Source organism: Rhipicephalus microplus, chromosome 4, assembly GCF_043290135.1.
Source record: "Rhipicephalus microplus isolate Deutch F79 chromosome 4, USDA_Rmic, whole genome shotgun sequence".
Taxonomy (NCBI): domain Eukaryota; kingdom Metazoa; phylum Arthropoda; class Arachnida; order Ixodida; family Ixodidae; genus Rhipicephalus; species Rhipicephalus microplus.
The window spans coordinates 31,583,450-31,655,538 of NC_134703.1; the positions used below are offsets into that span (position 1 = coordinate 31,583,450).

Sequence of the window (72,089 nt, forward strand, 5' to 3'; positions counted from 1 at the left end):
TGTGCCCCACGTCTTCTTGAGCTTCTCCACATGAGCAGGTAGGACTGCCAGCTTTCCTTATTCTATACAGAAAAGCCTTCGTGTAGGCTGTACCAAGTCGAAGCCTATGAATGACTGTTTCTACCGATCAGCTAACCTTTAACGGAATATGCAATTCTATAGCGGGATCAATGTTATACAACAGAGAGTTTTGCGCACCATTTTCGAACCAGGTTTCCTTAGACAGTTGACAGCTCAGCTTATTTATTAGACACCGTGCATCGCTCATCGAAAGAGGTAGCAGTGATATATTATTTTCTTGATGTGCTGCATGTGCAATGGGATCAGCTATATCGTTTCCTGTGGTTCCACAGTTACTTGGAACCCACTGGAACATTATGGTGTGGTTTAAATCTTTTGCTATAGCGTACGTCCTCTGTATTTCATATTCGAGCTCACTATAGCTTTGTTTCCCAAGCTGATTCCTTTGAAAGAAACAAATGAGGACTGTGAGTCTATGATAACTACCCATCGAAGTGGACCTGGCTGTAAACATATGAAGCGTAAAGCACAGAGTATTGCATAGAGTTCTGCCGTTGTTGATGTGAAATGGCTGAGTTTAAAAGCTTTCCTCGCTTGGTATGCAGGTACAAATAATGCCTTCGTAGAGCTTTGATTCAGACATGATCCGTCGGTGTATACGTGAATATAGTCTTCATAGTTAGTATAAAGGTGTGCTAAGGTAATTGCTTTATTACAAATATACGCAGATCGTTCTTACAATTTATTCCCGGAATTGAAGTTGTAATATTTAGGAAAGAGAGTCGCCATGGTGGGTGGGATGCACATGGAGGCCAGTATTCGTGCGTAGGCAGTAAACTCTTGAATTCCACTATAGTTTTTTGTATTCTTGCAGCTGATCTCTCCTGAATAGCTCGGTATAGGGGATGATTAGCGTGTTGAGTTGCCAACCGAAGATAATGCCGGCAAGTTTCCGTAAATCTCATAGCATGGAAAGTCGGTTGACGAGACTCCGCAATTACTAAAGCAGTGGCAGACGCTCGCGGTACACCAAGGCATATACGAAGGCTTCTGGCCAACAGTCTTTGAATCCTCTCCTCTAAATTACGTGATATCCCACGTAAAACCGGGGCCAAGTAAGCTATTCTTTGTTGAATTATTGCTGAATGTACACGCAATAAAAAAGAACATGAACTACCCCATCTCACTCCGGTCAGTCGACGTAATATATTGATTAGGGAGTTGACTTTATCCTCTAACGGTTTTATCTGTGGTGCCCAAGTAAGACGTCTGTCTAAAATAACCCCTAAAAATTTGTGATGTCGCACAAGTTGTAAGCGCTGAGAGTCTATCTGAAGTTTGAATTTATTAAGGCATTTCCTTGTGAATGGAAGTACAGATGTTTTCTCATGGGAAAGAATCATGCCTCTGCTCTTAAAAAAGTCAATGATTATTGTCAGCCCATCTTGAAGTTTTTGCTGAACTGCTTGAATGCTTGTGTCTGATGCCCAAATGCTCAGATCGTCTGCATATATGGAATATTTCAAACTAGTAGGTAAGATGTGGAATATTTCAGCCATAACGCAATTAAATAAAAATGGGCTTAGTACGCTATTCTGTGGAACTCCTTGACTAACTTCATGCTCTTTACTTTTACCGCCAGCCGTGTCAATGAAGATTTTCTTGTCTCTTAAGAATTCTGCAATCCATCTTAGTGTCCTGGCTACTATTCCCAACTGAATTAAACCGTGTAGTACATGAGCGTGGCTGGTTGTGTCGAATGCTCGATTTATATCTACAAATACTGCAACGACGATTATTCCACAGCTTCTCTCATGATCTACATAAGTTACAATGTCTAGAACGGCATCTATGGTGCAGCGGCGTTTACAAAAGCCTGCCATATTTTCTGGAAGCACGTTCGTACATTCCACCCATCACTGAAGTCTAGCGTCTATCATTTTTTCCATAAGTTTACAAAGACAGCTAGTCAGGCTGAGAGCACGGAAAGAATCTATGGATAAAGGCGTTTTTCCGGGTTTGAGAATTGGGACCACTCTTGCAACTTTCCAGGAGGGTGGAAGGCACTCTGTTGTCCATGCATCAATAAATATCTTCAACAAAGTATATGTGGCCACCGGACCCAAGTTTTTTAATGCTGCATATGTTATATCACCAGGACCAGTTGCTGTCCTCTGTCGGCACACTGCAAGAGCATTATTTAATTCTTGCAGTGAAAACGGATGATCTAGGTCATAATTATGTCTATTGAGGGAAAAAGTAATCACTGCTTTAATATCCCCAACAGGCTTAATGTATTCAGGCGTGTGCCCGGCTGCACAAGGTCGTGTAATATGCTGACAAAATTCGTCCGCAACGGTTGTTTCCGGTACATTCTTCACTAAAGCTAAGGCTCTAGATGGTTGTTGATGTGTTACTGTACCACTTAAAGAGCGTAGAACATTCCATAATTTTGACTCGGGTGTAAGTGGCGTGAGCGAAGTGCAGAATTCCCGCCGGCGCTTTGTGCGTATCCAGTTGTCGTCTCATGCGGTAATGCACAAGAGACAGTCGGATTGGGCGTGTTGGTATAACATTATAAAGGGTGCTTACCAGCGCAAACGACAGGGCAGGAGGGGACAGAATAAGAGACGAGACAGAGCGCTGAACTGCCAACAATTTATTTCTTGTGAAGGTATTCGCTTTTATACAGTTACCAGTCGCACTAGTCATGCGCGAAACACAATGACAATGCATAAGTACATCACATTGACAAGCAAAGGAACAACTTTTCCTTATCGGTGAGCTCGACAGAAGGGGTGCTAACACAAGCATCTTTCAATGAGCAAATCTTTTCTGCCTCTATGATCTCGCGTGTGGTACGATCCCTGCATCTAGCAACAATATAACATTCTGAAAATAGTGACCGACAGACACACGTGCTACAGTGAACGGACAGCCATCCTTGTTTACAGTGATCCACATTGTACATATGCTCCCTCAGACTCTCATTTATACAACGACCTGTTTGACCGACGTAATACCTTCCACACGATAACAGCAGCTGATACACCACATTACAGATGCAATCTCTGAATTTATTTGCATGTTTTGTAGTGCAACCGAGGGGTAGGTCTGGACGGAGGAACGGACAGCTTGCACGGGCGACTCAATTTTTGAGGGGCCGTAAAGACCACCTTCACATTAACTCGCTGCGCCACTTTCTGAAGATTGTGCGCTATCTTGTGAATATATGAAACCACGGCGAAAGCCTGTCTAGCTGTGACAGGTGGGACTGCATTATCTGTTCATTCGGGCTCAAGTTCACGCAGCAGGCCTTCGGCAACGGAAACTTGCACGTGGTCGGGGTAACCAGCCGACGTCAGCCTTGAAGATTGCTCAACAAAACTTTCTGTAATCTTGTGCACACATGATTTTCGCAAGGCATTCATGAAGCAAGATTTTGCAATACCTCGCTTAACTAACTTAGATTGCGCGGAATGAAATGGCAAAACAAGCTTATTTCCACGTGGTTGATACATCCAGCAAGTGCGTCCATTTTTCAGGAAAAGCTTGAAGTCAAGGAACCTGATTTCACAATTCTCAGAAAGTTCATGAGTAAGCTCAAAATGTTTAAAGCCATTTCGCATCAGGTCTAAAACTGTAAGAGCGTCATTCTTATACGATGCAATGTCAGTGTCCATAAAAATTAAAAAAAATCATCTACGTATCTGAAAACGTGTGTCACATTAGTGTTAGTGAAAACTTCCAAAACGAATCTGTCTAATTTGCCTAAAAACAGGTCACTGACGATGGGAGCGATGCAAGAACCATTACAGATACCATATTTTTGAAGGTGAGGTTTTCCATCTCATAGGATGTACGTCGACTGAAGGTAAAACCTTAAAAGCTCTAAAAACCCACTGACGCTGACGCCAGACTGGGTCTGGAATTTTGAGGCGCCATACTTACATATATATTCTCCAATGCATTGTAACAATAAGTCATGCAGAATGGAATAGTACAGGTCCTTGACGTCTACAGAAAAGGCGAAAAAAGTTTTATTGCAACGTGACGAAATAAACTCCTGCACTTCACATGAGCTTTTTACCAGAAATGGATCGTTCACTTCTAGGTACTTCAAGGTTTTCTGAAGGCAGAGTGCAATACATTTTTGCCAGGTATTATTTTCAGATACAATTAGCCTAAAAGGCATGTCGACCTTATGCGTTTTCGTGCTGAAGAAGGCTTCAAGGAAATCTTCCTTGGCGTCTGACATATTCTTAAGGACACTTTCAAGGTTTAACTTGCGAAGCAGGCTCTGAGCTTTACTTTTGAGCTTTTTCATCGACACTTCAGCATGACAGTTAAAAAGGGTCAAAACCGTGCGACAAGCTTTTTCCCGGTACTTTTTAAGGGACATTATGACAAAGCCGCCCTCCTTGTCAGCGGGTAACACACACAATGAATGCTCCTTCATAAAATCTACAACGCGTTTTACCGGTAGAGTCGAAAGGCTCGCCTTACACTGACTTAGGACATCTATGCCGTCCGCTATGCAGCGGTCTTGCTCTTCTGGTGGAGCACGCCGAGAGACTTGACGTACGGTAGCCAAAAGGTTGTGCGGGGAACGCTTAGGCCCCACCGCGAACTTCGGTCCCAACGAAAGCACTTTAGAGACATGCTGGGGCATGTCCAAGTCTTCCTGATTGTAGATCGGCCATTTCGGTGGTTGATATTGTGTGGGTGCTAGGCTGCGGAGCCGAAGGAGCTCAGTCTTCCAGAGGAACTCGGTTGACTTATAAATATGCCGCCGAAGTTCTCGCAGATTCTTCGCAGCGTTAACAGATGTGCTGGAGATCTGCACGTGAGCACATAAGTACTCACTGTAGAGCCTTACTTGTCTTTGCAACTCTGCCCTCAAGATCTTGCAGATTCTTGACCCGTGTCCTTGTGACGGCGTAAACCCACCAAACAGGCGACAAACTTCTTCCGGAAGCACGTAATGTAATGCGTTCTTTGACAGTCACGGTAATCTTCAAGTAGACCCGTGCGTCTGTATTTTCTTTCAGCTCTGCGGTGAATGGCCCTAAGTCTTTCGTATTCAGCGTCTACTCCAGCGCAACCTTCAGGAATTTTAACGAACTTGGAACACTGATTTAATTTGTTTTCTATGAGTGAGACTAAGCTGTCAGTGTCAGTAACAGTATCAGCTTGATGTGATATATGATAACGAAATGCTTGTCAGTTAGTTACCTTTGCTGAATGCCTATATTTAGAAAAGCGTAGTTTTGAATGCTGTATTAGGATAGGTAAATGATCACTACCCCTTGTTTCAATGTCTGTTCGCCATGAAGCCCCAGATGCAATATCATGTGAGCAGAACGTGAGGTCTAGGCAACTCGAGTATTTGAAACCCCAAAGGAACGTCACTGAACCGTCATTTAACAAGCATAATGAACTACGCTGAATCGCTTTTTGTAGGTCCTTTCCGCGACGATCGCAGTACGCACTTCCCCACATGGCATTGTGAGCATTGAAATCTCCGCAATGTATCACAGCTTTCGTGTACGTCTGGAAAAGTGCTGTCAATGCAGAAAGCAAGATATTTGTGGAAGGTAGGAGATAAACGCTGACTACTGTTATATTTACTCGACCAAATCTAACCTCACATGCTACATATTCTGGATAATCCGATGATGTAGCATTCAACTGTACTGATGGCACATATTTTCTCACACATATCATCGCTCTGCTCGGTCCTGTAGATCTAGAGGACATATACACAACGTAGTTCGATAACCGAAAAGTAGTGTCCACCCGGGCCTCTGTAATACATATCACTGGAAAGGAGCTCTGAGCCAGAAATTTTGTGAAGTCTGCACACTTAGGGCGAATACTATTCGCATTCTATTGAAAGATCGCGACATTTTGATAACAATTATTCATGTTTTGCCTGCGCAGTGACTGTTGTGGCTAATTGTAACACTACCTGTTCCATCGACAAGATGACTTTGGCCTCAGGAAGGTCGTTAGCCTGTGGGATCAGGGCTAGTATGGCTTTCAAAGCCGAGAATAACATTGGTATGACAAGATGAGCCATCGACACAGAGGAGTTTTCTGGTTGCGTTAAACTTACTGGACGCGATGTGCTCGTGCTTTCTTGGATGTTAACCACGTGGTTACTTTTCTCTTGAGGTCCCTTCTGAGACTCTTGTCGAACTTGCTGCTGGCTTGTTGATGTCCCCGAAGTTTTCTCTTGCTTTCGTTGTCCTCTTGCAGCTTGTGCGTACGTCATTACATGGTCCTGGCGTTTAGGTGCTTGCGGCCGAGGAGGCCGTGCAGGGTTCATGGTGTTCATGTTGGGCTCAGGCGCGTCATGCTGTTGCGTGCGACCGTAGATGTCATGTTGATATTGAAGAGAAGCCGCCTTGTTCTGCGGGTATCCAGAGAACGATGCAGCGTGGGGCCCCTTGCAATTGGCACACTTAGGTTGTGTTATCGATTTGCAGTCCTTGTGATGGTGGCCTTCGGCGCATAGTTTGCAGCGCCTTGTTCCTCGGCAATTTTTAGCCAAATGTCCGAATATCTGACAATTATAGCAGCGTCTTGCTGGTCCCAGATATCCCTCAACTGGATGGCTTCTAAATCCAAGGAATACTTTCTCTGGAAGAGGTCTGTCATATCTGAATTGTAAAATCACACTTCTCAGTGGGTGCGATGCTACAGTGCCATGTTCTTGTCGTATGTAATGAGTCTGGCGTCTAGCCGATATCACTCCTGCCTCTCTTAAATATTCTGTAAGTTGCTCTTCTGTGTATTCTAGAGGCACATGTCTGCTTTTGCCTACATTTCGCACGTACGACTCCGGAATGAATGGCTTCACCAGCAAGCCAGCCACATGCACACAAGGCAACAAGCTTTTGGCTGAAGCAAAAGAGCTCACGGTGACTGAGAAACTTCCATCTTTGTTCACTCGGAAAGAACGCACTTTTTCTTTAGCAAGGGCAATGATTTCCTAGGCTACAACGTTTGGGTTTACTTTCCAGAATGTTCTCGTTTTCTCTATTGGTCAGAATACCACAGGAACCCCGTCAAATCTACTCTTTTTATATGTCACTTGAGTGGAAGGATCTGCTTCCTCATCAGATTCAATATCTTTATCAATAAAAGAGTAGGTCGATGTCCCCTCCTGCATGTTGTCCGTATGCTCTTCCACTCTCACCTTTTTCGCAGAGCTTACTTTGTTCGACATGTCCTCAGCTTTCCTCATCGCCTCCAAAACGAGTGTTAGTGCCCTGATGTAAGAAACCCTGGTAGAACCAGGTTAACTCACATGCTCGTTGGTTCCGAAGCCACGCTGCTGTAAAGGTGGCCCTTGCCATGCTTTTACATCACGGCTGGTTCCGTTCTCCACGGTGACGGAGAAACGTCGGCGTTCAGTACCGTCACACCACTTCCTGCTGTCATGCGTCACAGCTGATGTTGTCCTCAACACTGTGAATAGCTTTTCACGGCTGAAAAAAAAACCTAATTTGCAGGAGCACAGAAAGCAAAGAACGTTCTTCTGTCACTTCGTCATCGTCTTCCAGAAAAGGTACTGTAGTAAAAACTAGTACGCGTGTGTCCTTGAAGCAGTAAGTGATGCGTTGCCATCTTACGGCTTGGGTGAAGCTGCGTAGCTCAGCCGCTTTTTGGCCCGAGTGACCACTCTTGTCATTTTTATGTTACTCTATGCAGTAGCGCACTTAACGTTTAATCTTAGCTTGTCACCACCTATAGTAGGAAGCTGCCACAACGTTTTAACAGTATCACGCGATCGCTGAGCGCCGGATATGGTAGCCCCTGCTCGTTTCTTCTTCGCTTCCCAGAACACGGGTGCCGATTCATCCGGCGTGGGATGCAATAACATTGATAGCTAAGACAAAGAGTACAGAGAGAAAGGAAAGAGAGAGAAAGAATGAAATTCGAACCCGCACACGAACGACCCAAAGGTGAGCACCGGAACCACGCGGCTACCAGGCACATCATAGCACAGCATAACATAGCCTCGTATAAAAGTATAGCCTCATATAGGAAAGGGCAAAAGGAAGTGAGAGCGAGAAGAGATGTGAGGGTAAATAATATAGAAGTGAGGAGGAGAGGGTGAAGCGCAGCTAGAGCGAAATAGAAAAAAAGCAATCGCGAGCGAAAGAAAAGAAAACAAAAAGGAAAGCAAATATTTAAGGAGAAAGATTCAAAGAAAGATGAACATGTAGACAGAAAAGCAAAGAGGTAGAAAAGAACATGAAGCTAGAAAAAGAGAAATAGTGAAGGAAGGGCGGTATAGGAAAGAGAAAGAAAGAAAGAGCGTGAAAGAGAAATAAATAGAAACAGACATAAGTACAAGGACATAGAAAATAGAGTTCAGAGAGAAACACAATGAAAGAGATGAACAAATGAAAAGAAAAGCAAAGACAAACAAAAAAAAAAGCCGCCCAGATCCGCACTTGCCGAATGTTTGGCCCCACTGGAGCGAAGATGCCTATTTCTTTGTATTTTTTTCTTGAACGCAAGCGTACAAAGAAAGTCTGCTAAGCAAAAACGTATCATCACTTTGAAACGTTGGCACATTGACAATCGTCTTACGATAATTTCTCAACGTTATATTACATGATGCTTAGTGATACTTTTCGTTTCACTCAAACATCTTTTTCTGCTACGCTAACACATATAACCTTAATACTTGATACGAGACTAGTAAAAAACTAGTAAAACAACCTTCTCCTTAGCCAGTTCCCCCTAATGGGTATGAGCAATCGATGGTTGGTTGGTTAGTTCCTCAACATCTTGGGGCAAGCAGCTCCGGGGGATAGGCTATGAATTAGACCGTGCCTTGCTTATTAAAATAATCGAATTTCTGAAGGAAAGAGTTGAAAATGAATTGATTAGCCTTTACGAAGAATAGTTTTAACTTGTAAAATTTCACACACTCACAAAAAATCCTTTAGAAGAATAACGTCAAAAACACGCGCACACATTCAAAAACACGTCTGTACCCAAGACAACTTAAGTTACACTTAGCATTCAATTCTTTTAGACTCTCATAAAAAAGTTGATTCAGCGTTGAAAACGATCCTGTGACTAAAACAAAATGTGAATGCGCTGAATAAAAGAATCACCGGAAGCGACAAAGTCAAGTTCAAATTTCTTAAGGGTATTTCTAGTAGTCATTCCTTTTAAATTTTAAAGCTTTGGCATGTCAAAAACAAGTGCTCCGGAGATTCACTCTCACTACAGTGAAGGTATGAAGGCGACTGGACCAGACCTGACTTTTGAAGGTCGAGAAAAAAGAACAAATATAAGAGAAGAAGAAAAAGAAGAAGCAGAGAACAGGTGCCATGACCGTTCGAAGTAAGACAAGGAAATATGTCTGGAAAAGGAAGAGTGCTCTACCAACCAGCATCGTCCTTATTCTATTTCTTAGCGGTGGAGGGAATGCTGGTAAGTCTTGCGAGAGTGCAGTTTCATTGCGTCAGACTGCAGATACTTCAGTTGACTGAGATGGCGATCCTCCCAGGCGTTCAGCGGCAATCTCTTTCGAACACAATTTCATTTTCGGGAGATTTCAACTCGTCCGCACGATGGGCGTCCTCAGGATGCTGCCATAATAGAGCCAGTACAGCGCTATAACTATGCTACCTGTAGACGTCGAGTGTGTCCTGCGCTAATATAGCGTTGGGTACATCCTAAAGTGGTGGGCTAAAAATGGACAATGTGCTATAGAACCTATATATAACCATGAACAACTATACCTTAGCGCACATTTCAATCCCATTTGTATTTTGCCCAACGTGGAAGCAAAATGGTTATGCTGGGGACAATGCTGTATACACTCATGCGATCTAAACTACATCATAGAAAGTACACCTGCTATGAACTGAATGTCACAACGATAACACAATATTGAGGCGAAACTGTGAAGCCGCTCGAGAACAGACGTCCCGTGTAGAAAGATCGAATGAGAAAGGCACACTTCTTAATAACTTAGACGTGATTGTACACAGATGAGCTTGGCCCTTTCATTCGGAACTACGAGTTGCTATCCTATCCTACCCGGCAAGCGGGCAACGACAGCGTCCGGAGGGTGAAGCGCGGTGCAGAGCATTGGTCCAACGCTGAGCGCGTTCGTTTCAAGGCACTTGGAAGGTGAGACACTTCAAAGCAAGTCATTAAGGTCTCTAACAGAGATCCAGTTAGCTGTTAATTTTTGCAAAAAATAAAGCAAAAAAAACAAAAGCTCCAGCCACGCCTTCTATTCGCCAGCATCAGCGACTAAGCGTCTGAATACGTTTGCTTTTATAGTAAGGCGTGAGCCGCAAGACTGCAGGGCCACTATTCGACGTAACTGCAACGTCCCACGATATTCTAGTCACTCTGAGCAGTTTTACGCTTTGTGTGTGACATTCTGGAGTGGAGGTTCATTCGGGAAGTTCATTTTGAAGTTCATGTTCATAGAGCATGCCCGAAGTCTCTGGATTGACGCGATAAACCACTGGCACTTAGAGAGCAAAATTGTTTTTGGATGGGCTAGCTCGCTAGTAATTGATTAATTAAGCAATATGAATGGAACTCCGCGCTGGTTTACATTCACACTTCTTCGACATTTTTTTAGAGAGTTTCGCCTCGTACTGCACCCTGATTTGTCTTCGTTCTCCGACGACTTCGTCATGACCACATCGGGAGGTGCAGTGGACGTTGACCTTTCGCACATCTTTTCCGGCCATATAGAAGGTGTGTACGGCCCTCTTGTTTGTGCAAGTAGTTCCCACGATAATGCGTTTTATTCCAGGCTTGGGGAAATTTGGTTTGTTATGTACGGCACGGAAATTACTTCACTAAGTGAGCAAGCACACTATAGTTTTCTGGCCTCCACGCAAGGTGTGTCGTCATTCTTGTTTTTGCATAGCTGAGAGAGACATCTTGCTGGTGTGACCTCTTGCGGACAAATCTGGCCATAAATGATCATCAGTGATCGTCATAACTTGCTAAAGTAGTTAGTGGAAGGCACTGTCGCATCGCGCATTAGGTCAAAGTGGCAATGTACTTTCGCTGCATGTATATTAAAAAAGGTTGCATTAGACACGCCGCCATCATTTTTATTGCAATGCACATGTATATCATATCGGAGCTGCCACTACTTAGTATTGAGATACCTTTCACTTTTGGGCTATGTCCGATGCCTATGAGAGGGGTCTATCAGCCGTTTTTTATTTTTTACCTAAATGCGCGCAAGTTATGTTGCAACTCAAGTCAAGGTATTCGTCAGGGAATATGTAAGAAAATTTTGTAAAAGCGTGAAAAAAAAGTAGAAATACAAGTACCGCCCCAAATCCGCACAGTTTAATACATGAATAAAAAAATAAAACCAGACATCTGACTAGACATATGAAATTTCGATACTGATAGAGACAATAGGGGATGCCACTAAAGAATTAAATTCAAAAAGCTCCAAGGAATGTCGTTGAAAGCATCGGGTGTTCAGTGTATAGGTAGATGACTGAGAATTTATTTGTGACCCCACATGAGTTCCATTGGCCAGTAATATATACGCGAAAACATTTAGTTATAATTTTAATGCGTCAGACACATCAGCAGAGAGGTGTAGTTACAGCAGCCAGGGATTGAATACCATGGCATTACTTTGAAATAAATCAGGCAAATGAATCACAGAGTGTTTTTTTGTTGCATGCAACCTTATTGAAACTAAAGGACGGTGGAGCCAAAAGAGGCACTAGGAACATTAGGGGTTGTTTCCAACTGCAACCTAGTAATTGACATCAATTGAAAAGAATTAAGATGAAAAAAAATGTCACCCGCAGGTACCACAACTACAACCTGTAATGGCAAAATTCCCTTCCCGCAGACTTAAACGAGTGCATGGCAGCAATTAGACACATTTATTTACCAAATTCGAAATCTTTAAAGATATGCTTGGGCAGTTCAAGTGAACAAGCACATGGCCATGATCATATTCAATCATCTCACGGTGGCCTGAATATCGAAACTCAAACGAGGAATGAGATCGATAACAGCGACGTCTCGTGTTCACGACATGTCGCATCGTTATAGGTTTCATGGATTGCAATTGGCATAATTGCATTACGTCAAATTGACAAGCTGACATGGCAGCATTTTGAACCAGTCAGAGACGCCGTAGCAGTACACTCGACCAATAAGCGCTGATAAGACAGTAAAGTCTTCAACATGATGGAATTATCGACCATGTTCTGAATGGGCCCCATGGCATGTATTGTTAATAAAAGTGCTCCGATTCCACGAATACATCATGAACATAAAGTTGCCAGAAAGCTTCCGTTAAGCAAATGTTCGGAAGTGTAGATTTCATTTTGATCATAGAAAAAGGACACATTTCTGACGCACATCTGCGATATAAGTGTGGCTCACGAAAATTGCTGTTTGGATTTGACCTATGAGGAAGCTATTTATTCATTTATGCAAAATACCTTACAGGCCCAACAGAGTATTGTGCGAGGGGAGCATCAAAATACATATACATAAATTTGCACAACTTGCATACAAACAATAACATAAAAAATGTCGATGATTATAAAACGCCTAACAGCGAGAATTTTGAAAAAAAATACAATAATGATAAAAATAAAAATACGATGAAAAGCAGATTATTATGCATGTGAGATATTGACGTAAAATAAGCTGTAAAAATTAAACACAATTTGTGAAAAGACTTCGTTATTCAAAAGAAAACATATCTCAAGATTACACACACAATTGAATGGCATGCTAGCATTTAAACCTTCTAAAAATTCTGAAAGCAAGGAAAAGAAAGGAAAGAAGAAAAGAAAATAACCCAAGAAACTAGCAATCATTCAACGCGTAGGTGCAGAACTTGATATGAATAAACGAAGCAGTTAATCCTGGTAGGAGGGGTGGGATTAGAAAGTGCTGAACATTTTCTCGACTGCGTTCAGCTCCGATGTCACCTGGAAGGCCGTTCCACATACGGATGACGCGGGGGAGGGCAGATGAGTTAAACATGTATATTTTATCGTAGATGCGCGTGAATGAAAGATGAGTATGCCGTCTTTTTGATGTGAATGCAGATGTTTGCAATTTTATAGGTAATGGCCTTGCTTCGAGCACGCATTTATGAAATAATGAAAGGAGGGTAATAAGAAGACGGCTGCTGAAAGGGAAAAAAAAGTGATAAGTTTTTTCTTTAATTTGTGTTATGCTTGCGCTGTGATCATAGTTAGGGGAGATGAATCTAGCGGCTCCATTCTGGATTGACTTCGGCACGTTAGTTAAATAAGGGTGATGAGGAGACCAAACTGCAGAAGGGAATTTGAGCTGAGAGTGAACAGATGTTATGTATGTATGCTAAGGCACGCATATTTGTGGGCGTCTTACATAGATTGCAGCGTAAGCAGCCTAATGATAATGAAGCGTTGCTGCAGATGTTGGTGACTTGGGCAGTCCAGGAAAGGTTAGATGTTCATTTAGAGGTAAATATAAATAGCTGTAATATAAAATATATAGACATAATTATATTCTTAACACTGACACACACCACAGTAGTACTAGCTTAATAAGTGTTTACATTTATATGTTATCGTTGTAGGACAACGAAGTGGCCACCAATAAAACGATTGAAGAAAGTGATATTACAGCCTGCGCTAGCTGTCCGCTGCTTATTTTATTTCTGTGTGGGCAAATGTGCTGTGAATAGATTTATCTGCACCGGACGGTACCTTCAGGCTCCGTCTCAAAAAGGCACGATATAGTCGTGCTACGAATCATTGTTGTCCATTTTCTCTTGTTGGGCTATGATTAATTTTCACTTCTTTAGTTATCCGTTCTTTCATGTATTGTTTAAATTGTAGGCAAATAAATTTGCCTGTACATGAACATTTTATATCATAAGATCACGCGCCTTGAAACATTCCAGGTGATCCGGGCAGTCAGGTATTTGGTTCTGTCGTGGATGGTGTATTCCACGGGCGCATCAGCGCAGCCAGCGGGCACACCTTCTACGCCGAGCCGGCCTGGATGTATTCCGCGTTACAGGAGAAGGGACACACCGTCTTCTACTCTGAAGAAGACGTGCGACTGCCGGCACAGCTGAGATCGCATGGCGGATGCGGCTTTGACCAGCTGCAGACATATATGCACCGACAGAACGTCGCAACGGGAGCTCGCGCGCCATTCCAGCACTTCGACGAGACTCCGATGGAGCTGGAAATGGTACGCGCAGTTTCTATGTATTTTAAAAATACATAGAAATACGTAGAGTGTAATCGAAATTTCCAGTTGGCGTACAAGCTAGTGCACATTAGCCCCGCCTTGGTGGTCTAGTGGCTAAGGTTGCTGACCCGCAGGTCACGGGATCGAATCCCGGCTGCGGCGGCTGCAATTTCGATGTAGGCAAAAATGCTGTAGGCCCGTGCGCTCACATTCGGGTACACGTTAGAGAATCCCAGGTGGTCGAAATCTCCGGAGCCCTCCACTACGGCGTCTCTCGTAATCATATGGTGGTTTTGGGACGTTAAACCCCACATATCAATCAAGGCGAGTGCACATTAAATAACACCAGATGGTCCAAATTTTCGGAGCCTTGCATTACTGCGTGCCTCATAATAATATTGAAGTTTTGGCACGTAAAACTAGTGATATTAGAAATTGTTGTACCAAGACAAGAAACACAGATGCTTGAACGAGTGGTTCTACTTCCGTTGTTTCGCGTTTTCCGCCTGAGCCTGCATCATGAGATACAGTGCAGGTGTATATATTACTGTCGCGCTAAAACAGGTGATACATTGGCCGGACTGTTACGCTACCGGAGTTGTGGATAAGACTCTCAACCATGGACATCAGTCATAATAGCGTGACTGCAGCTTGGGTACAACTCCTAGGGTGTTTGTCTGAAACACTAGAGCTGTGTGGCCTATAATTCGTTCCATGCAAAGGTAGTCGCTGATTCTAAGGAAGTTCCAAGTCGCACTCTGTCGTTGACCCTTGCCACGGGAAACGCGATAAAAACTCTCTTTTCGTAATGGGAAGGAAAGCTACGTGATGCAGTGCAAGTGATTCGCTTATTTGCTATATGTACTATACTAACTATATACGCTGCTCGAGTTTACTGTTTTTATTGTTTTGTTCATGCATTATGTACATGAAATGCTTCTGTTCTAGCTGCTGTAACTGCTCAGTGTGCGAAGTGGCCAGGTTCCCTTCAAGCTGCTAAATACAGCTTTTTCGCCTGGTCTCATCACAACCTTGTTGAAAAATAAACTCAATCCCATAAAAAAATCAATCTTAATCGCATACTCAATCTAAAACCTGTCGAAACGCCATCTTGGCGTAATACGATGCAGCTGATGCGATTTGAAGGATGCGTTGATGGCATCTAGATCTGTAGGTGCTTCTGATGATCATAGCACAACTTTGTATTCCAGGACAATCTAATCCTGATATGTAGAAAATGGCCTTGCCTGGCATGTAGTTCAGTGTACTTGGATTTAAACAGGATAATCGATGGCGTCGCCCCTACCAAAATGGCGGGAAGCGACGCGTCCGGCGTTCCCCTGACTACGCCGATCCTCCCCCTGGCAGCAGGCGCAAACCTCGGTCTGGCAAGGGCCGTCGCAGAAGCTCGCGCCAGGACTCTACGCGACGAGTGTGCCATATGCAGGTACAGGATAAGAGCTACAATTCTAATTCCCCATCACGAAGTCACAGTGGAGTTCAGTTTTGCGCTTGCCTACAACGCTTGATACATTGAGGACGAACTAAAATTAGACTTCTGTTAAGGCGAAAGAAAGCTGTCTCATTAGTTTAATGAGCTTGCGAGATGTGGCGAGGCCTGACGGCACTTCGCGAGACCTGCTAAGGCTGTGGTGTCAGCACGAGTGGTACAAGTATAACGTTATCAAAGATCGTGTCATGATAGACTCAAGGAAACCCGAAATTTGTGGCGTCTTATGACCACGTCACGTCATCATATGACTACGTCGCTTGATCGAAGTGTGGCTGATCCCGCAGTCTGTGCAACAGGAGTGAGGGGTATAAAGGTTCAGGGTAAAGCAGAGGTACTTAGTGAGGGTCGGCTGGTTCGTAACAACTTTATTGGAAGTACGGCAGAGCTTTCGCCGACCGGGCCTTAGGTCTCTCGTGTGGGGACGTCAACACCTTGCCTGACCGCCTCCTCGAAAGTCTCGTGAAAAATTTTCCACTTTATCGTCAGCTAAAGGCACACCCAACAATGTGTCAATAATTTTGATTTCCATCATTGCAAAAGCCATTTGACGGACAGCTTTGCAAACATTGCCGCATTATACATTATAGGCTAATCGTTCTTACTATTATGATGTTTCTAAATTTTTATTGAGGACCTTTTCCAGTTCGATGCCATTGAGATTCTTGGCCGAAAGTAGGGTTATGTGAGCAGCGGGTTAGATATGTGGCGTTTTTATCTAAAATAGCTCAGTTGTCCTGAAACTGGGAAGATTCAGTTTTTCTATACTGACAATATGGTCGAGTATTCTGCAACAATTTCTTGCCACTGGGCTCGTGTCCCCAAAATACCTGAAGCCTAAATTGCGGTTAAATTATGTACACCTGATATCGTTGGCATTCAGGAATAAAATTTGTATTTTGTTCTTATAGATTGGAATATTTCATTTGAGCTTGAATTAGCTCATAAAAGAAGCATGGAGGGCAGTGAATGAACGCTATAGCAATATTTTAAAATAAAGTTAGCATCATCCCTGCGCTTTTGTCGGTTTCGTCTTCGCTATAGCAATGTTTTATGACAAGAGAGAGAGAGAATAAGGGTGAAAGAAAGGCAGGGAGGTTAATCATGGCTGAGCCTGGTAGGCTACCTTGCACCGGGGAGGGGATAAAGGGAATAAAAGTCAATTTTTATGACAAAATTAACATCATTCTGTCGTTTTCGTCGGTTCCGTCTTTTGTTGCATGAGCGTAATGGCGACGACTAGACTTTTAAAGGGAGTGGTCCTCCCATACTAAAGGTGCATTATTCTTGACTGTCGGCAGCGCTTTCTTGTTTTAGGCAGCAATTGAAGTTCATAAAAATGCTTCAGTTTTTTATTCTTCAAAAGAGATTGTGTAGCGGCTAGTTGGAGCATAACAGATAACGAAGGCAGTACTGCAAAGTTCACCAAGATGGTAGACGAGGACGACCCTTCGTTATGTTTTCAATCGCCGCTTTTTGACATTTCGTTTCATTAAATTATTTGTTAGTGTAACTTCGTCTGTGACGTCCTTGTATGCATCTTTGTGAACCTTGCAGCGCTACCTGTTTGGTTTGTTTTATACCGCACCACGCCAGACCACTTTTTCTCCAAGGAATAAGCGCATGCTCTGCGTCTTCCATTATTGCAGTTGTCTTTTGCTCCAAATATACTGTATTGGAGCGAAAGGACACGATACAGTAGCTCAAAACAAGAAAAGAAACAATAAAAATAAGAAAGAAGTAGGAAGGTTGGCTCCTTACTTCTAATATTCTAGTTTGGCTGTGCAACAGTATGTCCTACAGTAAGTACCAGCTCAACCAAGAAAAAACTAATTGTGTCACGATAGCAAATTATAAAAGTAACTGAGACACAAATAAATCACATTAGATGAAACCACGTTGCTTGTTCAGGCTCCGACTACTGACGCAGCGCTGGCTTAATAGATGTGGCTCATTTTTGATTAACAGTGAGGCAGGATTTGGCTCACTTTTTGAATTGAAGTTTGCCTTTTAGAGTTCACCTTACAATAAGGAATTGCTCCATTCGGACTATGTTTGTTTTAAAAGTAAATGATATTTAGGAGCGCCATACAATCCCGTGAAATTCAGTCCAGTTTAGCTTTTTAGATTTGCCTCTTTTAGAAAAAAAAGTAACACAACATATCAAAGATAGTTTACCCCGGTGAAACAACAGGATATTTTTTTTAGTGCACTGATTTGTTTAGAGCACTTGCGCTGGTTTCTTTTGGTCAAATAGGTCGTCGTGGATCACCTGCTGTACCAGTTCTTCATGAAAGGGGCGGATGACAAGACAGCCCGCGAGCGCATCACTTCGATGATTGGCACACATATGGCGTCCACAAACTTAATCTACTCCACTACCGACTTCAAAGGGATCGTTGGAATGCGCTTTGTGATACAAGACCTTAGGGTGAGCCCACTTTCTTTAATCGCCTAGAAAAAAATAGGCAGTATCTGCATGTTAATCTCCAAATGTCGTCGAAAGACGATAGTCTTGCGTGTGGAGAGAGTGAACAAGACATTTATTTGATGTTCTGCGCAAGAAAATCAGTGAATAGTATTCCGGAGGCGCTGCGTTAGAGTGCCTCGAGCGTGCAGTGGAGGCGAATGAGCGCATCAAGTAACGTCACATGTGAAACATAAGTGTCATGCGGTAGTTTTTTTTTGGAAAACGAAGCGCGTGGCTCTGAGATGGGTGTGCGCTCCCGTTTTGGAGGTGATAAGGTGTGCAACGCAAGGCGACGGATAGGTGCCACCACCGTCTCGTCTTAGCAAAGCGTTGGAAACACTCGCCTTTTTGGGCAAGCGTTACATGGTCAGCGCATCGTGATAAGCGCTACGGTCCTTAAAATTATTTATGTAAGCTTTTTCTAGTAAAAGACGCGCGTGCAGGATATATTCGTGTATTTGTGGTGCCCCATGCAGACATGCACAATAATTACCTTAAAATTGACAATTGCACAAGTATGAACGCCGAACCTTGAACGACATTGGTTGGCGCTGTGCATGGGGTCGGCCGTTTCGAGTACTTAATGCTGTTAAGAGTGGACAAACAGGCAAATGTTCAGACAAACAGACAGGCAGACAGACAGACAGATTAAATTTTTTGCGTCGAAGGTCCCCAAGAAAGCCTATCGTCTAAAAAACACAGACACGTGTGCAAAATGGTTAACATAAAAGAGGACAACTACTGCTTGCGCGAAATTTCTTAGGAAACGGATGGAACGGCCACGGATGGGCGCAACTGATTTTTATGGGTTTGTACGGGGTAACTGGTCTGTGTGAGTTACCTTTTGCTGGTGTCTGTTTTGCTCGTTTTCTCAGAAATTTTGCGCAAAAAAGTATTTGATCGGGAAGTACCAACTATAGCTCAAACGCACACCTTGTAAAGGGGACAACGTTGGGAAAGATGCATAAGTAAGTACATTATTAGAAAATGTTGCCGCTCAATGATAAAGACGGGGCGAGAAGCCTCACAGAATTAGGAATTTAAGGGGACACACGTTATTTTTTATAGTCTTTAATATGGGCCCTATTTCAGTCGCAATGACGGTACATTCTTCCTGCTGGGACACTGCAAACGGTTGGTCTATTGCGAGGAATTCAACTATAGTGGAATGCTACTCACTCTACTACATTAAACTATTACTGCGTGGCAAGCTGCTGTTTAACTCACTAAAGCAGGTTGTTGCGCTTGAGGTGACGATGGCGGTGCATTTTGTGTTTCGCAGATTAACGACACCAGCGCCTGCGAGGGTGCTGATGCAGCGAGCAACCCGTTCTGCCGGAATGACCTGGATGCCAACCTTATGCTGCAGCTGTTCGCGCTGGAGGAGCGCAACGACTTCTGCCTGTCGTACGCGTGGACCAACCGAGACTTGGGTGAAGGAACTCTGGGACTCGCTTACCTGGCCTACGCTAGTGGTAACCCACCGCATAGACCTTTTGCATTCGCGTATGCGCATGCGCGCGTAAGACGAACTCGCACTATTGCGTGGATGACGTCATTGGTCGAAAGCATGGATGTAACATTAATTCTACGCTGAAACAGGGAAGACTTGGTTTTGAAGTCTGACCAAACGAAACGTAGCGGTAGGTAAAAACATTTTACAGCTGGATTAGCTGTTAATAGTTCTTCCGGTTTGTCCTCCTATCTTTGTCCGTGTTGTTTCTGCGCTATTGTCCAGATGTTTGGGGTGTAATGTGAGCTCAGCGCCTTGTAAACTATATATGGGGTACTTCTGATGGAAACAATACGGGACTCGTATTTTTAATTTGATACTTATCCACATATTTTTTTCAGTTACAATCATTCGTTGCAGGGGCGTGGGCACGATAATATTTAACTGGGAGGGAAAAAGAGGAGCGAATCTGACCCCCCCCCCCCTCTGTTTTTCTCTGCGCGGGTACATACGTAAGTAAAAACTGTCGATATTTCGGGAAAGGGGTATTTTTCCATCCTCAAGATTTATCCTGGCTGCGCCCGTCATACGTTGTGTTGACAAGCCTTTCAAGGAGGCAAAAAAAAAAAAAGACTTGGGAATTACAGCAGAGCGATCAATGTACTTACGTTAATACTGATGACATTTTGTGAACATGAACATAACCACTACAAACTTACGAACATTGCACTGCATCGTTGTGCGCGGCGCTTCGACGCTATACCAGTTTCTAGCCTTTTCCCGACTTTCTTTCGATTGCTAATCGTACCGAGAAAAGTGAAAGCAACAGAATTCAATACATATGCTATCAATTTGAAGAGTCAGGTTTTTGAGCTTCGTGAAGATTACGAACGATCGACTCTCGAATATAGACTGAAAATAAATACAGGAAAAAGCTGCGTTCAGCATGTTCAGCAACAAAAAACACCATACACGATTCGACACATTCGCGCCACACGTTTCACGACAGGGTTTTATCTGGTACGCGATCACGTTGACAAAGTCGATAAAAGTCAGTTTCATGGCAAGAGCGAAACAGTTAATGCGATAACAAGTTGGCTTGCTATGCGAAGAGAGGCTTAAGATCCTACCTCGCGTAGCTCAACAGAACACTGCGCTCGCCCCGCCGCGGTGGTCTAGTGGTTAAGGTACTCGGCTGCTGACCCGCAGGTCGCGGGTTCGAATCCCGGCTGCAGCGGCTGCATTTCCGATGGAGGCGGAAATGTTTTAGGCCCGTGTGCTCAGATTTGGGTGCACGTTAAAGAACCCCAGGTGGTCGAAATTTCCGGAGACCTCCACTACGGCGTCTCTCATAATCATATCGTGGTTTTGGGACGTTAAACCCCAAAAATCAATCAATCAATCAACAAAATACTGGCGTTGGGGGACACAGCCTCTGCTGCAAAGGAAGCGGCCTTGATACCGTCCATTGCTTCAATGCAATGTAATAAGCGAGAGCACAGTGCGCTCGATGTATGAGCGATCTGATAATCTCCGTTGAGATAGCGCGCGCAACGGCAATCACATGGTTGTAGAATCATGGTCATTAACAAAGCACCCCCCCCCCCACCCCCTCCTCTGTCCAGCGTCTCTTCATACGCCTTCATGCGAAGACCGTAGCATGCCATCACGGCTTGAGCCACGCCCGACGGCAGCCCTCACACAATTTCACTTGCACATGTAACATACAATACATTGAGTGATGTTATCTGTTTGGACTTCATACGGAACGTGATGGCAATAGCTGTTCATAGAGTTGCTATCGCAATATTATTAATTCAGTGGTGGCTGGGGTGCTCATTCAGTGAGGGGCTTCGAGTGTCGTGCCGGATGAAGGCGAGACATGCATATTCAACATTAGGCAACTGGTTTGTATGGGTTACCTCTTGCTGGTGTCTGTTCAATATATTCTGCTCAAAAACCAAACGAACAAATAAATATTCATTTGAGGCACTCTGTGTTTAGATTGCAGCACTTTTCGACGTCTATACTTTCAACAGGTTTGCTTCGAACCGATACCCAGTAATATTTCGTTTTGTTCATGTTCGACACACGTTTACGCGCATTGCATTATATGGGCCCGGGTTCGGGTTCAGTTCTGGCGAAAAAATTTGGTTTTGATTCACGTCCTGATTTAATGATGCACATTACTGTATCCTCCTTCTTGTTTCAGTTTCGTTTTTCTGGCAGTGTGAATATCATTGTCATCCAGTTTCGGTTGCTACACAAATGTCGTGACCGTGACGAATAGAACAGTAATTTACGTGCAGCGCTTGAATGACCCAATGTGATGCGTATAGGCTGCGTGAGACACAACAGCCACCAGTCACCTCTTGTGTATCTGCGTATAAGTAAAGCAAGTTATGTGAACGACGAGGTGGGGCGTTGCCGCGATACATTTTTTTTTCGTGCCCTACACCATGTGTGCCTGTTCTGTGTACGACAAAACACAGTCAGTCTAACGTAACTGCCTGTGTTTACGGTGTGTGCTACTCGTGCGCAGATAAGCTGGGAGGTGCATGCGAGAAATTCCGGTCTGTAAACACCCGCGAGGGCATCCGGCGCATGGCACTGAACACGGGCGTCATAACGCTGTACCTGCATGGTGGACCAGTTGCGTTGGCCGTCAGCGAAGTCACAGTCGCACACGAGATCGGCCATAGCTTCGGCGCATTGGTAAGTTAACAGTGCTTCAACTTTCCTTATGGCCCCACCGTGGTGGCCTAGTGGCTAAGGTACTCGGCTGCTGACCCGCAGGTCGCGTGATTGAATCCCGGCAGCGGCGGCTGCATTTCCGATGGAAGCAGAAATGCTGTAGGCCCGTGTGCTCAGATTTGGGCGCGGGTCAAAGAACCCCAGGAGGTCGAAATTCCCGGAACCCTCTACTACGGCGTCTCTCAAAATCATATGGTGGTTTTGGGACGTTAAACCTCACTTACTATTACAATACAACTTTTCATATATATACTAACACAGTGGAACGTGTGCTGCTCTTCCACCGCAACATTTATAACTTATGCAGGTTTATGTAGCAACAAACTGGTTGCTTCGATGGCAATTGGCGGTCTTTATACACTGGATCTCAAACAAATACTAGTTGACTTGTAGGAAGGTTACGCAGATGCTTCAGCAGGTTTGCGCGACTCATCAGCTATACGAACAAAAATGCACGAACGCGGCGAAAGTGCCAGGCGCGCGTCGGTCAAAACGTATCGCTCGTAGAAGACGGCCACAATCTTTCCATATACAATAGCATGTGTCAACAACAAATTATGTTGACCAAGTACAATAACAACTGTATATTATGACATCGTATATTATAACGGGATATCGAGATGGTTATTCGAAATAGCGTCTCCTTTGGAACGAACCGACTGGAAGTAGTCGCACAACCTAATTAGGTTCTGCGACGGGTATAACGACCGGAGTTTTGACTTACTCTACAGTAATCTTCTTAATTGAACGTGCTCTTTTCACACTGCAATCTTAGCTGTAGCTTATCTTGTCTAGTTTACGCTCCCATCAGTTTTAATTGGTAGCGCTTCTGAAAGTAGGTGTTCCCCACTTTTCTTTCCGGGCTATCTTGATAGTTGATTGCAATCAGGGTCGCAGGAAGATATTTTTTTTTCAGGGACAAAACTTACTCCGGCCAATTGACCTGCAACAACTGCCTAAGCACAGAACATCGCTTGTGAAAAGCAGCCACGTATGACACAAACCAGCGGTGCCCAGTCGCTTTTCTCAGGCCTACCGTGAAAGTTTCCTGAGTAATTGGGAAATAGGTACCTGCGAACAGCTGCGTATGTAAGACCGGCAGCGCAGTGCAATTCCCGCAATCAAGGCAGCCACTATCTGAAACCCTTCCATAGACCTGCAGCAAAGCACGAAACAGTCACACAAGCCCTCAGTCAGCGTAAGCGTGCGCAAGATTTTGCATTAGGGGGAGTCGGGTTTCCCTCTAGTGCCACCCGTGCCACTTAATCGAGTGAGAAGCAGCTCCGTAATGGACGCAAGAATGAAAATGTAAATACGACGGAGTGCTCACGAAGGCGGGCCTTCATCTCCCGACATTCCTGAGATGAAGATGCGAAATGCAGTTCTTGGAATGAAACAATTCTTGGCTGCTGTTGTTGCTGAAATCCCGCGTGCCGTGGGTTTTGTACAGTAAAGAGGGCAGGTCCGACTAAGTAGAGGTATGGAACTAAAGTGTCACCCCCCTCCTTCTTCTCATGCTTCCCTTGGGCGAACGCCTGTGCCTGTCAGTTTACTCCAACACGACAGCCGCTAAAGTTCGTCATTAGCCCTATATCGAACGAAGTTGCAACACAGCTCGTTTCATACAAGTCGCATTTTCATTCCACTGAGTGTTTTTACGGAGTGGCTCCCTGCACCATTCCTACGTTATTTTGCAAGCTAGTCTCAGCTCCTGACAATTTGCTAGGTAAAGCTAATGTCATCATCATCATCGCCATGACTACGTTCACTGCAAGACAAAAGCCTCTCCCATGTTCCGCTAGTAAACTCGGTCCTGTGCTTGCGGCTGACATCCGTAAACTTTCTGACCCCATCTGCTCACCTAACTTTGTTTCCCGTTGACCCGCTTGCCTTCTCTTTTGTGGTCCGCAATGACCAGCGGTTATCTTACTTTCCCGCTACGTACTCTGCCCATGACCATATTTTTCTTCTTGATTTATATTATGATGTCCTTACCACCCGTCTGTGTCCTGATAGTTTGCTCTCGTTTCGTCCGTTAGGGTTACACCTATAATAGTTTTCTTTCCATTGCTCGCTGCATCGTCCTCAACTTAAGTTTAACCATCCTTGTAATTCTGCAGCTAACGTATGGTGCGACAAAGAGTTTGGATTACTGTTATCACCAATGACTTTATCGTTTAATGAATGGAGGGTTGTAGACTCGCAGGTTTAAACTATGCAATAATAACCGAGTTAAAACTATCGCTAACCGTACAGCTCGTTTTCTATACGACTTAAATCTTTTGTCTGACTTTTGTAATGCTTCTGCAGCATGACGAGACACCCGAGTGCGCCCCTGGTGGCGCCAATGGCAACTACATAATGTTCGCCCGGGCAACGACTGGTCGCCAACCGTTCAACCGGAAATTTTCCCCCTGCAGCATACGCGGCATCAGCGCCGTCTTATCTGCCATCCTCAACGGCCTCTACGATAAGGAAAACTGTTTTCTTTGTACGGCTCTGTTGTTTTCCGGGCAAGTTTTTCGCATCACGGAGTGGCAAATATCGCTGCTACAAACGCTTCATAAGTTGTCAGCACACGGGTCAGTTGTAAGTGCGTATACCACTTTAGGGATACGGCTTGACGTTCCCCCGTATGCATCATGTGGCGTGAATGCGCTGAATATCAAGTGGTCGATACAGACATAAAACTGGGTTAAAATAAACAAGCGAGGCTTGCTGTTGCTTAAGCAGGCCATTATTCAAACGAGTCTGCTGTTGTTTAGGCAAGCCATAACTCGTATTGAAAAGTACAGCCTATATAATATTACATGTATGCGATTTATTATGTGCTTATTAAGATGTTAAAGGAATTGATGCGGAGAAGCGGCGATGCCTTCGTGACAAGTAGTGGAAACAACACCGTGTCGAGCCTCGGGCGCTTGACTTGCGCGTATGCGCTGCGTGCAGCAGCGCGTTGACACGAACCGCGGCAAGACAGGTTTGAATAATGGAGCCTCGCTCGTTTGCCAGCGTATGATCGATATCACGCTCACCTGCCACTGTTTGCAGCAAATACTGCGAGTACGACTTCGTCAGTGCTTCAGAAACACACAAAAAATCTGATAAAATTGTACTACGGCCTTTTACGTGTTACTGTTTCACTATGGCACCGTGACTGGCAGGCTTCCACTAACAAAATAAAAAAAAAAAGGCGCCATAAAATGGGTTTTCAGTCTTTTAAGACTGAGAGCTGACGATTTCACACAGACAAATGATATGGTTTAAGACTTCTTGGATTTGTGTAATATTAATGTCTGTTTAAGTTTAGTTCAGCTTATATTGTAGTGTATGTAATAAATTGATTACTGGGTATACTTTTTGTTTTCTATTGTTTGTGCGTGATATAAATGGGGCTACATTGCGATCATCTCTCTCTCTCTCTCCTGTTTAAACACACACACACACACACACACACACACACACACACACACACACACACACACACACACACACACACACACACACACACACACACACACACACACACACACACACACACACACACACACACACACACACACACACACACACACACACACACACACCACACACACCACACACACCACACACACACCACACACACACCACACACACACACCACACACACACACACACCACACACACCACACACACACACACCACACACACACACACACACACACACACACACACACACACACACACACACACACGCGCGCGCGCGCGCTGCTTGTGGTGCTGTAGGGTATAGCGTGGATAAGTAAGAAAAAGAACACTTACATCGAGTTTCGGCTTGGTGCCCTTATTGCAAGTGAAAGCATACGATCCACCTCCTCATATGCAGCTCACCAGGAGTCCTTCTGTGGCAACAACGTGCGCGAGGAGAACGAAGACTGCGATTGCGGCTACAACGAAAAAGACTGCCACGACCTGTGCTGCTACGCGCGCAAGAATTCGCAACACGTTCCTGGCTGCACGCTGCGTCCTAACGCACAGTGCAGGTGCGTGTGGGTAACGCTTAACGTGGAGTTGTAATTGGAATACATTTCTATTGCAGCGCTACCATATATTGTTTGTCAACACAGTCGAGGTATAATATTGTTCAGTCGAGCCACTGTCAAGTCGATATGAGGAACAAATGACATAAATACGCAATTCAGAACGTGTAAGCTTGAGAACGTCAGTTTTATATCATGATAATGCACTACGTGCAACGAAGAAAGAAACAATGGTAGGGGACAAGTAAAAATCGGGAAGAAAGTATGGTGCACGGGATGTTGAAAAAAGAGGGGCTAATGTGTTCTGCTCGGTACTATAAGAAAATGCATATCGATATTCTCTCATTCTAGCTAGTGGCGCTGTACAATCATTTCAACATGTTTGTTCCCGGTTGGCATAAGTTAACTAAATAAATATGCACAGAGGCCTAACCGAAGCACTGACTGATCATTGGCAGTAGTAGAAACCATTTGAATGTTGTGGTATTCACAGACTCTATACTGTTGCGGATGGGTCTATCTATAGGTTGTAGTTTTCTGGTGATTTCGGCATTCTATTGAAAACGAGCTGCACCGTGCTGCAGGCTTCGTAAACAAACTGACGGCAGATACAGTTCTTCTTGAACTAGCATGCGAACACAACCAACTCTTGGTAAGTAGCTCAGTGGCATCCTAAAGAACGTGTGTAGTATTTTTTTTTGCAACAGCCTAATTCACGAAAGTGTCATAATAGGGCTGAAGAGCACTATGCAGAAGACTGATATAATATTAGCAAGTCTGGCGGGAAAGCTCCACTTCGTGTTAGACAAGTGATTTTGATTTGATTCTGATTTCAATTAGGTTCAACAAAAAGTACACTTCGGAAAGAGAAGACTAAAGGCATTCACGCTTGATGAGATCATCCCACTGAAAACAATAACAGTTTGCGCATAAGCAATGACAACAAGAACACACTTCGGAAAGAGAAGACTAAAGGCATTCACGCTTGATGAGATCATCCCACTGAAAACAATAACAGTTTGTGCATAAGCAATGGCAACAAGAACGAAAGCAACGGAAAACTTACATAAAAATGTAGTATTTCACGTACAAGTGGACCCTATAATCAGCAGAAAAGAACTTACCTAAATCACATGCTAGTAAGGGAACCCACAATTAAAGAGGAGATTCACCGAAGGCTAAAAATAGTCTAGCGCGCACACTCTCGACTTTCTCAACTCATCAGGGGTAGCTTGCCTCTTTCGCTAACGCGTAAACTCTGCAACCATTGTATTTTACCAGTTCCAACATAAGGGGCAGAATAACAAAGAAACTAGAGAGAAAGCTAAGGTCCAAACAGCGTGCTTAGAAGCGAGAAATTATAGGCTTTACTTTACGAGATTAGAAAAGGGCAGAGTAGATCAGATAAGACGACAGGAGTAGTCGATATCTTGATATTGCGAGACAAAAATGGATCTAGAGACATGACGCCGAACTCTAAGAAGATTGATTCTCATTTTATACATGCGATATTCACGTGTGTAGCACGACAAGCACATTGACTCTTTCCAAAATGAGTTAGTACGTGACTTTCCCTAAACAGAGTCAATGTGACTCTCTAAAGAGAGTGCTAAACATGTGACCCTGACATGCGTATAAAAGAAGAGTCGAAGGACAGTGTTCCTTTCTCAGAGTGTATGAGGAGAGAGGACAAGCGTGACCGAGGACCGGAAATAGTTTAGGAGGAGGAACGAAAGCAAGAACCTTTCCAGAGGGGAACGCCAGCGTCGACGTCATCGAGTTACAGAAGAAAAAGAAATACGCGTGGGCCTTGTATGCCATTTGTACGGTGTAAATATGGGTAGGAGAGAGGCATGCTAGATTAATGGAAGGGCATAAAGTGGATTCAGCCAGTGCAGGACAGGGAGGGTTGGCAAGCGTTTTCGTCCTGGTGTGGGCATCGGATATGCTCTGAGTGATAATGATGATGCAGTTGATATTAAGATAGTAATGTGAACTTGAGAGCAAGCAAAGGTCTCATGTGCATTACGCATATCAACCGTGGCCAATGGTGGTATTAAAATAAAATCTTAAATGTCTTAAGCAACTAACAAGAAAGTAGTTTTGAAAGTGCGAAAAGGGTATGACGTTCGTTTTGTACAAGTGGGCCTGTAAAACAAAATAGTTTATATCAATCCACCACGTCGGTGAAGTCGTACACTTTTATGTTCAGTTTTACCTATAGTAAACGTGTGCTCCGACACCATATGTAGTCCCTATAAAGCATAACTTGAAAGAGAGACGTTAATTTATACAGTTTTGGATTTAGAAACATTTTTGCATTTATGCAAAAGGAAAATCGTTGCTTAAAAAACAAGTGTGTCCCCACTGGTTTTGCCACTAAAAAGGTAGCTGCAGGTTTCATAGACGGTGATACAATAGTGTTGCAGAAAAAAAAATGTGGGCCTTGCTTGCAACTTGTACGGAACATATCCGATGGCATGTTAGATTAACGGAATCGTTTTGAATGCTTGTCGAGTGAAGCGAGATGAAGGCGGTCGAAGGACAAACAATATTAACGACAAGATAGGTACTCACCGGGCAATGTAAGCGACTGTTGCAGAGAAAGGCCTTCCTTATACAGCACTCATGAAATGCTGTTGTCAAGTTACCGCGCGCGCAAAGCGAACCTACCGAAACGCTTGCACACCACTTGTACTGCGACATGTATTTGATGTTATCTCTGTGCAGCCCTTCTGCTGGAAGCTGCTGCAGCACGGACTGCCATTTCGTCAGTGCGAATCAGCAGTGCTCTGCGGAGAATGAGTGCAATTACGCTTCCTTCTGCAGATATCCTTCGCTAAACGGGTTTTCATTTGAGGGCGATATTTGCAGTCAACAGATTTTGTCCCGCCGCTCAGTTTCTCTTGAAGGGTCGGCATCAAATGAAAGGCTTACAGCGGCAAACATTCGCAATGATGCAGTGCACGCCGTCCATGGACAGGTGCGCGCATCTAGTTCGGCAACACTGCATATGCACGCCTGACAACTGGATGCCTGGCTAGGGTGGCTAGAGCTACCCTAGCCTGCCAATGTTCGGGTTTCATTTGACACCAATAGTACGTGCTAGACCTTCGCCCAACTACATTTCACTTGTTGCCGCTTATTTGAATATATCTAGGTCGTTTCAACTCTTACTTTGTGACGCGTACTCGGGTGAAGTTTGCTCGGTTTCTTAGTTGAAGAATGCTGACAGCGTCTTGTGAAGCTGAAACGGGCTGTGTCAACACATATTCGACAACTTACAGACGTGAGCAATATAAGACAGACGGCTGAAGTTAGAACGCTGAGTATTGTCATGTGGTTGTGACGGTGAAGCAAGCAGAACTGCAGAACGTAAGGATGGAATGCTTTATTCGGCGAACTTGTGCGCAGAAGGACACTCAGTGCAATGATAGCTTTGGACACAATCATTGATAATCTGATCAGCAGTAAAGCGCGTTGGCATTTATATACGTGGCATCGAAGGTTACAGCGCTATCATTGGAGGACAAATTATTTGCACATTTAACACTATTGTACGCGTTGTGCCCAATCTTATCAGAATATCTTAAAATAGCTGAGAATGTTCCTAGGTACTTTAGCCTGGTTTGCGCAAAGCATAGTAACGGACTGGTTGCATAAAATACAGAAAAAGAAAAGCTCGTGAAAATATGAAGGGGGCGAAGCGAATTGTAAGAGGTGCCTTTCTGCTTGGACATTGTGGTTTCCTACAGCTTTTAACCGCTAGGACCTTTGAAGGACAATTCCTCTTATATTGTAACGATGTTGAAGGACTCGGTGTATAATAAAACGTATTTATTAAAGGGCGAACCTGTGCCCACAACTCAAAGGGACTATGGTCGTAGCACGTTACAGCAGAACACCAAAGATGTCTTCTTCTTCTACTTCTTCAAGAAGAGTCCCAAGCGCGTGGCGCACATCAGCAGGGGCCAGCTGGGTTCTCGTGCTATCATCATCGTCTCTGCGCAACACTAGACGGTGCGCATGTATGTCCCTGTGCGCGTGGTGATGGGCGCGTTGTTTGAATGCAGGCACTATGTCGCGGCAATATTGCTCACGACTTCACAGTCCAAACAGACTCTGTTTACAATTATAGTTGGCAGCCGTAGTGGCAACATCGCGACACAATGCGCTGCTGTTCTCGAGCACACTGATGGCGAGAAGGCCAAGCACATTCAATTTTTCAGAACATGGGCGGTCGGCAAAAAACAAACAAAAAAAAAAACCCACCCTACATCTAGCCTGTTTGATGACATCTTATACGCCACTTTACAACAAAGTCATCGTGCCTTACCATGCCTACGGATAATTAGCAGCTGTTCTTGATGTGCTTTTTTGCGCTGCGTTTGGAAAAGCAGAGTTCTTTATCTCAGTTTTCGCGGAAACGAACTATACCTTTAGAAATGCGGCATTTAAAATGGATTGCTTTCTGCCGACCATTCCTGTTTCGGTAAGCGCAATGTGCCTGACACTGTCACCAATGGCAGGTTCAGGAACCGCAACATCACCTGTCCTGATCTCGCAGCTGTGGTCTGCAGTCACTTGTGTAATCGTTTTTCAGTATGAAACTGTGCACTATCAAAAAAAAAAGATAAAGGAAGTGTTTTGAAGAAGCGGGTAATGTCTATGACCATGAATGAATTAAGGGTGCATGGGTGACTTTATACAGTTACTTTCGGGTCAGATAGAGAATCGCGATGTTATGACAGCAGGCATTTTCAGCTTATCATAATAATAATAAAAAAAGAAGACAGTGGTTGCTCCGGTTGGCGTATGCATCCTTGACGAAAGGTGATCACCGGTGTGGCAGCGCTGTGCCCCGAACCGCGGCACAAGGCCAACCTGTCCGAGTGCAATCGTGGCACGCAGGTGTGCCTGTCGGGCCGTTGTGAGGGCTCCATCTGCCAAAAGTACGGCTACGATGACTGTCAACGCAGCAGCAGCGCTGGCTCGTCGCTCAGTCCCGCCGACATGTGCCTCGTGGATTGCATGCGCGCCGGTCAGTGGCCAGTTCTTCTAATTTCACCGTTAGCTGTTAAGCGCACTAAAGTGAATTCAAGCGATGCCTAATTCTCAACTGGTTGAGCCATACTGTTCACGTACAGCGAAAAACACTGTCTTTTTAGTGGATTTTTCACGCAGAGAATATGCAAACTAAACCAAGTAGGGGCGTAGCCAGGGGGTGGAACAACAAGGACGCCCCTTTTCCCAAAGTTTTTTTTTTCGCCATGGCATAGAGAGCGAAAAATGGCCATTTTCAAAGAGTGCCCCCCCCCCCCCCCCGCCGAAAAAATTTCTGGCTACGTGCTTGTGTTCAAGGTATTAGGTATACTTAAAATGTTCACAGCTTCTGTTCTTTCCCGCAGAAGCTAATGCTCTATAACACACTTGCCGTCTCATTCACAATACTGTCACACGATTTGAAGTAGGGTGCCAGGAATTCAATTCGCAGGCTTGTCATCTCAATTAGTCATTCAATTATCATTAAACTAGTAGGATCGTCATCTCAGTTGCAGTATTGTTACATGCTTTGAAGTATGGTGCCAGGAGTTCAATTAGTAGGCTTTTCATAATACACAAGAATGCAGTACGAACTGTTGCTAGCGCACAATACAATGCCCACACTTCCGATCTATTCCACAAGTTCAACATAGTGAACCTTTCTACCTTGTGTAAGCATAAGTTATCATCCATGAAATAAGAAATAGATGAGCGTGAAACAACACCACTGGCTGTTTACAACTTGCCGCTCGATATCTCATGCATGGTTTTCCATCCATCATCACGAACACAGACACGTTTCACGATCAAGCACCAAATATGCCCTTAACGGCGTTAAAAATAGCCTGCCAAAAATATTAAACAATTATGAGCTGAATAAGAGCAGTTGGGCGTTCGACTGAGGGGAAAAAAAAAGACGTTATTTCGCTAACACGTACTGCACCTGAACAGAAGTAATGCCTGCTGTTTATTGCCAGTTTCGCTGTGTGTAATCCTTTTAATACAAAATGCTGTCCTGAGTTGTTTTTCTCATTTTATGTATTTGAAGTGTTATTGCTCATGTAAAGCTCGTTTACATTTTTTAAATATTTATGCTGCTGTATTTGCATATCACAGTTGTCTTACCTATACATCTGCCCTTGTTGAAGTCATATCAGGCTGCAGTATAAATGAATGAATGAATGAATGAATGAATGAATGGATGAACGTATACTATGCTTCCCAACTATCGCTAAATTTCGCTATCTCACGTAATCACAGCGGCTAAGATATGCATAAGGCTACTGGTGGTTAAAAGTTCCGACTTCTCTTGACAGACTATTGATTTGCATGAAGATTGTTTCTTAGTCCACTTGCTCTTAGATGGCCAGGAATATTGATGGTGTGCGTTCGAGTGTTCCTTGTAACAGGGGACCATACTGTACATGTATGGTCTGTACTTGTTGTGGGCAATAAACTCAAACTCAAAACCTTAGCTGCCTCAGAAGGGCATTTGCGAAATGTTGGCGAAGCTGGCGCTAACATTCAGCCGTGCAAGCCTTGAAACAGCGAGACTGGAAGATTCTTGCTTCCGGGTTGTTTTAAGGCCTTAGCTAGGTGATGAGAGTAGTTTCTCGGCTTCTTAAATGTCGTTGCTCGGTTTTAGCTAGGGGCTACGACGTTATAGCCAACTTCAACCTAGTATTACGGCATTAGGCCAAGTACGCTGGCCAAATACTATAACGTAAGAGCCAAGTGCGTGTTTAGAAAAAGTGGTTAACGATTTAGAGTATAGGTACTCTATTATGAGAGAGCATAAAGCCGTCCCGGGGTATTGGACGTGCCTGGACGGGAGAAGAAGAATGGTACGTTGTTGTGACGTTAACCAACTACAGTGAAGTATCAGTTGAACGAACGTCGATATAACGAAGATTTCAGCAAGACAAACCTTCAGAAAGTCCCCTGTGGTTCTCTTATGCATTCTACGCAAAACTCTTACAGTTAAACGAACTTCTGAGAGGTGAATATTTCAGTTGGATGAACTTGTTGACTGTGCACCCGGGCTTATTCTTGAGGTCAATGCAATGAAGCTTTGCGCACTTCAGCGCTGGCGCAGCCGGTGCGAACCAGCCCCAAATCGCCTATCTATCAACAGCGGTGCAACGTCACTTGTGCATACATCGCCGCCGACGCAAAGTGGTCGTGCGGCTGATGAAAAGCAGCCACGCATGCTTTAGCGCCTGCGCAAAACTGTCAGATTTAGAGATTGCTTCCGGTGTTCAAAAGAAGAAAAGTGTGGCGAACAATGGCTGGGGAACGTTGTACTTTTGGATGAAATTCCTATGAATTGATTGATTTGATTGATTGATATGTAGGGTTTAACGTTCCAAAACCACCATATGATTGTGAGAGACGCCGTAGTGGAGGGCTCCGGAAATTTCGACCACCCGGGGTTGCCGTGCACCCAAATCGTGCACCCAAATCTGAGCACATGGGCTTACAACACATCCGCCTTCATCGAAAAAAAAAATATTACCATTGGTCACCGCATTTACAATGAGTGAATCATATCGTCCGCTGTTCCATTGTTCAATCACCACCACCACCATCATCATCATCATCAGCCTGACTACGTCCACTGCAGGACAAAGGCCTCTCCCATGTTCCGCCAGTCAACCTGGTCCTGTGCTTGCTGCTGCCAATTTATACCCGCAAACTTCTTAATCTCATCTGCCTACCTAACCTTTTGTCTCCCCCTCACCCGCTTGCATTCTCTGGGAATCCAGTTAGTTACCCTTAACGACCAGCGATTATCCTGTCTACGCGCTACATGCGCGGCCCATGTCCATTTCCTCTTCTTGATTTCAACTATGATATCCTTAACCCCCCGTTTGTTCCCTAACCCACTCTGCTTTCTTCTTGTCTCTCAAGGTTACACCTACCATTTTTCTTTCCATTGCTCGCTGCGTCGTCAATCGTTCAATCGCAGGAGACTGAACGTTCTCGTAACGACACTGTAGGTGAAATTTCTCGTCTGTGGCGGTGCAGGCACTGACGGACACTGTGTGGGCACCTGCAACGAGCCCGCGCTGTCGTCGCTTTGCGGACGAAAACGCGAGCGTGGAGCTGCGTGTAACCAGAACCGCGGATACTGCGACGTGTTTCACCGCTGTCGCACCGTCGACGAAGACGGACCGCTGGCGCGCCTCGAACAGTTGCTCGTGCCCAACAGGCTGCGGGAGTGGTTCAAGGTGAGCTTAGCGCGCACGCAGGGTGGGTGAGCGAGTGTCTTGCCCCCGTATTCTAGAACTTCCCTTCACTCAACGCTTCACCTTCACTTGAGAAAGCCGATGGGAGCGCCATCTCTAGGCACAGAAAGTCACTGAATATCAGCGTTAATCTTCTGCGATTCTTGAGCAGCGCAGCGTCATTTCGAGACGAGCTGTGGCGCAGTGCTCTACTCTGTCGAGTGAAGGGTGAAAGTGGAAGTGTGGCAGCTTGGGATAGTTGGTATGGCATGACGATAGTTATAGCGCGAGAACAAAACGACGACACAGAGACAAGAAGGACACGAAATACACGTGTCTTTCGTGTCCTTCTTGTCTCTGTGTCGTCGTTTTGTTCTCGCGCTATAACTATCGTCATGCCATACCAACTAGCCCAAGCTGCCACACTTGTAAGTTACATTTCTAGTTATTCGGGCTCTTTTTCGTGTGTGAAAGTGGAGTCGAGAAGCGTTCGTGAATACGGGGGTTATTTCTGGATCTTACTTGCGAAAAAACACGGTATACGATCACGAGGCGCTTGTGACAGGCTTCCGATTAAGTTCAGTCACTCGGGGTTCCTTAACGCCTAAATACAAGCACACATGTCTCTATCATTCTGCCTTTATCAACTAGCTAGCCATAACGGGAAAAAATTATAATCTCTTTTAGAATATTGACTTAGCTGCGTAATTTTTTTGATTCGCACAGCGTTACACGTGGCTGGTCGCGATTCTCGGCGTGCTCTTCCTGAGCGGCGTGCTCCTCTTTATCCGCTGCTGCGCCGTTCTGACGCCCACGAACAACCCGGGTCTCCCGAAGGCCAGGACCTTAAGGGAGAGCGTGCAACGGCCGATGGAAATTTTTACGGTACGCCACTATGTTGCCTTGCGTCTCCTCACGTTTTAAATATCTTTTTTACGTTAGCTATATGATTTAAAGGCACAGTACTAGCAGATTCAAACTAGACATGAGATTTTGAGTATAGCAGTTAGTACGCGCAATTTATCGAGGTAACCAGGTCATGACGCGAAGGTTCTGGTATCTAAAGGTTATGTTGGCTGATCAGATTGGATGACTAGGCTAGTTGGTGGCTCGTGGTCGATGTATCTATAGGCGTTCGAGTCAAATTTGCGCTGATATGACTTGAAGTCAAGACGGTGGAAACCAAAGTATGTGCGTTACTTAGCTCTAAATTGACCCGCTTCAATACGTGAGTGCTGTACCTTGCCAACCTGATCTTCGGTGAGGTGTATCTTCCTTAATTCTGTGTACTCGCAATGCCTGGAAGAAGTCGTCGGATAAGAGCATTATGTGTATAGCGCCAGTATGTACTTCCGGAGATTACGCGAGTAACGGCAAAACATACAGAACTAAAAAAATTATGTCCGTGGCAAGAAATCTACAACGTTTTCTGTTCAGTGGGTCTTATAACAAAGCTCAGTATACTGCATTCTTCGGCGTACATTTCTCGCGTGGATCGCGCGCATTTTTAGCGCTTTGAAATTAAAAAGTGGCCCGGAGATCACTGAATCTAGCGCAAAGATAAACTAGCTAAGGTGTAAAAGTACGCCGACGAAAAACAAGTTGAAATAACCGTAATACTTACTTCTGAAAAAAGTGAAGAACTAGCGTGAACGGCGTAACGATATTTCGAATTTATAGCTGATATCTCGTTGAGCTAGGAGCTCCTTGAGCGAAATACGGAAGGTGAATGAAGTGGTACAACCATCTACGTGCACTACGTCTTTAATGGCGTCACATGGGGACATCATCGTGTTACATCGAAAAGACGTCATACGTCACAAAATTTTGGGACGTCATCATGGCGTCATCGTGAGCGTCTCATGTAATGACGTCATCACATGGCATCGTACCTTAATTGAAGGCGGTTTTGCAACACCACCTTAGTTGCACAAAGCTTCAGAAGGTTGTGAGAGGGCAGTGTGATCGACTGAGAGTGTCAAAGTAACTCAATATGCTGTTTCTCAAATGGCGGATTGTTGTCTTAAAGAAGGTCTGGGTCCCCAATTTTTCGAACGTAATGCATTACCAAGTGTTTAGCAGTTTGCATTGAAGCATTCCTTAGTGTAAGTGCGTTTAGCAGATGCATTCGTGAACCAAGGGAGCCGAAATTCAATAATTGGTCTGACTTCAGCAATATAACATTTGCCTTTGTGCTTGAGCTTTTACCATCATTGCCACCGTTTATGGTGAAGTTTTAGTAAATTATCGTTTATCACCAATATATATACTACTAACTTTTTTCTAAACACTATATTTTTGTGCGTTTCAGGCTGCTTCGACGTAATCGAGCATCAAGTGAGCGTTTGTGGGCTCAATGGATTTCTTGAACCCACAATATACGAGGACGACTTTTTATTGAACAGATGTCAACAACCTTTAACTAGACATTGGTGAAAGGTACACTGTATTTATGAATGTTGTGATAGCGAAAACCAGAAATATTGTTTTATACGCCCCACGCATGACGTAAATATTATAAGGAATTGCTATGAACTCGAATATTTCTTTTTTTTTTTGGGGGGGGGGGGGGGAGCTGAGTGTACTTGAATTCGTCTGTGACGAGGGTTGACGTTGGTGGCTACTTTACGCCAAATTGGCTCCTTTATGACTCCCTCTAAAAATAAAAATAAAAATAAAGGACATGTCGTGACTGCGGGTTCCGACATATCAGCTTAGTTTTTCTCGGTTGAGAGTAATCTCTTAATTATGGGAAAATCTTCGTCATTGTTATGCATTGCGTCAACACAAAAGGTCTAATCGTGGGCTCGTATAATCACGGAAAATGTCGAACTGCCCCAGTGACCACTTTTTCTTAAATAAACAGAAAAAAAGAATCACAGCATATCCACGATGTGAATGATAATGATTCGGCGAAGCTCTGGGGGATCATTCTGGTAACCATGAATCCGCCGTACATTGCCCACTCGAATATGCAAATAAGCAACAACACGTGTGTACAGTATATACAATGTTGTTTTATTGGTCGTGTATGGTAAGTGGGTGTGGAGTTCATTTCCCCTTCATTATGACTGCCTCAAAAATCACTGAAACGAAGAGTTAAGGATTATTGGATTGGATAGAATGTGCAAAGTCGATGCACATTCCACACAGTAAAAATTTTTACACCCAAAACGGTGTAAAAAGGGTGCTTTTACGAGAAAGCACCCTTTGCAACACCCTTCAACACCCATAAATGGTCGATTGAAAAAAAAAAGCACCCATTTGTTTGGGTGCTTGCCTCGATAGCACCCTAAAATAGGCTCTAAGGGTGCTTTTGTGCCTGAGAAGGGTGTAGGTGACTATTCATCAGATGGAATATGCAGCATAAGAAGAACACATAATTATAATATTTGGTATTTTACGTCTCAAAAACCTCGATATGATTATGAGGGTCGTCGTAGTGGAAAGCTCTAGAGATTTTGACCATTCGGTGTTCTTTAATGGGCGCTGATATCGCGCAGTGTCTACCTTTTCGCCTCCATCAGAATTCGACTGCCACGGCCGGCATCGAACCCGCGACCTTCGGATTGGCGGCCGAGCATCGTAGCTACTAGTATGTGGACCTTGCGTTAAATGACGGCCTAATTGAGTTAGAATGTGTGAAGGTGCTCTCCGAATACAGCAGAATGCCAGCAGAAGCAAATCGCGTTTCATCTATAATGGCAATTAACTGCAATCCACGTTACGAAAGCTCACCTTAGCGTTGGTTATAAGCTACATGTTTGCTGTGGATTATATACAGGAACATAATGTTCGCCCGAGTATGGGTGTGTGTGCGTGAGCCTGCGCATGTGTTCGCGTGTAAGCGCGATTGTGTGTTCACCCGTGCATGTGTGCGTGCGCGTGTATGTGCGAGTCCGTGCTTGTGTTAAGCGTGCCTGTGCACATGTGTACGCCCATGCATGCGTGCGTTTACGGTCGCGTGTGTGTGTGGCCGTATGTGTGTATACGTGTATATGTGTGCGCCTGTGAATAAGTATGCGTGTGCATCAGCCCGTGCGCCCTCAAATTTCGTGTGTGTGTGCGGGGGGGGGGGGGGGGGGCACTGCTTCTTAGTGTTTGAGGTCCCACACCTGTTCAGACTGGGAGTCTATATGGGAGGTGGCTTAAGAAATGGCGGTGGTCAAGGCACTGTACACTAACTATTCAGTACATGGAAAACAGCTGCACATTTTCGTACCTCATGATTGCTTACGAACTTGCTGTGGTAACTGATTAGCTCCGTTGAGGCGCTTCTACGCTCGAAAACGTGGGTTATGACCAATTCACACGGAAAGCTGTCACTGCACTTATGCACAACCATCGTTTATATTAACAACGTTTAACAAGAACGTGCACTGCTTTTGCTACAGGTGCTTAGCTAGCTCATTGGGCAACCATATGGAATTATGTGCTGATCATGTGGTCAGCAAAAAGTTTGTTATAACAACCTCGGCACGTTTCGTGGTGCATGACAAGCCTTCTAAACATCCGCTACTGTGGATTAATTTGTTCCAGCTTCGACTACGCATTCAGTGTTTGAGGCACCATACGCGGAATCGCCTGACACAGACAATGCAAAAAGAAATTTCTCTGAAAAAAGGTGTAGCGATGCTCTCCCGCTAATGCCACCGAGGACGAAATAATTATTGTTTCTGGCCATTCCATGGTGCACTTTGTTTTGCGCAAGTTTTGCTTCACTATTTTTCGCCCACTGCAATCGCATTCCGTCAAAATACTCAAAGAACCCGAGGCTGGTAAATAACCTGCGTCGCTGTGCGACTGGCTGGAAGGAGAGTGGCCGTTTACAAGGAGTCATTCCGCGTTGAACGGCCGTCCGCCGTATGCGCCATAGCGTTTGCCTTTCGACGCCGTCTTGGCGGGTTTGCCGCTCCCCCCCCCCCCCCCCCCCCCCCCCGCTCAACCCGGCCAGCGTTGTTCCCACAACGGCGGCGTAGATAAGCGAAGAGTTGCGTCACCGAACACCTGCGTCGACAGCTGCGGCGCCGCCACGCCGCCGCCACGCCGCCGCCAGTGCCTCCTCCTTCTCTCTCTCAGTGTTGCCCTCTCTGTCTCATCAGTCTTTCAAATGCGTTGCGTTGGTCGGGGGTCTTGGTCGCTGTGTGTGTTCTAGCGAACAGGCGCATATTCAATGGTGGTCACGCATGGCACCGTGTTCGAAGTGACGCTCGGATTAAGGAATATTCATGGAGTGGCGGACACGGACAACGTGGGCCTGTTAACGGTGAGTGTACTGTTTTCCTAGGTAGTAATCATACAGCGCTAGCTGGGCGCCTGCAGCAGCTCTGCCGAAGTAGGCTGCCAGCCATTTACAACAGCATGCGTTCGCGGGCCTGTTGCAGATGCCCGATTAAACGTGGGACTTAACGAGTTCACACTGCTATGCGCGATGTTGTGTAAGTGCCTGCATCACTCATACAGTGAGAGATGTGATCACTTAACAAGGGCGGGATTAGTTGCTGATCGCACATTGTCTCTACACTGCACAAAGTGATTGATATTGTTTTAAGATGTGCTTTGGGCTACATCGTAATAACATTTCTATTAATACTCAAATGTGCAACGTGCTTCTGTAGGTGTAAGCGCAAAAAAAGAAAGAAAAAGCAAAAATTATGTACAGAGGCGCACTGTACGAAATGGCTTTTTTTTTTTTTTTTTGCTTAAAGACGGTATAGTTGGAGGTGCTGATATGCCGCGATGCTCCCAGCACGTGCGCCTCGGTCTTTTAAGCTATTTAGGACAAGTGTCACCAGCAACAGGGAAAGATCTAGCAGACTTCCAAAGGCGCGTTGTTGTGGCCATCGCCGTGCGTTGTTTTCCCTCGTTTCTGTTTGCTGTTTTCGTGCTTCGCTTTCATCTGCGATAATGTTCGGCGTTATAACAGAATCGAGAGAGTATACGTGACTGTTGGAGCTATGTGCGGTTTCTCTAGCATAAGTCATGGCTGCTGCAACGTAGTCGGCGTCCGCGCGCGTTGGTGTCGTTCGAGCGCTCTTACTTGCGTGATTGTGTTTAACTGAGTATTTAGGCACGGGTTACGTTTGTAAATTTCGTAGTCAATAATCGCTAATAGCGTGCCCCTGATTGCCATCAGAGGATGGGCTTGGTTGTCGAAATATGCCAGACGCTTTTTCTGAAAGCAAGCTTTGAAAAAATGTTTTTAAAGAAATACTTTTATACGTGCTAGGCAGCGCCTATTGCAGGCCCGCAACTCTTTAAAAACTGGACGAGCTATCACATCTTTTATCAAATTACAATGAATTAAGATGATTGAATTATAGATGACGCATTTCTGTGCTAGATTAGGTGCACAAAACACATGTTCGCAGCCCTACGTCTAGAAAGCAGGCAAATAGGAAGCACAGCGACAAATTTGGATTAGAATCCATTGACGGAGCGTCTTGTGAGAGTAGAAAGAACGAGAAAATTGTTCATTTTTGATGCCCTTATAGAGGCAGTCAGAATTGCACTGATTGGTGACTTGTAACAGTTCCTCAGATTGTTAGAGGCGTGATTCAAGTAAGTAAATCTTTTACTTTTTTTTTTGCAGACCTCTTCGCTAGTGCCACGCCCAAGATCATTTGTTCTCATGTAAAAGAGAAAGCAGAGATGTCTTCACTGTTTGTACATGAAGAGGTAAGTTTCTTGTGCGTTTTGATTAATGCTACATGTTCTAAACGTTGTACTTTAGGAATTGTTTTTCACACTGGCTCACTACCCTAGAAGGAATTTGATTCTTAAGTGAGTTCAGGCTTTCGTAAGTGCCATTTTTGAGCTGTAGTCTTACACTTCACCTCATTTCGGGAATTCGCTGTATGCTGGAAAACTCTTATCTTTATCATACGAAATTATTGGAATGTATGGGTTGTATGCTTCGAGTTCAGTGTAATGTCAATTACACGCCATTTCGAAGGATACACACTACACATTCTTTATATATGGTGCTGCCAGAACAGCACGAAAATTTTTTATGAGAAGTCATATTTGCTCTTATTACAGGATGAGAGGGTGCCGCTGACGTCCTGCGTAGTCTACCCTGGACCCAGCCTAGAGCAAGCCTACTTCCTGAACCTCCACATGGATAACCGAAAAATCTTCCGTGTCAGTAATGACGAAGAAGGAAGGAGTGACAGCACTGATGAGTTGATTTTTTTTTATTTTCAACATTGTCTACGGCCGCAAGGCCTTTAACAACCACCGTGATTGAGCGGCTTTTTCTCGGCGTGAGTTTGGAGTTTATCAAAGAAGTTGTTCAGGCAGTACGACGCTGAAAATTTTAGTGTCACAATGCCTGAACAACTTTTTCTAGTGTGTTCATGGTAGATGAACAAATATTGTTATTTGTGTAAGTTATTTTGCTTAAATATAGCTGGACCATTCCATGCCAAACGTCCCAGCCACTTTGGCGACCATCTGAATTATATTTGAAAAAAAAAATGTGCTGACTTACTGCGTTGAAAACAGTGAACTGCTAGAATACTTCAGCGAGAAAAAAAGTTTTGTTCATGTGGCTGGCTTATAACTTCCTGGCATAATGCCGTCTGTGTGCTGTTTGTGGAAAATTTTGTTTTAAAACTACCGCTAATTCTTTCTAAAGCAGATTCGGTCTACCTGTTGAGTAAATGTGCTTCTGTAAGGTATTTGAATCTCAAGAATAATAGTGCAATTTTTTTGCCACATTCGCTTCCAAGAATAAAGCCAAAATGTGTTATGTTTGCATTTTTTATTGCAATATTGCACTTTGTATCAATATCTGAGCAGTGAATACTTACTCCAAAGAAGGTATATTCTGAGGAAAAAATATCTTTATACCTCTCAATCTGCTGAAATATACGAGAAAATATCACGAATTTCACAAAATCGTGATTTTTGTCTGTATTGAGATGCAATTTGCTCCATGTTGTGATACAATGAAAACTCATCATTATACCTAAACTGTAAGAAAATGAAATTCTTTTCTGTAATAAAAATCTTATCGCAAAAAGGACAGGAAAGAGCGCTGTCAACTGAATTTTATTGAAGGTGCTATGAGCGTTTTTATACTGAGCACAAGACCAGGGCTCATCTGCAACAACACATGTGTGACCATGACAAAATAATTTTAACCGAGAAAAGAATACTCTTTTTCGGAAAAGATAAGTGAAGATGTACTGATGCATTGATCCTTGACCTTCCTGATAAAGAGTTCTAAAATCTCTCATTTTTCTGCTTGCTTTTTTTTCAAAAACCGTGTTTTATGAAACCTAGGACTACACTTACATTCTTTACAGTGTCCGGTCATGAGATTACTATAGCCCTTCTTAACATTTGAAGCATGCTGTCTTGCTTGATAATTGAAGCATTGCCCAGTTTGTCCTATGTTTACTTTTCCTCGTGTTAGCGGTATCTCATACACATCAGATTGGCATTCAGTAAACCTATTCTAGTGACGAATGGCGCAACATTGACTATTCCTGTTGCTGTAAGTACATGCACTTTTGAAAGCTTGCAAGAGGTGGAAAACAACAATGTCATATCTGCTGGCTCTTTTCCTAAAATTGTGAGACACCTTATGTACGTAGTACCATCTGACATGCAAAGGTGATTGGTCATTCTCTTTTTCTTTTGGTCCTGTTTTCTTTAACTTTACTTTCTGCAGGAGGGTTTCGCAAACAAGTGTGATGATGCTGTTGGGGTATTGGCTGGTGCTATCAGCCCAGGAGTGCTAAGAATGTTCTGCCTTTTGATAGTGGGCATTCAAAATTAATAGAAAGAGGAATTGATACCACATGTATTCAGGCCACCCTTCAGAAGTCATGTTAGCACAAGGGTGAGGTCAGGCTTAAAAACCAGATTAAAAGACTAAAGGATGCTGGGTATCCCAACAGAATCTTCACACCCGTTTGCAAAACCCTCCTGCAGAAAGTAAAGTTAAAGAAGACAGGACCAACAAAAAACAATGACCAAAACCTTTGCATGTTATACCACATCACGTGTCTCACAACTAGAAAATTAGCCAGCAGATATGATATTAGCGTGTTGTTTTCCACCCCTTGCAAGCTTTCAAAAGTGTGTGTACTAAACAGCAACAGGAATAGTCAATCTTGCCCCATTTGTCATGAGAATAGGTTTACTTAATGCCACTTTAACGTTTGTAGAAATATTTTTTATCAGGTAAACCAATGATCAGTGCATCACTACACGTTCACTTATCCTTTCCGAGAGGTAGTATTCTTTTCACAGTTAAAATTATTTTGTAGTGCTCACACGTGTCGTCGCGCATGAACACGGTTCTTGTACTCCGTATAAAAGCGCTCGTAGCACATTCATTAAATTCAGTTGACAGTCGGTGCTCTTTCCTGTCCTTTCTGTCTCTTCCTAAAGTTGTCGCGCTGTGACTAGCACACAACCACGATGAACCAACTCTCCCAAATTAAGCTCTTGTTACGTAACACGTAGACGGAGTTTCGTATGGAAAGAAGGAGCGGTGCTTTTAAAATAAAATTTTTCACATACAACACCTAGACGGCATTCTAGAAAGTTCAGAAGGCAGCCACGTGACCAAATATTTTTCCTCTCCTAAATATCCCAGAAGTTCACTATTTTCAATGCAGCACGAGTTTTTTGAATACATTTGAGATGGTTGCCAAAATGGCTGGGACATTTGGCATAAAGTGACCCAGCTGTGTCATTAGCCATAATTATGCATTACCTCTTTTGTTTTTTGTGTGTCCTGACTCAGTTTTGTGTTCGTTTTTAGCATATTGTGTTTCTGATCATTGTATTGGTTTCTTAAGTATTCGCTAAAGTTATATGTGCGAAAACCCGTATATGATTGCATGTACATCATTTCTCATAACCAATTGTTATACATCCAGGAATACAAAGCTTAAACCACTGTGATTCTATACATTTGAAAACACTATCCATATATATTTTTGTGTGCATCACTTCTTGGGAACGATTGTGTACATGAAGGCGTATATAGTGAAATCATGGTGATTGTATATATTTGAAAGAATCATAAGTATATATTTGCCTGTATTTCATTCCTATTAACCGATTGTGTACACGAAGGAGTATTAAACTGGAAACCACTGGGATTGTAGATACTTGAAAGAATTATAGGGATATATTAGCGTGTATTTCATTTGTAGTTTCTATGTACTTGAAGCAGTATACTAAACTGAAACCAGTGTAATTGTATGTTGCAAAGAATTGTCAATAAAGTGAAACTGAAATGATATAATAAACATTTGAGGTGTTGCATGTGTAGTGTACGTATACATGAACGTATATCTGGTGAAAATTTGTGTGGCAGAAGAAAAGTTTATGTTTTATTTGCCTATTAAATAAACGCAATATGCAAGGGCAGCAAGGCTTCATTTTCTGTAACGCACATTATGCATATACACTGAAGTATATATAGATCCAGCACAAGTTCATACACGATTGTACGCGTTTATATTTTTGCCCACACGCAATGAATGGGGCTCGACAGGTGGTGCGCCATCGATAATCAGGACCACTTTCTTCAAGTAGTGTTTAATCAGTGCATGCTGATATCTGTTGGTGGCAGTATTCGCCACCCCTGCCATGGGCACTCAACACCCTTGTGCACCCTTCTCGCACCCTCCTCAGAGGGTGCTAAAAAAGTGATGGACATCGAAGGCACCCTTTCTTAAGGGTGTTTTTTTAACACCCTACAGTTTTTTTACATGTACACCCTATTCTAAGGGTGCATGGTAAAGCACCCTTTTTGGAAGGTGCTGAATTAACACCTTTAGGATGTCGTCCACGGGACAAGCTCATTTACACCCTTCTGGGTGTAAAAATTTTTACTGTGCATGGGAACTTTATGCAAATACGATGTTTATACGCATCTCCCTGGTTGTTGTTGGTTGTTTATAGTCGTATAAAATGTATATTAGAGCATATTGTGATGTAATATGCTGCACAAGCCAGTCATCGTTCATGACACTTCAATAAAGTCACGACACAGTATGAAGGGGCTTGTATTTTGTATCATCGACGGCAAACTCTCGCTGCAGCTCAGCAATGGCGTTGGCTCGAGAATTGTCGTTCTTGATGCTTGCAATCTTCGTCACATTGTTGTGGAACCGCAAGTGGTTGTGCCCGAAACAAAAACCGTGCTGCGGTGCCACACACCTCAGGTAGCGATGCTTCATGCGTTTTGCAGCCACTTCCCACGCTCTTGCTGCCATCTCGTTTCAGCTTTGCGAGCTCCCGACTGTGGGTCAGCTTACCAACGTTTCCGTGCCGCACTAGATACGCGTTTTCATCCATGGCAGAAGAAGAATAGGTTGTCTGGAACGCGCTTATTCATCATCAGCCACAGCAGATAGTAAACATAATGCTTTACATATGCATAGCGGGTACCTCGCTTATCAGCAGAATGATGAATGGCATAGCAGCAGAGTGAGTGCTTAATCGTCATCGTGATAGTGGGTACCTTGCATGTGCTGTGCCGTGACGGCAGAAAGAGGATGTGTGGCCTAGAACGCGCATGTTCTTCATCGTCATCAGCGCCATCGTCATCGAGAAATGACGGTGGACATGGCTCGACCTTACGGAGCATTCTACTCCTCAATTCTTGGCTTTTTCCCCTTCCCTGGTCAGCGCGGTGTTCACGGCCCACTGAACACTCCACCGTCTCACTGAAGCCGCACTTAAAATCATTGCGCGTCCTTGTTCCAAGGCCCCTCGAAGTATACAATGAGAATTCGTCCCTTAAGAAATAGCTGGGACGAGAGAAAGCTTGTGGTAGAGGATAGCGACAAACATTTTTTAAAGACGATTGGATCAATACAAGCGGATTCTTTTCTAAAAGAAATAAAAAAAAAGAGTACCAACAAAGAGCCTTATCTTCGAAGGTTTATCTTCGAACTGTGAACGAATTGAATTTTAGAGTGGCCTAACCCGGGCCCGCTGCTTGCGTCGAAGGCCCGCTCGCACTGGTAGCCGGTATAAACTTTTTAAAGCACATGAGCGCCGTGTGGACCACCTTTGAACCACCTGGATTTGGACCATTTAGGTTTCAATAGCGGAGAACTGCGGAACAATCAAGTTGTTGCTTGAAGGTGGGTTTTAAATATATTTTCACGAGGCTCACTACGTACAGTACATGACAAAGACCTCTCTCACGTCTCTCCAAATAATCATGCTCTCGGCATGATGCACGCACGTTATCCCCTAAAATGGTTTGACCTCGGCAATCCACGTCCCCATATCGCACTTGTCTTGACTTGGAGTCTAGTCTGTTACTCTTATTGGCCAGCGGTTAGTGCAGCTTTTCTCTACGCGCTTGAAAACAGCAAAAGGGCAACTGATGAGAAAAGGCCTGAAGACAGGCGCATTTGTTTCAAGCTCTTCCTGAAATTGTTGCAAAATAAGCAGCGATGCAGGAGTACTCTAGCTCAAGCTAAACAGGATACCGGAAATGTATTACCTACGCTTTCTTTTTCTAAAAGCTAGCACTATAACATTTTCGCAAAAAAATGGGCACCACTCGAAGTGTCTGTAATAGTTCAAATTATTTGAGTGGTTGTTAATGAAGAAGTGGTGGTCACCGACCAAGTTTTTCACTGTCATAAATGAATGCGAGCTAGGAATCGGTACGGGTCCTGGAAGCTCTCTCTCGTGTGTGTGTGTGTGTGTGTGTGTGTGTGTGTGCGTGCGTGCGTGCGTGTGTGTGTGTGTGTGTGTGTGTGTGTGTGTGTGTGTGTTTCAGCTTCACTTGGTCACTGGTCACAACATTTCAGCATCATGTTAAGTTTCATCGAGCTCTTGATTACATAAACATGTTGTTGCCTGCGCGTTGTCTTCATATGCCGAGTCATAAAGAATACCCTTGGTTTCTATGCGAACCCACTGGTAGCATCTTTTTGTGGATTTCTGTGGTGAGCTCTCCTTGTCGCATTCCTAATTACAAGTTTTATACGCTTTATAGACCCTCGGTCTCATTGTAGGCAGTGTTTCAAAACAATGAGAGTCAGAATTCTCTGACTTCAATATCTGCTTCCAAAGATTACAGCTCACTGTAGCGGATCAGTGGATGTGCACGTACAAGCAATAAACACCGCATGTAGCACTCTAACCATCCTGCCTTTCATACACCGCACACGTACGACTGCCGAAGCAGTGAAGTCCACGCGATGGACGAACTCAGTCGCACGAAATGGCGCACCTACGCCAGCGCTACAGTCCGCACTCGGCAGCCTCACAGAGCTGTCCACCAACGCCTGGATCCAGCAGTGCAATCCTTGAGTCTTCACTGCTGTTGCTGCATGGTGCGCAAAGTACTTGTTTCAACGTAGATTGTTGGCGGGCCAGTTTATAGATACCGAGCGAGAGCGTGTGTGCGGTAGCTCCAACGGGTGCTTCAACCGTTCTGTCCCGCTGTCTGTCGCGCTTCAACCGTTATCCCGCTGTCAACCTTCTTTCCACTGTCTTTGTGCTAAGATTAACGAGTGCAGTACTTACGAATATTTACTGTACTACGCCACTTGCTTAGCCGCCTGTACTTTCATAGATGCGTTGGCACACGTTTGGAACAATCAGAGAAATTAACGTGGAAGACAAGATGAGCGTGCCACGCTGGCCTGCTTAAAAAATGAACAAATAGAAAATACTATCGCATGTTTTTTGTGAAAGCATTCTTTAGATAATGACCATCAGTATAAAAATACTGAACACGAGTACCGTCACAACTTGCCCTTCTGCAGAACTAAACGATGTGGGAAGTCTTCCTATATCCTCCCTCGGTAAAGTGCGGGCCTTGTGCATAAAAAGCGATCAAGGTTGTTGATTGATGCCCCACCGCGTGCTTAGACAGTTTGGCAAAACATGCAACCAGCCGCGCGAGACATGTCATAAGAAAGGGGAAGCAGCTGTGGCAGTCATAAACAGGAAGCAACCGGCTACATGTACATATAGCAAGGAGCACGAGCCGCTGAAAGGAAGGAAAATAGAAAAGAACGGCAGGGAGGTTAACCAGCCTATAGAAAGCTGGTTTGCTACCCTGCGCATGGGAGGTGCAGGGGGAGACGAAATATAGAGAGGAGAGAGGGAAGAGAGATGAACACAGCACATTCGGCAGCACACGCGAACACTCAGTCATAGTCCAGTCTTGTCTTTCGCGGTGTGTGACATTGCTGTTACAGCCACTTGTTCAAGTCCGTGTCGCCTAGGAATTTTAACAGAGCTTTCGTCGCCTTCTGTTGCAATGTCAAAAAGTTGTCATCAGCACTAGCCGCTGAATGTGCCGGAGGTTTCCATGCATGCTTTTCGGCGTTGTGTATGTCCCCTTGGTAGACTTGTCGTTGTTAATATGCGGGATCTTTGGGCTACTGGCGCTCACAACAGATAATGATGATCATGACGACGATGGTGATGAGGCCCGATATGTAGATCCTAGACTACTGGCTCACACCAATCTTGGGGTCAAAAAACGGGTAGCTCAGAAATGAAAATAATTTAAATATCAGAAAACAATAATTCCTGATTTTTTGCAACAAGAAAGTATTTTTGTGTATGGCTCGCACCCAGAGCGCCATGGTTTTCATCTTAAACTTGGGTCGTTTTCTTGGTTACTTTACAGACAATGACACCCACTACGGGCGTATGACCAAATGGCCTGAACAGAATGAGAACAAAAGGAAAATATCAGGAAAGTAGCACGACTTGTGATGAGAAAGCTCTAGTCATATGGCTGGTGGTGGCAAAAAAAGCGAAATGTTAACGCGACAGCGTTAAGGAACTCGTTTCGCTGAAAATCTGGCCTCGGCGTTGCTGCTTCTGTGCGAAAGATCATCTTCTGCATGACCGAAAAATCGTAAGAGATACAAATAAAAGAAATAACGTTTCCCAGTTTGAGTGGTGATTGTACACAGGCTGTCTCCGTGGCAAGCAGGGACTCTACAATGCGGCCAATTGTCCACTTGGAAATACACGCATACTGCACATAGGCCGCGCAATACAACATGGAATATTGCAGTATATTGCACGATACAAGCGAACATTGCCATCGGGCGTCAGGACATGTAATTATCATAATGACTTTGTGGTTGAAAGCCGGCGACCCATTGCAAAAGGCACACGTAACTGATCGTATTGACGCAGTGGGTGCATAGCAAGGTGGAAAAGATTCCACGGACATAATTGCTCGTGGTTTAAAACTTGCTGCCCATTACACAGGATGCAGCCATACGCGAAATCTTCACTCACACAAGCCAGTTTCGCGTTTATAGTTTACGTTGTAGTAATCCACAATTTAAACTTCTGCAGTAATATGTAACAAAACATATGCACTATGTGGTTGAAGTTGGCGCGTATAGGGACAGAGTATCGCTATTGAATTCAACTCTTAAAGCTGAAGCGTGAGGTTCCCCCAATTTTCCTATTGGGTGACAACCAAATTTCAATTTATAAATTTCATCTGCATGTGGGCTGACCGAAGGGCCCACTCCACAAAGCCGAGAAAGAACGACATGTTTACTCCTTACATGTTCCTTTTGTGGCGGGCTGGCCCGGGACCCCTACCTATTTAAATGAAACTTTAAAAAATTCGTTATCAGAAACAAAAATATGAGGCAGTGAGATTGAAATTTTAATGTTTGCAGCACACTCTACGAAGTCTGGCTAAATTGCGCAGCACGCGCTCTACTGTTGTTACTAAAGAAGAAGTTTCGCACCTGAAGAAGCTATTTGTTCGAATATTATTGAAAGTCACAAACAAGTGTGATCGACATTCCTACTGCCTTTAAGGTGAGCACTTTGGTGTTTACTGTATGTTGACGCTACTTTGGACGCTGTCCTACCGATGGCGCATCATTAAAGGCAGGTCCGTCCCATACTCGTCGCAACGGATGTGCAGACGTGAAGCAAGTAGACGCAGAGCACTACTAGCAATGCTTTGACACAAATTATATGTTACGTTACAGCTTTGAACCTTTATCGAGGTGCCTTGAACGAAGCTGTCATCATTTATTACAAAAAATACTTTAAATGCGACACATTCCTTTGCAAACCAAACAAATGTATTGGAAAAACGTTTCCTTGGGCCAGTTCAATCATGACTTCTTCACCACAGTAGCTAGAAGGGAACTGTTTTTAAGTAAAAAGTCCGCAGATCACACCTACTTTGGGAATCGATGTCTTGTGAAGCATGCAGAAGGATGGTGACCTTGTAGCTTTCTTTTATTGAACGACACGTTATGAAAGACGCTAAGTCAAGCCCTGCCATGCTAATTTTGGTTCACGACAAGTTAAAGGGGTGATCACAAGAGCACGCAGACGTCAGCGGCTAGATAGATAGATAGATAGATAGATAGATAGATAGATAGATAGATAGATAGATAGATAGATAGATGGATAGATGAATAGATGAATAGATAGATAGATAGATAGATAGATAGATAGATAGATAGATAGATAGATAGATAGATAGATAGATAGATAGATAGATAGATACCAAACATGGTTGCAGTACTCAAAGAAACGCAACGCATTTAATAAACCTCGCTGCGAATCTTCTCATACCTACTACGATAAGGTGCACTCCGACTCTGTCCAATGTAGAGGAGATGGAACAGTGCTGAACACGGTACAGGAACCAAAACAAATATCATTTCGTCCCCATTTTTTTCGTCCTTCCCGTTATTCACACTGTCCCAATCGTGATCCTATACTAGCTCACCATACCAATGCATAATCGGGATGTTTTACTAGTGATGTCATTACGAGACACGGCGTACTAACGAGACATTTTTCTCCACCTGCGGTTTATATATGAGAGCTAAAACTCAGAGTATATGCGGCTGTCTGGCACTCCGCCTTCGCCTAAACGTGGCCGCCATAGCCAAGAAATGAACCCATGCCCTTGAGCTTACTAACCCAGCACCTTAGCCCCTGAACTTCTATGATGGTTACCAGGAATGATCAATTGCACGATTGTTTAATTGCCGGTGTGACACTGGATAGTAGGCTGAAGTCGCTGCAATGACCCCAAAGACTAAATGAGGTCTGCAGAAGCCTTTTCTGTTGATGAAGTTCAACGAATAGGGTGTGTGTGTGTTAACGTACACTGAATTAAGCACTTCGCAGCTGTTCACACCCAGAAACAAAACTGATGGAACCTTACTGCCTTGCGCTATAGGTTATGCATCGACGTCATTCGTGCCGACGCCATCAGCATTTACACCAGCAAGAGCAGCACGAACACCAACGGTCTGATGTGCCAGAGCCGCAGGCACAAGCTCTATCCACACATCTCGTCGCTGCGGGCGCTGCACCCATGGCTGTTCCCAACCTCGTTAAAGCCACGGCAGATGGAGCGCGAAAGGCGAAACCAGGAAAGCAACAGGTGGACAAAGACGTCACAGAGAGGCCCATGCCTGCCCTTAATTCCGCTGCCATTCCAACAGGGCCTGTACCAGTGCGAAACGCAGCGCCCAGTGACAAAGGGCCTTATCTCAGCAGACATAACGATCGCCAAATCGCTGAGCCAAGTTCAACGCGTCTTCCAAGTCCACTTCCGCTGAAGCCAATCGCAGCGACAGACAGCAAGTCAGCTGCCACAGCTGCCAAGCAAGTTGAGCGAGGAAACGTGGCAACGCCAAAGGAAGCGAAGCCACGCATCGCAGATGGTACTGCCGCTTTGAAAGATGGCATCGCGAAGCGAATTATTGTGGCAAACAAGCCGGCTGCTAAAACCGCCCACAAAACTGGTGGAGACGGCACGAAAACGCTGGAGGAAGCGGCTTCGAGCAAGCCACAGATAGCAAGTGGTGCTACCGCTATTAAGGAAGGCATCGCAAGCCCCAAAACCTTTGTGGCCACGCCAGCAGCGCTGACTGTTAATGCAGGGGAACGTTCCTTGACAACTCGCGCCAACGCGGCTTCCAACAGGCCCGGTGCAGTCCTAGAAAATAAACGAAAGCCGTCTGTACTTCCGAAACCAAAGGTGAAGTCTCCTACGAGCGCACCAAAGGAACCCCACGCTTCGCCGGCCGGCGCCTTCTCCAAGGCAACTGCAACTGCCGACATTCCAACGCGCGTCGGTCACCTGATCAACAACTTACTTCAGCGAGCAGTCTGTAAATGGGAAGTCCCCGAGCGGTTGTCCGAAAAAACGTCGGGACTCCCAACGATACTGGAAGCACAAAGATCGCCACTTCGACAAGAAGCACGCGGAGCACAACCCACGTCACTCGTCGCGAAGGCTGATGACACAAGTAAGAGCCTTGCGCACGCTTGCATAACGAAATAAATGCCTTTTGAGCTGACCTGCGCAAGTTACTTATCGAGCTCACTAGCAATGTGCTGGCTCGGCTAGCTAGTGATGGTTACCGCCGCACGTGCCGTAAATCAAGTGTACAACTCAGACCATTCTGTACACGTTGAACTAGCGGGGCTTTATCTTTAGCCACAAAAAATATATTTTACGCCAACCCGTTTTACTGTTTCATTGATTGATTGATTGATTGATATGTGGGGTTTAACGTCCCAAACCACCATATATGATTATGAGAGACGCCGTAGTGGAGGACTCCGGAAATTTCGACCACCTGGGGTTCTTTGACGTGCACCCAAATCTGAGCACACGGGCCTACAACATTTCTGCCTCCATCAGAAATGCAGCCGCCGCAGCCAGGATTCGAACCTGCGACCTGCGGGTCAGCAGCCGAGTACCTTAGCCACTAGACCACCACGGCGGGGCGCCCCCCCCCCCCCCGTTTTACTGTGATCAGTCTGATCTGGCAATATTGTTGCCCGTCTCCGAACCTGCATTGATTACGTAAAGAGCCAAGAAACTCCTCGTCTATTGTCAATCAATCAATCAATCAATCAATCAATCAATCAATCAATCAATCAATCAATCAATCAATCAATCAATCAATCAATCAATCAATCAATCAATCAATTAATTAATTAATACATTTTGTATAGAGTGCATTACAGCAAGATAATGAACACGAGGACAAGAAGAAAAATTGCCATCTGCAGAAACTAGCTAAATACGGCGTGCGCTTTACATCATAAAGGCTATGGATAAAATCGCATGTCAGTGGTTGCATTCCAGCAAGAGTTGTGTCATTTCTGGCATTTTGTGTTGTCATACTTTTACCCATGCATAATCACAAGGTTAAGGTACGAAGTAATCAGGGCAAATATGATGCCTACATACCGTATACACTTGACTAAGGGCCACGCACTTGCAAAGATTACTCCGTCCCCTTCCCTCTTAGGCAGTCCAAATTTTGAAATAAAAAAAAAAACAGCAAATGACAGCGTAGTCCCGCCTTACATACTGAGGCGCACTTTGTGGGAGCCACAAGATGGCAATAGCGTGGCGTGATGTATTCACAGACTTATTGTAAGAACTTTTATTGGCACCGGGATGTCCATTGGTATGGACGGCATTGAGGAAGATTGAATACATGGACGTGTGGATCAGCCGAGCAGTGTTGATGAGCCGAGTCTGAGCAGTGATACCGATTGAGACATCTAGCGAGTATGTCCACAGCTACACGTTAGATGTCCCGTCGTTCGGTATATATTGCACTATTTAATAGGATTTTCCATACGTGGATAAAATTGAAAAATTTCGCACTTCCGTGGAAGGGCCGGAACCCCATCCCAATCGAGGAAAAAAACTAGGGGGACCCTTACACGAGTGTATACGTAATTCAAAATTATCATCGCACAGCGGATAAAAAATATAGAACGAATTCCACACATTGTGGGAATAGATGTTGGGCTCATTGGGGCTCAGACCGAGCCGTGAAGTGAGTCCGGTTGAGTAATCATTTGGTGAGTTGGATCCGAGTTGAAGAAAATTTTTCTTAGAGTGACTTCGAGTGAGCCGGGCCAACGCCTCCTTTATTTTTAGAGGAGGCGCTGGCCCGGCTCAGTAAAATTTTGGTGAATCTGAGTGAGCCCTAAGCGCGAAATGTATTTCACGAGTCAGTCTAAGTGAGCTCCACAGTTTTTACCTACCTATGATCACTGTGTTAGTGCATGGGAGAGCGGAAGCCAAAGTGTTAATACATTAGTTTTTTAAAGACAATTTTGTTCAGGGTTCGAATACTTTTCTTTAATTTGTTGTGTAACATGTGGGCCTATCAAGCATGCAGACTAAGCCCTGACCCATAACTTCGTCTTTGTGCCAGTGCAAGGGGGACATGGACGAACCGAATCCAAATACTGGCATACGACGGTGGTTCATTTGAACGAACTGAAAGACCGTCTTCACGGAGCTTAACGATTAAGTTTAGGACTTGTTATTATTTTAGGACAGTTATTGTTTTTATACAAAATAGACTAGTACACGCACAATTCAAGGTACAAAGTTGACGCTCCAAACAATGTGCACGCGAAACGGACTGCACAGTAAAAGCAGCTATCCTTTGGACGCCAGTGTAGTACTTGGTGAGGCCGTGAAAATTCCACTACTCAAATTACACGAGTATATCTTTTCAATTCAAATCGATTATATCATATCGTAATCAATTTCATATCGAGTATACGAAATTGATTATTAGAAGGCGTGGAATCTGCCGGAATTTTGAATACTTCCTTGGCGACAGCGCGCAATAGTTCGTTCTGTGTCATAGCTAAACAGTAAGCCATATTTTTACCCATGAATAAGACCACTGTGATCAAAAGTTGCGGAATATGGGTATTTAACGTGTATCGCGCTTATTCGAGAAGTGGTGCAAACGTACAGATGAGATCCCACTTGTCTAGAGCGCCCAGCCGGCCGCTTCAGCTGCCGTTTTCTGCATAAATATGTAAATACCGACACCGTAATTATATATACGAAACACGAGTATACTGCGTGCTATTGGCTCTTATCCTACAATTTAAGCATAAACAAAAGTTTGTAGCTAACGTGAGGTAGGCGCCGCGGCCAACAACAGTGTCGGCAACCACGCGCTCCACTGCTTTAGACAAGTCTGAATCTAAAAGCACAAATTTACGTTAGACGCTTCAGATTTCTTCATGCTAGTGGTTTTTATCGCCTCCAATTTGAACGTCTTCCACTCTTGATTCTTGATAGTTCAACACTACAAGATACGTTCGCATTCCCTCGTATGCAGGCCAGAAGAATGGTGGGCTGTCGAGACAAGTAACGGTGTCTGAAAAAGCTGCAGGCACTGCAAAGCCTTCGAACACCGCTCAAGAGGTCGCGCTTCCTACTCTTGCTAAGACTGGTCCTCACAACGCTCAAGTTTTTCCACGCCCCATGGAGCATAAGGAAGCTGAAGCAGAGTTGTTTAAAAAAGGTTTACGTGACAAACCAAACATTGCGGACAACCAGGGTATGGTCGATGAGAAGTTGCCACAGCCAGTCTTTATCAAACCGGTGAAGACAGCGCATGAGGGCAATATCCGTAAACCAGACAAGAAGAGCTCTCCCTCGGAGAAGCAGAGGATCAATTTGATGGAGTTAAAATTGCGGCAATCAACCGAAACCAAATCGGCCCGCAAGTCTACAGTGGCCAGAGGTGTTAAGAAGAAGAAAAAGAAAAGGAAGAGGCCAATGCACTCCGAGACGGAAACCGACTCTTCTGAGCAGACGGAAGTGCTCGAGGAAGATGTTCATAAGGCAGAAAAGGTATCCTCCAAGAAAGCATTGCCGCAAGGAAAACAAGTAGTACCCCATCTGAAGCAGCAGACAAGTAGGAAGGCTGCCTACGCGGCAGTGAACTTAGTAGAAGCCACACAGGCCGTCGGGGAGACTAAGTTTGCCCCTGAAAAATCGCAGAAGCCTACGCACCATCATGAAGAGAAGCTCTCGACCCCGAAGAAAGCGCGCGTTGGAAAAGATACCACACGGCCTGCAAAGCCTGCGCACGGCCATGGGGCGTCAAAGAAATCAAAACAGCAAAGGCAAGGTTCCGATATCCCGACAGTGACGGATGTTAGCGCCAATTTAACCGTGACGATGTCCAACAGCCCTCTTATCCCGACTTCTGCCCCACGAAAAGTGGCTAAAAGAAAAGTGAGCAATGAAACCAGGCACATGATGAGCGGCTCGACCACAGGTACCAGTCTGGCTGGTACGACCGCCGTTCCGACTTCCAGGGCTCCTAGCACGGTTAGCGACCCCTCTCGAACAACAAAAGGCACTACCGCGGCAACATCTGTGGCCAATAGGACGAGAGGTATGCTCCAATCATGCAATATGAATTAACACGACTGTATAATAACAATCTTCTTCACACGCAGTCTTCTAACTGCTGATCTGCTTCGTAAACAACGTATATATGTATCATATTTGTCATCCGCACATGAGCACGACATCGTTAGGTGTATTTGTGTATTTGTGGTGGCTGCAGCTACGATACAGCTTGCGCCTGGGTAGGAGCTCCAAAATCAAATCACTGCAGCGAGGTATGTGACGGAAATAGTTGTTCGCAGTTCGGAGATAGCGAGTGTGCTCGAGCTAAGGTAGTTATTCATCACGAACAAGGGCACCAGCTATTGCATGTTCATAGGGCTGTTATCACACCAGTCACTCTAGCAGCAAGCTCATCACAGGGAATTTCAAGTCGGCGAACATATACGGCATGCTTCAGTGAGGAATTCACCAAGCCTTTGACAAGAGTTACAAAGAGTGCAACATGCTGCAAACGTTTATTGTTGCACGAACTAAATGAATGCCGCTATGGTAGGTGGACTTCCATGCTATACTTTACACACCCTGCCACACTGTCATTCCAAGTAGTGCGGTATCTTGGATATTTAGTCGTGTTTCCAATACGACGGGACAATGAGCCTTGTTTTCTATACAGGTGGCAGCATCTACGCGAGGAGTAGCAGCAGCAGTATCAACAGCAGCTCAGAAGTGCTGAGAATGATGGTTACCAGGAATCTACCTCAGCCACCGCCCGAGGGCGCATCGTTCACAAAAAGACGCATGCTCGGCACACTGATGGCCACGACAGCTCTGGTCGTCATTCTCACGATAGCCTGCCTAGCTATCGCTATCATCGCAAAGCACGCAGGGATAGAATGGAACGAGGATGACGCGAATACTGACGCGTAAGCCTTGCTTTTGCCTCGAATTTCGCGGGTGAAATGCCTGGTTGCACAAATTACTATGCAAGAGGCCCCAACCTATTCCAGCCAGAGTTTTAAAATATGCCAACACAATCAATGGCGAGATGACCAAGTTCAAGTTGCCTAGAGTACGTCCAAAATATTTTTGTTCTCAATTCTTGATTAGGCTAATTTAGTTCACTAGCTTCTGAAGCAACAAAGCTGGGGAAAATATTTCAGTGAGAAAGTAGTAGGGCGGGCCGCTGAACGTCCGATTACACAGTTTTGAACTTCCTATCCATTAAGCTTTTTTTTTTCTGACTACAAATGCCCGCAAGATACCGCTTGACATGCCGGTTTGCGCGCCTATATATGCGCGCCGTGACTGCAGTGCTCCTGAACGTTCCGCCTACAAACGACATGTTTCAACGCCGACTAAATTTCAAGGCCGAAAGGCTGCCGCAGTGACGTCAGAGGGTGGAGGCCCACTTACGCCGCGAACGCGGCGGAAAGCCTGTGTTTCGTTCACGTTTTAGGAGAACCAACGCTCCCGCTCTCGCAGCTGCTGCGGCTTGATTGGGCCGAATAAAAGATGTGGAAAAAAAAAGTCTTACTGAACATGCTCAGTTGGGCAACGGGGCCCCCAACCTCTGACGTCACTGCGGCAGCCTTTCGGCCTTGAAATTTAGTCGGCGTTGCATGTTTCCGTCGTGCTGGCTTGTGCCGGCGATAAGCAGATGCAGTGCTTATCATCTGTGCAGCCACTTGCAATATATGTTCTTCGCGCAGCTACCACCCTCGTCGCTGCCCTGTAGAGAGCGCAAGTGGAAAAATTCCAAGCTCGTATGCATGCGGCTCGTTAGGGAGCACTATAATAATTGCGCTCACAGCCGCGCGAGCTGCTACATCACGTGGTACTTTTATTGGTTGGCGGGCAACTTTATTAAGCCAAAAACCGCTAATATAAAGTTAATTGATTGATTGATTGATATGTGGGGTTTAATGTCCCAAAACTACCACATGATTATGAGAGACGCCGTAGTGGAGGGCTCCGGAAATTTCGACCACCTGGGGTTCCTTAACGTGCACCCAAATCTGAGCACACGGGCCTACAACATTTCCGCCTCCATCGGAAATGCAGCCGCCGCAGTCGGGATTCGAACCCACGACCTGCGGGTCAGCAGCCGAGCAGCGTATAACCACTGTTTCACGGAGGCGAACAATAGATAGACAGTTAGAAACTTTCCACTAAGACGTTTTGCAAACCGATCTAAAACGCTCTCATTCTTGGACCAGTTTCATTGCATCAAAAGCTTGTTGAATAAAGTGGTTGAATTAGGCAGTTATCAGAATACAAAAGGTAGTGTGATGTATCTTAGGTGTTAGCAACATGCAATTGGTGGCGTCGTCATTCAATGCGTTGGCATAATTTTAAAATGTGGCTACAGATAGTTGGCACATCCAGTATAATTTACTACAGCCACTTCCAGTCATCGCGGATGGCTAACCTATCATCTTTAAAAACTCTTCACATGAAGCGGAAAGGAAAGCACACCCGTGCACGTGCACGTGTTCTCTTTGTTCTTGTTGAGGCACCAAGGTAGACGCACAGGTGGTCCCTCAGACGAAGTTACCGCAGTAACTACCAATTTTTCCGTTTAGCATAACCTAGATATTAGTGCATTTTATTTGAAAAAAAAAAGAGTTTGGTGTCTCAAGTCATTTAAAATCACGTGAGCGAAAGTCAAAATGTTCCCGTTTATCCTCAATGGTGAATAATTGACCGCGATACTAAGTCATTTTACAATTACAGGGAGCAGCTTTCGCGCTTATATGAGCCTTATTGCAGAATATTTCCGTGCTAATTAAGTGAACAAGCATGGTAGGACGTACCGCAGAGGCAAACATGAGGACCGGCGAAGAAATATTTTTCAAGAGGATAGGGTAAGAAGTTCCAGACTGGTATATACGTATGTTTGTATATATATATATATATATATATATATATATATATATATATATATATATATATATATATATATATATATATATATATATATATATATATACACACACACTTCGATCGGTACAGCATGCGCCCCTTATCGTCACAGTGATTTGCAGATGACTCATATATTCGGACGTGATATTTACGCTAGAGCGACAAATAGCACGAAGATTTCCTCACTCGCTAATACGGTGAGTGATGAAATCTGTCGAGTTCCGCTAGGTAAAATGCTAAGAGGATTAGCTGCTAGCGTTTCCTCGTATAACATTTCAATATCTCGCTATGACATTCGTTGCTTCACCGTTTAACAAACCAGTCTATTTTAGGTTTATTTTTTTTTTCAGGTACGAAAACGCCACATCTGCAGAAGCTGAAGCAAGGTTGCCATTGAAAGACTGGAGAATGAAGAATATTGACTTTTTAATGGCCGCTGACAGTCGCCAAAACTGGTCCTACGTTCGGCGATATGAACGACCGGAATAGTATGTCGTTTGGAACGGAGCGTTTAAGGAGATTTTATATTACGTCTGGATTCGCCCAGGAAATACTCCGTTGTTTATCATTTCTTCCGATGGCGTGTCGTGCGCGCATGTCAACTGATTACTGAGTGATTCAACAGCTTTCATGCCTTTTAGCGGAATACTCGAACTCTTCAACCTAAAAGCAAATCACTGAACGTTTTACCTGTGTTGTAGACGGGGATCATTTATAAACTAATTTTGACGATTTGTTGGGCACCCAATTAAATGGTCTATGATTATTGTGATACTGCAGATGCGCAAGAGAGGCTGACGTGCCTCTCAACTCATGTGAATGCAAGTTATCCAAGTTTTTACGTAGGTGACAATGTATAACACAGGGCACAGCATCTCTGTCAAGCTACGCCTAGGGGGGGGGGGGGGGGGGGTTCGTGTCAAGAAATGCTTTCCGTAATAAATGCACTACATACACTGCGTGGATATGTGGTTTCGTAACAAAGACAGTGCATTTACCGATTTTCTGCATTTTCTTACGTGAGATTGTGAAGACAGGGGCATGATAACGTCGTCGAGAAAGTTGGAACAAGTGATAAATAAGTGATAGGCATACTTCTGCGTCACAAAGCAAGGCATGGCAACTTAGCACATCATTGCGTTTCACTTTGAGAGCAACGTTCGTGCAACATCAGGTGGACCGATTCAACTATGGCAGTGCTTTTTAAGATTATCTGTTCGCACTCATTTTCACCAACCGCTGAGTGACCCTTCCACAACGGGGAACAGTTAAGAGTAAAACGTGAATGATTTATTTGATGACCGGTAAAAAAAATTGACGCCTGGGCGTCTAGATGTTTAGATGGTCGAAATTTCCGGAGCTCTCCAGTATGGCCTTGCATGCATCCGGCAGTCTCAGATTAGTTTTCAAGTTGATGGTTGACCAACGCTTGAAGTTCTCTAACAAAAATGTTTTTATAAATAGAGTTTATTGTTCGGAGTGTAGGAATACATCATATATCTACACTTGAAGGAAATCCGTTAAGGCAGAAAAAATTTTTGGGCTATCGCCTCATTTCGTGGTTACTAGAAAATCAAGGACAGCAAGGCACTGTTGTCCTCCAGCCACTGTTTCACAACTTGGGCTTGTTTGGATCCAGAGCCATTTTTCGGAGCTCCCTCTTGAATACTTTACCCATGTCAATCTCGGGAACTTCTCGACGAATACGACAGCGCCGTATAGCTGCATGTGTTTGGGACAACTATCTGGAAGAGAAAATAATATTTCAAATACGTGTTAGCACAGAGGCAACATAAAGCCTGGGTCACTATGAGCCACACTGGACTCTGTCGATCCGAGGTAGATGTTTTCAGAACGTAGCCAGCTTCGCGAAACAAGCGTAAATTTGCACGACCTAATTCATACAAGGTTTCATGACATGAACTCATGGAGGCGACATACAATGGCGAAATAATCGGGAATTCACTGTTCAAAAAAAAAAAAAATGGCAGCATATCCACGGAGTGAATGATGGATAGTGGGGCGAAGCATCCGTCCATCCATTCTTTCTTGCTTCCGTCCATCCATGCGTGCGTCTGTGTGGCCGCCCGTGCATCCACCCGACCGTCCATGCGTCTGTCCGTGCGTCCGCACGTTCATCTGCGCGTCCGTCCCTGCTTTCGTCCATGCATCCGCTCCTGCGTCCATGCGTCCGTGCAGCCATCCGTGCGTCCGTCCATGCATCTGTCTGTGTGTCCGTTCATCGACCTATTGAACACTCCAAGTACCACCATCTCGCATCTTTTCATCATATATTCCTCATATAGAAGCACCAGCCGCCATCCAGCGGACATTCCAAGGACTGAACGAGAGGAGGCACACGCACACTTTCTTACGGCTTGCGCTTCGTGTCTACTTCCCACCTTTAACCACCTCGAGTTCATGGTATATACTAGTTCACTGTATTCATGGCACTGCGGCCCAACGCTCGCTAAACCTTTCTAAAACCAAGGAGGTTACGCCCAGCGAGTATAACGTAGCAACCCTTTCTCGTCTTCTGTGCGTGGTTGAACAATAAAAAAAAAATCGCAGCGTGCGCGTTAACTAAAAGCCGAATTCTCCTGTCTCTCATTCCCCCTTAGCAGCCATTAGCATGTACATTGAGCACTATCTTTTATTGTTCAACAACGCGTTGAAAAAATCTCTCGCCGGCTCCACCTTGGAGGTCAAAATGTTATACTTGTTACACACTACTACAACGGCTACGAGGGACGAACGGGTGCCGCCATAAGGAGCTTTGCCCCTTAAGTATATAACAGCAAATTAACATTTAAATTCGAAACTTTTTGTGTACACTGAGAAATAGGTGGGCCCTCTATACGTGTTTACAATGCACGAACTCTGCCAACACAGTTGATCCCCTTATAAACTTTTAATGCAGAAGAAGCCTAAAAAACTCCCAAAGAAGGCTTCGAGGAAAAATTCTAGTGCAGCGTTGGTAAATTATCTACCAAATATTTTGATATAGGTAAATATCTTAGTAAGTACGTTTGAGTATGTTCTGGGCTTCGGTTTTGGGAATGCAGTATTTTAATGAGACTCTTTCATTAAGAATATAGGTGACTTTCTTTGGAAACGTTCATCCTTAATTGTCGCACATTATTTGAGGAGCACGTATACGTATGTACCAACCATGAGCCGCGAGCACTTTTCTAAACAGAAGTTTCTGTTCTGTGCGGTAAAACACTGATTTGTGGTTATTTCTATAGAAAGAGGAAGAGAAGGAGTAATGCCCTGCTGCCGATAAGCTGGTGTTGTTAATTACCACACCCCACCTCTCCTGTGTGTATCCGGCCAACCAGTGAATTGAAATATCGATTCTTGCGCAACTCCAAGGAGCACCCTTATCTTCAATTAAAATTGTGGGCGTGGTATGATGTGGCATACCTCATTCACGCTCAGACTAGAGTTTTTTTTTTCTGCTGCAATGCTTAGAATGTGGAAATACTGCAGTAGCGGCACGATCGCAACAATCGTGGATCGTCTGCAGGGGATCCCTCATCGATTGTGTCCAGCTAGATGCAATTCTTTTGTATTTACTATGACCGAGCGCTGTCTATGAGGCATCTTCACGTACCTGGCACGCATTTCTTGATTTTCCTGGCCAGAGAACTGCTGGCCTTCGTGCCCGGTGTAGTCACAATAAAGGCTACTGGCGCATCTTGATATTGCGCACTGGGCGCTCTGACCACGGCAGCTTCGCGTACCTCTGGTACGTTCAGAAGTACCTGCTCGAGCTCAGCCGTGGCCACGTGGTGGCCAATGCACTTGATCATGTCGCCCAGTCATTCAACGTAGTACACCTTGCCTTTCGCGTCGTAGTAGCCAGTTACCTAATGAGGGTGCCACAGGTTGCATGAATTTTTGAATTTTTTACACCGCGAACAACACTCATTCACAAATCGAATAACAACGTCGACTTCAGGGGAATATGAAGCCACCTATAGTCGGTTTCAAAGTAAGAATAAACTCAAACTCCACCTCCTAAAAAAATTGCAGCGCGTCTGCCATCTGTCTTCGAGAAAAAAAAAAAAACCTGTTCTATACGTGCAAGTGCTTTTTTGCGGCGCCTAATAATAACAAAATTTTCCCCATGCATACTTGAAATATTACGTTTCCACGTGCCAAGGCGCCGGAATCGTTGCTGAAATTTGCCGAAAAGCTCGTTTTTTTTTTTAACCAGCGCTACCAACATGCATGTGAGACAAACAAAAAAACGAGAACGTGAAAGGTGCTACACATGAATGAGCAAACGAAATCAGATGAGGCCCCTACGCAAATTTTCTCTCGCTGTGGGAGGAATTCATTTTCTGGTTGTGGACTACTGTCGGTGGTTCAACTTAAAAAGCGTGGTAGCGCAGCTTCAAGTAGAGTCACGTGACCCGAGCAGAAAAGTCACTCATGACGTCAATGCTAGAGCGGCACGTCGCAGTCGTCTCCGACTTGACTGGGCCACATTACTGCCCCCTCCCAGGGACACGTAGGGACCAATCACTGACATTGGTAAAATACCGATACTTGTGCGTCGCTAGCCCAAAAGTTTTCCCTTTGTTTGAAGTTACGGCGGTGGCACGACGTTATACGTGACATTTTCGCTTAGCCCACGTGGCTGTTCCGCGTCACGTCAGCGGCACGTCAGACTCACCTGAGAAGAGCCATCCTTCAGAGTCAAAAATTTTTTGCGTTTCTTCCAGTTTGTTCAGATAGCCCATCACTCCATTCAGAATCTTGAAGCAAATCTGGCCACTTTTCCTTCATGAAGCGCTTCTTTTGTGTTCACGTCCACCACCTGATCGTAGGATAAATGAATGAGAAGGTAAGCCGGCGCCCGCACGTGGGTTGTGACACAAAGTTTTCGAACGAGGCATGTGTGATTCTTGACATTATGATGTGCATACTTCGTCACGCACTCTAGCATGGCGCAGTAAAATAAAAAGAAAAAAAAAACTCGCATCCCGATTGATTGATTGATTGATTAAAACTTTATTTTGGTCCTGAGAAGACGCAGAGGAGACCCCGTGCCACCCGGCTAATCCCACGTAGGGACCGTCAAGCCGAGCTTGGCGGCCCGTTCACGGGCACTCTGGACGGCTGCAGGGTTTGATCGTTAAGTTCGGGGCTGCGTAGGAGCGCAGCCCACCTGTCCTCGCTGAGGGCGGGTCTGATGGCTTCACGGGCCCACAACACGTTCGTCTTTATTAGTTTTATTTTTTGAATGAAGGAGAAGCGTTGCCTTCAACATCAAGCGAAATCCAAGTAAAGACGCCCTTGACTGAATCCCAAACGCGCGATCCAGGGCCAACATATACAGGGTGACCATGTGAACGGTTGTGCAGTGCAAGCAGCCGTTTTTTTTTTTTTTGCTATAGCAGATGTTGCCTGCGTCGGTCTAGCGAGCCTAGAGAGGGTGAGGGTAAGAACAGTTTTGCGGGTGTCTTCCTGGGCCGGCACGTGACGCGAGCATGAGCAGTGGGGGTGTGGACGGCGCCAACGCCGAAGTGCGACATCATGCGACTAAGATGTGCTCCGCATTTAAAAAGGTCAGACGTAAACGTCTACGACAAACTAACCGAAATCGCGTCAATGTGGGTCATCGCGGCTGTGGGCTTTCCTTCTCGTGAACGCCGTCCACGGTACCTGGGTACCGGACCTCTCACAGTCCACGAACCTCTCACTGCCGGAAGCAGCAGCGCCACCATTCGAGGTCGGCATGGAGGAAGGAAACAATTGAGGAGAGGCCCTGACGTCACTCGTTGTGAAGCCGTGGTGAAGCCGGAACTCGTCCACTGGTAGAGACTGGGCAAATTCTACTCTCTTGCTTACACCGAATGTAAAGGCACGACTCTCTCTCCGGTGCGAAAACCACGTCCACTGCACAGCACGCGCGTCGTTCCGAACCGAAACCATCAGAACGGGGCTCAATACACTGAGTCAGTGTGACACAGTTGGCGAAATCATTTCGTCCGAGTATTAACAGCGACTCGGCGAGTAACAGTCCACCGACAACGAAGCAAGCACAAGAGGACGCACGCTAGAAGCACTGACAACGGCGAGTTTGTTAGTGTTTTCACGTCATCAATTCATGCACTGTGCAGACAACACGATCGGCCATGCAGCGCCTTTTACAGTTGCATTCCGTCTCTGACGCGACCAACACGGCGCCCGGTCACCATGCCCGTCTTCCACGTAAAACACACCGGCGTTATCATTGTGCAACCACCGTCACTTTGAGCACAGTGTGACACTTGAATGCGGTTGCCCCGCCGCGGTGGTCTAGTGGCTAAGGTACTCGGCTGCTGACCCACAGGGCGCGGGTTCGAATCCCGGCTGCGGCGGCTGCATTTCCGATGGAGGCGGAAACGTTGTAGGCCCGTGTGCTCAGATTTGGGTGCACGTTAACGAACCCCAGGTGGTCAAAATTTCCGGAGCCCTCCACTACGGCGTCTCTAATAATCATATCGTGGTTTTGGGACGTTAAACCCTACAAATCAATCAATCACTTGAATGCGGTTGTTCTAACGCCGAGAGACCAAAGCTGGGGCCGATCATAGCAAGCGAAAGTGAAAAGGTGCTTTATTACGCACGTGCGAACTGTTACTGTACAGATATTGAACACGAAACTAGGTATGCGTCTTGCTGGCCAAAAGTGTCATACGTTGTCACAAGCACGAACACTGTACAACCGTCGCTGACCTGCAAGGCGTTCGTCGTTCCGTTTTGTCGTGGTGCCCACACGCAATTTCGCAGACCACTTCACAAACATCATCCGCAACACGGCACATAGATATGCACTCGATATACGCACTGTTGATGCCTCGTGACTAACAAAACGTTTTGTAAACGTTGCTTGGAGTGCAATAACTATCGCGAGAACGTAACTAACAATGCGGCACCAAGCACAGATATCGTCCGCCACGGCTCAGTACGAGACCACAGAGGCGCACATGCCGCCACTCACTGCTAGACCAGCTACACTGCACAACACGTAACCATGGCAACGCTGCCATTGTTCCCAGTAAATATGGCCGCCATGACGTCATTTCTTCCACACTTTTCACGTAGCGCGCCTGCTGGGCATGCCCTCTTGCTTTTTTCTTCCGTGGAGGACGGCGTCTAAGACAGGTGGCAGGCCTCCAAAATAAGGCCTGGTTTGCAATTGCAGGGGAACGCAGTTCATCCTTCCCGCCGAGACGATGCGTCACTCAGGGCTCTATCGGCACCCAAGTCGCTTACGGGTGTTGTACAAGGTCCCTCGTACAAGGATACCATCGCAGTAAGTACACCGCTCGAGCAGTACTCCTCCTCCGCGACGTCACCACTGGCCCCGCGTGAGGGTCACGCAACAGCACCGCCGAGATTTCCCGTATCATCACGTGACTCCAAAAACCGCTTTTTCAGAATACTCGGCTCCTTCGGTGATAATTCTATTAATGGCTTGCTAACACACAGCTCACCAAGTGCAGCGATATGTTCGGCTTCGTCAGTCAAACATGTGAATTCTTCTTTATGCCTACCTACAATGACCGTGCTATGAAACATTTCTCGGGCCCGTGTGACTACTTGCGCTACGCCAAAGCTGTTCAAATGGTTCACCAGCAAGCCCACATTAGAACACTGATCGATTAAAAAGGAGTCACAGCTTTCTCGGTGGCATCGGTTAACGTCGTTGCAGCCGAGTCGAGTTCCCTTGTAGCATTTGTGCTTGGCTAACCTTAACCAGCACGTCCGGGCACGTGAAGCCGAGAAACGGCAATGACCAGGGAATCGATGGGTGGCACCAAGACGCAGCCAGCTACTTCCGTCAATCCGTAGAAGTGTGCCAATGAGACCACCTGGCACACGTCACGCATCTTCCCCACCAGCGAGGGCAGCAGCCTGACACCAATGCCGCAAGCGCGCCGCACTTTCGGCATCTTCTATCCCATGTCGTAGGCTTCGCTTGCCAACACACTCATGGGCGACGCCGATGCACACACTGCAGTGACCTGCATGACAAATGGAGCTGGTTCAGACATAATGAAACGTGATCACTGGTGAAAAGGGGACGGGGTGAGATAATGAACACGGTACCATGGTAGTGTTTTTCTCGTCCCGCACTTCTGATGCTACTAATGTACAATTATGCTCGGTACCAACGAACCCAACTCTCCGCCTTATTAGTTCGGAGGAAACAGCGTGAACCATGGGACAGTGGCAGAATATACACAAGGCAAGGCCCTGTGTGTTCACAAACGAACTGTGTTTTCAGAAACGAACTAGCGTTTCAAGTGCCGTGACGAGCTACGGTGGTGTTGTGTTAAAAAACAGTCCGGCTATTCGCCTTAACACTCACATAGAAAGATTTTGCATACAAGACTAAATAGCCATCATGTCTCTGTGGCGGCCATGTAGTATAGTTTTCGTTAGCATGACTATTGAGAGACTCGGCAAAGCTACGACTACGTCTTTAAATGGGGCACGTTAATGAAAATAGAACTGTTGCGGAAACCAGCCCAGGTGAGGTTTAATGAAAGCCAATAGCTTGTGCGGGATGCAGACATGAAGTGAACACACCCGACGCAGCTTGCAAGCATACTATCGACTATAATGACTGTAAGCTTGGAAGCATACTATCAACTATAATGACTATAATATCAACTATAACTATACTATAATGGTGCCTGATGACGACTACACGAACTGTCATCGATGTGTCATTAATAGACAAATTTCCGCAGCTGGTTAGTTCTATCCAAACTAGATGGCACCACCACATCGAGGCCGCCTCCCTACTATGGCTTTTGGCAGTGCTACTCAATGTGTTTCTATCCACGTCGCGACCTCTGCGCTCGAGAGTTAAAGAGAGCAGACGGCAGTGCCGGGAAAGCCAAAATGGCAGCACCTGTGGATGCAGTTTTCTTCCACCTCGAACTTATCACGTCATCGTTCTCCGCTCGGTGGCCCGTAAGTTCCCAACCAATGCATTTATTAGCTTTTTATTTACGTCCCGAACCTTCGAGAGCAACGTACTTGACAGTATTCTGCAGTGTTTTCAAGATTCATCTTGAAACTGTGTCAGACAAGGCTTTGAAAGCATGGGTAAATAAGCACCACTAATCTCAGCATTCAAGACAGAACATACCTGATGCTTTGTCCTCAGCATGAGCTGACTCCAAGCGATAGCTTCTTTCGCAATTTATTTATTGCTGTGAAGACAATGGGGGAGTAGCAAGCGCGAGTTCGAATCGAAGCATGCGGTCGTGGCTACATAGGTGCTGCTGTGAATTGGGCTGCTTCGCTGGCCCAATGCGTTAGAAGGGTTAGATAAAACATGACAGTGCCCATGCGCCACTGTAGAAAATCCCCCGTAGATAACACCTTGTCTATACGACTCCGGTCATATGACAACGGAATTGAGGCGTTAAAAGAGGCGTGACCAAGGAGGCAGGATGATCTTGTAATCACGACTAAGGCAGCATAACCACAGAGGGACGACGTTTGCGTTTCAAAGGCTGCGCATGTAGATCTCTACATTTCATTTGTGTGTTCTTCGTTTACCATGTATTGTGCATGTGTAGACATTGTTTTTGTAACAATTCCTGTGTAGTTGTGTATGTTGTGTTCCGTTTACTTATGTAAACATATCTTTTTGTTACAACTTTTGGTGTGTCTGTGGATGTTGTGTTCTGTCGCAATGTTCTGTTGGATCGTAATTGATGTTCACTGTCTGTGAGAATAAATTTCGCTGAACACATGTATACTTTCCATTTTCCGGTAGTTTCTTGCATTTATTGCACGAAAACCACAGAGATGTAGGCTTTTTTTGAGAGGGGCGGCACTTTCTTCATCTAAAGTGGGGGACGGGCAAGCAGACATCATCGAGTGTCATTTTGGGGTCTCCATGCCATCGAAAAAAAAAAAAAAATGAGGGGCACGGGCCCAATGTGCCACCCCTGGCTACGCCACTGGGAAGCCAGACATACCTCTCGCCTTTCCCTTCAACATAATGCAGAACGCCGATTATGCTAGCCAGACTAAAAGTTCACTGGCGCCAGTGGCCATCACAATGAAACTAAGCAGCGAAATAACATGGGTTCACGCCTCTTTGCTATGCGAAGCGAAACCCCGGTGGTAAACCCTGCTGAAATCGCGTGCGTTACACGCCGGTGCTTCGTTTTCTGCATTGTTCCATAGCTTACTATACTCCAGTAAAGGCAGGTGCAATTGACTCGGTGCAAATTCCTGCAAATTAACAGGAATAAATATTAATGAAGATAGGTTTTGGAAGTCGAATAATGTAATATATTCGCGCAATGCATCTGTGAAAATTATTTTAGATATAAAACTCCATCTTGAAATTGCATCCTTCCTGATTTTCTATGAACATTGGCAAGCGATCGTCGTCCATGAGACAAAATGCCGCTTTGGCCTCCTTAGAATGATACACCAACTCACCTAGCCACAAAAATAAACCAGACAACGATGAATGTTTCGCAGCACGACACAGTCTTACGAACATAAAAAAAAGCACATGACCAAGCATCAGAAACCACTTGGTATACCTTTGCACTTTTAGGGCTTCTTTCTTTAGCAAGCTTACAACAGAGTGCTTATCATCTGTCTCATTGTCGCATGAAATTCGGTATTGATACGCGCTCAGTAAAGCAAGATTCCTCCGCCAAATTTATTGGTAATGCACGAAGATTCGATTAGCTAGTATTTTTTTATTTACAACGTGCACCATTTCCAGGCTTAGTGTTTAGACCGTGCAGACTAGCTCCATGTATTTCAACTTCCGTTAGTAGACAGTATGCTGTCTTCACTTCAGCTCTACGCGTTCAACAAATCGCGACAAAACTGAGGCTTTCCTATAAGTCAGACACATCATTCTGATGTGCATAAAATGGGCGTTCTGTATGACGCATACTGGTGGAGCAGTTATACCGCCTATTAGATAATTAAAAAAAAGCACTAATTGACACACTCACAAGCCTAGACACCTTGAGGAGAAGAAAAACTGGACGCGTCCTTCATGCATGCTCCATGAGTGGTTGATGAATGCAGCTGCTTTATGGGTTCGTGCGAGGTTGCAATTTTTTGGAATAGTCCAAAATGCGTTATCAATAAGCCCGACAGCAAGTACCTTTGGTATGATGCCTCCGAATAGAATTATGAACGTTTTCGTGTTATTATTATGAAGCCCAACCAGAGGTACACGTTGGAGCACTAGCCGTCTCGACGCGTCCGTTACATTCATGCGCTTATATCGCCGAATTTCTGGAAAGTTCAACCATAAAAGAACTCGCCCATACCAAACATGCGCCCAGTTGATTGGCATTGTGATGTCATGCTTGTTAAATCAGTAAGCTATAGCGTGCATTGCGTTTTTCTTTGTGCGCTGTACTTCGGAATGTGCAGCAATTATTTCGTCAATTTGAATGATATTCTTAGGTGGCTGTGCTAAAGAGCCGACATCATTGAATCTTAATCGCTACACAAAGCAATAGTAACAAGTCAGACGAAGGTATTCCTTACATCCGTTCCTTATCACACCTGCTAAATAAGTGGCAAGTTGGTAAAGCTAGCTAAGTCTGCGCCGTGCAGAGAAAAAAAAAGTAGGTAGCAGACAAAAAACGAACTGCCCCGCCGCGGTGGTCTAGTGGCTAATGCACTCGGCTGCTGACCCGCAGGTCGCGGGTTCGAATCCCGGCTGCAGCAGCTGCATTTCCGATGGAGGCGAAAATGTCGTAGGCCCATGTGCTCAGATTTGGGTGCGCGTTAAAAAACCCCAGGTGGTCGAAATTTCCAGAGCCCGCCACTGCGGCGTCTCTCATAAGCACATATGATGGTTTTGGTACGTTCACCCCCTATATCATTCAATCATCAACAAAAAGCGGATTGACATTTGTTTCATTTATTATACTCAGACTGCTCTACTGAAGTGATTATCGATGTTCCTTTTAGCCGCGGCCGTTCCACGTAGGGGCAGTAGGGTAGGCTAGACGCTGTGTTAATAAGCCTATAAGGAAGCAAAATGTGTCGTAAGCGGGGTATAAGCTTTCTTTATTTTGTATAGAGAGTGTAAACACAAGCAGTCATTTCGATGAATGCCCCACCGCGGTGGCCTAGTTGCTAAGGTACTCGGCTGCTGATCCGCAGGTCGTGGGTTCGAATCCCGGCTGCGGCAGCTGCATTTCCGATGGAGGCGGAAATGTCGTAGGCCCGGGTGCTCAGATTTGG

At 44.9% G+C, this 72,089-nt stretch overlaps 2 protein-coding genes across 2 annotated transcripts; both read left to right on the forward strand.

Annotated features, from left to right (window-relative positions):
- Nucleotides 1-10,051: 10,051 nt before the first annotated feature.
- LOC119171598 (disintegrin and metalloproteinase domain-containing protein 10) lies at nt 10,052-53,067 on the forward strand. Its single transcript, XM_075893008.1, has 14 exons — nt 10,052-10,188; nt 10,655-10,773; nt 13,970-14,265; nt 15,548-15,712; nt 18,033-18,206; nt 19,528-19,720; nt 22,241-22,413; nt 24,763-24,943; nt 26,318-26,474; nt 29,202-29,454; nt 31,305-31,512; nt 34,542-34,744; nt 35,468-35,626; nt 51,939-53,067. Exons 2-14 carry the CDS (start codon nt 10,710-10,712, stop codon nt 53,049-53,051), a joined length of 3,339 nt encoding a protein of 1,112 aa, XP_075749123.1. The 5' UTR covers nt 10,052-10,188; nt 10,655-10,709; the 3' UTR covers nt 53,052-53,067.
- Nucleotides 36,582-42,360, forward strand: LOC142813960 (uncharacterized). The gene is made up of 4 exons (XM_075891914.1): nt 36,582-36,592; nt 39,844-40,007; nt 41,334-41,419; nt 41,783-42,360. Exons 1-4 carry the CDS (start codon nt 36,582-36,584, stop codon nt 41,972-41,974), a joined length of 453 nt encoding a protein of 150 aa, XP_075748029.1. The 3' UTR covers nt 41,975-42,360.
- Nucleotides 53,068-72,089: the final 19,022 nt, after the last annotated feature.

What these genes read in the sequence shown, in the direction of transcription:
- LOC119171598 (XM_075893008.1), top strand. Translation starts at nt 10,710, where the DNA reads ATGACCACATCGGGAGGTGCAGTGGACGTTGACCTTTCGCACATCTTT. An exon ending in CTCCGATGGAGCTGGAAATG is followed by an intron (nt 14,266 to 15,547) that starts GTACGCGCAGTT and finishes GGATTTAAACAG; the next exon opens with GATAATCGATGGCGTCGCCC. An exon ending in GGCCGATGGAAATTTTTACG is followed by an intron (nt 35,627 to 51,938) that starts GTACGCCACTAT and finishes CTTGCGCTATAG; the next exon opens with GTTATGCATCGACGTCATTC.
- LOC142813960 (XM_075891914.1), top strand. An exon ending in ACAACGTGGGCCTGTTAACG is followed by an intron (nt 40,008 to 41,333) that starts GTGAGTGTACTG and finishes TTTTTTTTGCAG; the next exon opens with ACCTCTTCGCTAGTGCCACG. An exon ending in CACTGTTTGTACATGAAGAG is followed by an intron (nt 41,420 to 41,782) that starts GTAAGTTTCTTG and finishes CTCTTATTACAG; the next exon opens with GATGAGAGGGTGCCGCTGAC.